General features: G+C 35.9%; 3 protein-coding genes across 3 annotated transcripts; all 3 read right to left on the reverse strand.

Annotated features, from left to right (window-relative positions):
• Positions 1-2,710: 2,710 nt before the first annotated feature.
• LOC136234082 (uncharacterized) lies at positions 2,711-9,171 on the reverse strand. Its single transcript, XM_066023846.1, has 6 exons — positions 8,619-9,171; positions 7,126-7,206; positions 5,375-5,458; positions 4,824-4,969; positions 4,633-4,743; positions 2,711-3,512 (listed from the first exon to the last, which is right to left on the reverse strand). The coding sequence occupies exons 1-6, from the start codon at positions 9,145-9,147 to the stop codon at positions 2,928-2,930; spliced, it is 1,536 nt and encodes a 511-aa protein (XP_065879918.1). The 5' UTR covers positions 9,148-9,171; the 3' UTR covers positions 2,711-2,927.
• Positions 9,172-17,327: 8,156 nt separating this feature from the next.
• On the reverse strand, positions 17,328-24,815 carry LOC136232469 (glucan endo-1,3-beta-glucosidase 1). The gene is made up of 4 exons (XM_066021650.1): positions 24,493-24,815; positions 23,114-24,388; positions 18,455-18,482; positions 17,328-17,639 (listed from the first exon to the last, which is right to left on the reverse strand). The coding sequence occupies exons 1-4, from the start codon at positions 24,581-24,583 to the stop codon at positions 17,483-17,485; spliced, it is 1,551 nt and encodes a 516-aa protein (XP_065877722.1). The 5' UTR covers positions 24,584-24,815; the 3' UTR covers positions 17,328-17,482.
• A 15,890-nt stretch (positions 24,816-40,705) lies between these two features.
• Positions 40,706-43,338, reverse strand: LOC136232413 (5'-adenylylsulfate reductase 3, chloroplastic-like). Its single transcript, XM_066021554.1, has 4 exons — positions 43,144-43,338; positions 42,912-43,055; positions 42,695-42,821; positions 40,706-42,126 (listed from the first exon to the last, which is right to left on the reverse strand). Exons 1-4 carry the CDS (start codon positions 43,235-43,237, stop codon positions 41,082-41,084), a joined length of 1,410 nt encoding a protein of 469 aa, XP_065877626.1. The 5' UTR covers positions 43,238-43,338; the 3' UTR covers positions 40,706-41,081.
• Between the last annotated feature and the right edge of the window lie 28,751 nt (positions 43,339-72,089).

The following is a 72,089-nucleotide window of genomic DNA, read 5'->3' on the forward strand; positions in this document are numbered from 1 at the left end:
CACCAAAAGGCTTCAACGCTATTCCAATTACCTCTCCTCTGCCGCCAGGAATAAAACCTTCCTTTATCATCCCGATGATGGCAAAACGGGGGAGACTAGTACAAAAGGAACTCAGAGAGGAACTCAGCCTCTGACCTTAGGTGGAACTGCGTCTGCGTCTGGAAGCAAAGGCAAAGGCATTGCTCATGTTGACCCATCAGCTCTAAGGAAGAAGAAGTGAAGTAAATCTAGCCAGTCTGTGTCTAGAGCTTGTGTCTAGAATTTTGGGAATTTTGGCACCATATCATATCCTGTTTTGTTTTCATTATCCACTGTTTAGGATAATGTGCTTTTGTTCTGTTATGGTTGTTGTATGTGTTGTTAACAGTTATCTAATATCAGTTTGTCCCTTTCCTGATCCATCCAGTCAAAGAAACAACATCTTTCCACAATTAAGCCAATATAATCAAAAGCAACAAATCTAACCATAGAAGGCCTAAGATAAAATGAATGCAACCCTTACGGGGGAGTCAATTCAGAAATTTCAATCATGGGGCAACTTAAAACTGAGTTCCGTAATTATGTATTTTGCCAACATCAAAATGGGGGAGTTTGTTGAAACACCTTTCCAGAAGATTTTGATTTGACAAAATCATCCATGATTAAGAGGAAATTAAATTTAAATACTTTGATTTAATTGTACTAATATGTTTGTGAATCTTGAGTGCAAAAATATATAAAGTAAAAGACAGGACAAAAGACAGCACAAGCGAAGCTGAGAACTCAGCATGACAGTATGAAAACTGAGTGGAGTTAAAGTTCAGAAACAAAGCGAAGCTGACCTTGGAGGAACTCAGCATGAACCATGAACAAACGAAGCTGAGTATTCAGCAGGACAGCATGAAGGATTCGTTCTACTAAAAGACAAAGTCTGCCAATCATCTGCACCAATAATTGGTACCTCGAAGATACCTAAGAAGACTAATTCCGAGAGTCATGGGACGTTGGATTATTGGAAATAGACAACTGTCACAAACAAACAAAACAGACGCAAAAAGACAACCTGACGCCTGAAGTAAAACAGAAGCAGGGAATGGTGTGCAGTCTGAAGATTTCCAGAAAATGTTTCCCAAAAGAGCCGTTTTGGTGGCAACGGTCAAGACATTTTAAACGATCAAATCCATAGGATTTAGCCTATATAAGGACAATCGAAGAACCAAAACGATGTCGAACTGAAGTATCAAAAGAAAAATACAAGAGAGAGTTTCAAAAGCACTCAAAAACAATTTCTATGTGTAAATGCTAAATTGAGCTGTAATAATCTAAAGTGTTCTTTAGTTCAAAAAGGAACAAGTCTGTGATCAATAGTGATATTGAGAGAGTAAAGCTGAGTGCTAGGTTGTTAGCATTTCAGTAGTAGAGAAATCTAGGTGCTGGGCTGTAGCACTTAGTAGGAGTTGAGTAGACGAATAGAGGAAGGTACTCTTACATATTCAACTGCCTTGTAATTGGTTTGTGCTCTACCGTTAAAGAGCTCAGTATTGGATTCAAAAAGCCCGGAGGACTCTGGGGACTGGACGTAGGCAGAGAGGCCGAACCAGGATAAGTGATACTGAGTAATCTCTGAACTCTCTCTTATATTGCATGTGTTGTTTGCTAAATTTACTCAGCATATAAATTATCTAAGCTGACTTTGAGTAAATAAGTGGTGCTGAGTTAGAAGCTGACCTTTAAGAGTGTCAATTCTCAACTCACGTAAAAACAACCTTAGTCAACTCCTGACTAAAGCTGTCTTCAAATATATCTCACCAAGCTGACCAAAATCAGAGTTAATAAACTCCCAATATAACTTCTGGTCAGCTCAGTTAAAACGAAAAAAAACTTATATTAGTTCCTAACCCCCCCTTGGAACTAATTATCAGGGACCAACACACAGTTTTCATGTAATTTACAACGTTTTCCGATAACCAGTAGATGCTCAAACTCCATAACTCCCTTCTGGACTCGTCCCTAAATCTAGCAGATAGTGGTGCATATCCCTTTACCGTCTTTTTTTTTTTTTCTAAATTCTCTTTGCAAACATTGAGATCTTAACTAAAAACACCAAGGTGCCATGGTAGATATAAAATTGTATGATACTAAAAACCGAATAATGTTGTTCGTGACAAAAAATCCTTAAAGCCCGATTAAAAGTTTGTTCAGGTCTAATGCTCATACATGGTTTGTCAAACTATATATAAAACCAATTTTCAAAACACCGGTTTCAAATGCAAAGAATCTAGTATTTAAATCACGAGGTTCAATGACAAATGTGAATATCCAACACCGGTTTTTGATGTCTTGTTGCTACTTTTTCAGTTGCAACAACATTTGAAACCGAATTGGTGATCCAATTAGTCGGTTCTTAGCATTTGAAAACAATATTTTGAGCACCGGTTTCATACCCCTTCCACAATCCAAAAAATTAAAACCAGATCTTACCGAATTCCCTTTTCAAAAAAGCATTATTTCGAAGAAAAATCCAATTTTTAACGAACTATTTAATCCAAGGAACGAACCGGATATGATCAAAGGAGATTCATACAAAACTTATAGCCAGGGGCAGATACTGGGGGCGAGCCCCTCCGACCACCATAACCACGAGTATTTGAGGTTATGGTGGTTCTGACCCCATATCTCCAAACCCAAAATTCTAATTTTTTTGGTTTGCTAGGACCTCTTTAAATCCAACAGATTATAACATGTATATATACGAAAAATATTTGAACAAGATCAATTTAGCAAAAAGAAAAGATTTTTTTACACACCACGTGTAAAATCGGCCCCCCAACCAAACAATCCTATATTCGTCACCGCTTATAGCAGGAGACTTCCCAAAATGCTCCCAAGCCTTTTCATCTATTGGCTGTACAAAATTGCATTTCAAGCAAATGCTGAGTTTTCTAAAACTAAATCCCAGAAATCGTTAACAGCAATCCATAATGATCACTCGGCAAAACCGGGAGATCAAACAGCTTTATCTCTTTCTTCACTTTCTTCTCCTTCACATGAAACAACCCGAGGATCGCATCCTTACCAATCATCTCAATCTGATCAATTCTGAAATCTTTCAGATTACACACAAATCGATCGAGTCGTTTCTGCAATGTCCGGTTACCAGACAGCATCTGATTCGACTTGGTATCATAAGTCCACCCGTTATCACCTGGTTTTAGCTCTCCCCAGGCATCAATCCACCCGTCAGGTAAAGGGAAATTGCCGTCTAACTTGTCATCCCAGTTCATGTCTCCACCGAAAATCACATTCTGATTCTGCTTGAGAAAGTCTGTAGCTTTCTTCGCTTGCTCGATGCGTTCCTTGCTGAACATCTGATTCCATGTCGGAGGTGCAGGGCAGGGACTCTCGAGATGGCTTGTGGCGATGACTAAGGGTTTGTTCGGGTGAAGTTGGAGCTCGGCTGTGCAGAGTTCTCGACCCATTATAGAGTTGTCGAATTGTAGAGTTTTGAAGGATTTCACTGGAACTTTGCTTAACTGCAAGCAAAAATATCAACAGATTGAACTAAAATCAAATTCAGCAATTCATTTTTTGTTAGATTGAAATTGGAAAAAGCCTCGATAATCCATCTTGCTCGCTCGGCCTAGCAATTTTCGAGTAGAATTCTTAATATACAAAGCAGACTTGCGCGGGAAAATGACACGTTTGTGGTAAATTAGCAAACTATTTCTTCGCTTTATGGCCTATGTTGCACGGAAACTCATCTGCATTAGTGTTTCCGCATTTCATTAGTGTTTCCGCATTTCGTATCCACCCTTTCCTAGCTATAATTTTTTTTAAATAATGTCTCCCCGGTATCTGTTTCCGTGCAACATAACTTATGGAAGATTTAAAAGTACTTCTGAGAAGGGGTGTTTTTAGCTGCATCTGCCGGTCTCTTCATCCACCATTCAAATTAGCGGAAAAATAGGAGAATTTTAGACTGATCTGCCTTTCAAGAAGGCGGATGTAAAGTCAGCTGCCTGTATGCAAGGCGGACAGAGCAGCTAGCCATTCATACTGGCGGACACTAGTAAATTTGATCCTCTAATTCTGACTCCACGCCTTTTATATGAGTATATCCGCCAATATGACCGGCAGGGTGAATCAAACTTCATCCCAAAATGCGCCATTTTCCCGACCTTCAAGTGGAGATAATTGCTTACTAACATGCAAAAGTATGGTCTCGAAAAAATGACACATTTGTGGTAAATTAGCAAACTATTTCTTAGCGTACCGCAGATTTAAAAGTATTTTAAGGGGTGCTTTTAGCTGCATCTGTCGGTCTCTTAGGCATATACATTCATCCACCATTCAAATTGGCAGAACAAAAAGGAGAATTTAAGACTGTCATCCGCCTTCTTGAAGGCAAATGGAAAGTCAGCCACCTGTATGAAAGGCGGGCAGAGCAGCCCGCCTTTCATACTGGCAGATCACTAGTAAAGCTGATCCTCCAATTCTGACTCCACGCATTTTATATCGCGGATGTAAAACATCTGCCAATATGACCGCAGGGAGAATCAAAATTCACCCCAAAACCAGAACTTTTTTACTATGAAAAACAACCCGAAATGTTGTCATTTTCCAGACCCACGTCAAGTAGTGAAAATTGCTTACCAACATGCAAAAGTATGGTCTCGAAAGTTCCAGCTCATTAGAAACAGAACAACTATATGTTTTCCACCAGCTGGACCGCCGAAATATGTCATATATATTAGGAGTAACCTCCTGCAAAGTAAAGTGGTTTCGAGTAAGAAGAAAGTAAGGTTAATCCGATCCATAGAACAGAACACCGAAAAAAATAAAACCTGAAAACAAATGACTTCAGGTGAATGCAGTTGAATGAGATCTCCGATAGCTTTCATCCTCTTATGCAGCTCCAAATCTTCTCGAAACCAAACATTATAGCTCAAGATCTTAAACGAAGTCGAAACAGCTGGTGAGTTAGTTTCCTCTGCAACACATTATAGAAATTTTTTCAATAATGTTCATCGGAAAAGTCATGATGTTGAAACAAACATAAACTACACATGATAGGGTCATGTCGTGTCTATCTACTTTGGTGATCCATTAAGGGTCAATCCTTAAACGACCAATTTAATAATCGGGTCACATGATAGGACGAGAAATTTAAACGGATTGACATAGTTAATCAAATGAATTGAATATGGGTCAAAATAACAGAACACATTTGACACGATTAATTAGAATTTGTAGAGCAAGGTCAAATTGACACGACCCGCCAACTCGCCAACATTATAAGGGTTATAACGAGTTGACGAGTCAACTCACGAGACGACCCATTTATGTATGACTGGCAGATTAAAAGAAAACAATGAACCACAAATATCAGACTTGCCCTTTAAAACTGTCACAGCCTTGTTTGATGCCCCAAATCCTTGAAATCCACCCAATTTTGTGCCGTCTTTGCTACCTGCTCCATCTGCATAACAGAAGCATTATTCACAGTTAAATCATGTAAATAAAGGCATTATTCACATTATGTTGTACGGACACGGCAATGGACTATAACATAACCTTCACAAAATCGCCTTAAAACAGCCTTCAAACAAAAATGGACACTGATACGGACATGAAACGGCCACAGACACAAAAACGCTACTAAAGAGAAGTGTCCGTGTAATATAGCTCACACATATAAAGAGTAGTTTAGCTGCCTAGTCAAGCAATGTCGTATATTGGCTTAATACCTCAGCCGCCGCCACCTGAACTTGTCTCGTTTTGTCACATACCCCCTTTATTCGGTGGCCAATCTATCAGGCCCGTCAACTCAACAAATGTAACACTTTGTGTCGCTTTATATGCCTACACGGCATTGATTAGCTCCCTCAACTCATCTTGTGTATCCTATTAGCCCCTCAACTCGCCAAATGTAACACTTAGTGCCCCTTAGGAGGAGTTCTTATATTAAGCATCCGGTCTTCCATGTCACTTGGAGGACCCCCAAATCACATTTGGACACGTGTATTGTGACCCCACTGAATAAATAAAATAGTAGGGCCTCTTATAATATGTGTGGATCTGTATTACACATGTCAAAATATGTATGGAAGGTCCTCCGTTTGACATGGAGAACCAGGTGCTTCTAATAATTTTTGCCTTAGGAGGTATACTCAATGCCATGTAGGCACAAAAGGGGTTAAATGTATGACATACAACAAACCAAGGTCTAGGTTTAATACATTAGTTACCCCTATATTTGTCCCAAACCTTCAATTGACCCCAAAACTTTCAAAAGTTCAAAATTACCCTTATTCTTGTCCGATAACATTCAATAAATCTCTATTCTTGTCCAATTGCATTCAATAACCCCTTATTTTTGTGTAATTACATTCAATAACCCCTATTTTGTGCAACTGCATTTAATAACCTTTTATTTTTGTCCAATTTGTTGGAGGTAGAAAATGGGAGACACTCTGCTCCGTAGTGCTAGCCACGAGTCAAAATGAAAATGCCAAATAGAACAATAATTAGAAACGATTGAAAGTTCACGTTACAGTCAAAATTTTGGGAGTTATTGTATACAATTGGATAAGAACGGTGCTCATTTGGAACTTTTAACTCCTCCCATAACGTATCTAAGAAATGAGTGGATTGACTCGAATCATTTAGCTCTCTAACTAAGCAATGTAGGATATTTAACAAATCGACAAACACAACCGATTGAAAGAAACATAAAAAGTTAGAATCTTTCTGAACTTTCACTCCACAAAAACTACCCAATTCAACAAAATCCCCACAACCATCAAAATAAGAATACGATTTAACCATCATCAAATCACCTTCCCAACATGGGTTAAGGCAAAGGAAGAAGTGAAAATAACAGAAAACATAGAGTTTGAGTATTGGCGAGCCTTGGCGCAACGGTCAGCATTGTTGTCGTGTGACCAAGAGGTCACGGGTTCGAGTTTTAGGAGTGGACTCTTGCCAAAAAAAATTGGCAGGGGAAGGCTTGCCCCCAATACACCCTTGTGGTGGGACCCCTCCCCGAACCCTCGCGTAGTGCATCGAGCCACCCTTTTTTATAGAGTTTGTGCATATCCTCATTTAAAGAAGCATAAAAGGAACAATTTGAACTATCCAACTTGCCTTTTAAAACTGTCACAGCTTTGTTTGATGCCCCAAGCCCTTGAAATCCACCCAATTTTGTGCCATTTTTGCTACCTCCATCTGCATAACAGAAGCACTATTCACAATCACAATTAAAACATGTAAACAAAGGCATAAGTCACCCAAAAAGGAATTTCTTACACATTATGTTGCACGGACACGGAAACGGACTACTGGTAACTATTTCTAAAACATAACCTTTATAAAATAGCCTTCAAACGAAAATGGACAAGGAAACAAAATGGCCACAAGCACAAACGCTACTCAAGAGAAGTATCCGTGCAATATAGCTCACACACATATAAAGAGTAGTTTAGCTCCCTAGTTAAGCAATATTGTATATTTAACACTCTCTCCCTCACGTCCAAACAAAAATAGACACAGACACAAAATAGCCATAGATACAAAAACGCTACTAAAGAGAAGTATCCGAGCAATATAGCTCACACATATAAAGAGTAGTTTAGCTCCATAGTTAAGCAATGTAGTATATTTAACACACTCCCCCTCACATCCAATTCATTTGAAGCGTGGAGATAATATTAACAAGTATCCAAGATTAAACCATGAGCATGACTATGATATCATACAAAAAACAAAGGTCTAGGCTTAATATTTATTGCCCCTGTATTTGTCCCAAAACTCCAATTGACCCCTAAACTTTCAAAAGTTTCAAATGACCTCTATTCTTATCCAATTACATTCAATAACCCCCTACTTTTGTGCAATTGCATTCAATAAACCCCTAAGCACACGGACACGAAACAGCCACAGACACAAAAACACTACTAAAGAGAAGTGTCCGTGCAATGTAGCTCACAGATAAAGAGTATTTTAGCTAACTAGCGTCAAATTCATTTGAAGTGTGAAACTAATATTAACGAGGATCCAACATTAAAGACTAATGTCATACAAATCTACAAACAAACAAAGGTCTAGGCTTAATATATTTGTTGCCCCTATATCTGTCCCAAAACTTCAATTCACCCCTAAACTTTCAAAAGTTCCAAACAATCCCTATTCTTGTCCAATAACATTCAATAACCTCCTATTTTTGTGCAATTGCATTCAATAACCTCCTATTTTTGTGCAATTGCATACAATAACCCCCTATTTTTGTGCAATTGCATTCAATAACCCCCTATTCTTGCGCAATTGCATTCAATAACCCCCTGTTTTTGTGCAATTGCATTCAATAACTCACTATTTCTCAATAGATTTGTTAAATGCAGAAAATAGACAGATAATTAGAAACTATTGAAAGTTCAGATGGAAGTCAAAGTTCTGGGTTATTGGATAAGAACAGTGCTTATTTGAAACTTTTAACTCCTCCCAAAACATATCTAAAAAATGAGTGGATTGACTCCAATCATCTAGCTCTAACTAAGCAATAAACAATGTAGGATATTTAACAAATCAGCAAACACAACCTATTGAAAAAAAAAAACATAAAAAGTTAGAATCGTTCTAACCTTTCACTCCACAAAAACCACCCAATTCAACAGAATCCCTACCACCATCAAACGAATCCCCAATTTTCCTTTTGCAACTCTTCAATGGCTGGAACACAGACCCAACAGCAGAATCCAAGCCCTCATCTAGACCAATATCATTCAAATCATCAAAACAAGAAAGGGAAGAACCAGAAGAAGCCCTAGTGCCACAGATTTCACAGCTAGTATTCTTGTATAAATTCAAGTAAGTGCAGGCATTGCAGGACCATTTTGGGACATTTGAAGTAGAAGAGGAGGAAATTGAAGGAGAAAGATTTGGGGAAGACGGTGATAGACAGAGTCCGCAATTGGGTTTTGAAGATGGGGAATTTATGAAAGTGCATTTCTTGCAGGCCCAAGACATGGTGAAGGTTTCGCCGGAAGTGGGTTTAGGGATAGTTCCTGATCGGAGATAGGGTGGATTTTGGGAGAGAGTACGAAGAGTTGCTGATCGGAGAATGATTGGGTTTTGGAAGAGAAGACGAACAGTTGGGGATTGAAAGATCATGCCGCCATTTTATGAGATTTTGTAATCTATTTACCTTTTTAATTTCAATTTCAAACTGGTTGCTCTTTCACTCGAGGTTACGTGGAAGTGTGACCCGCGTGGGAATTACACGTGTGTGTTATGTGGGCCCACGTTTTTGGATTATGGGCTTCTATACATTTGGGCTAATCTTCAAGAACTTAAAGATTTAGGTAAAATTACACAGAAATTCATCTTTTAAAAATTATTTACAACTATGTCAAGTTATAATTTTAAAGTATATCAAACTAGTAAAATCAGTCTTTTAATATATTTTAAGGACTATAATTTATAAATTAGAAGTCTAGAATATATTTTCTAGGATTTATGATTTATGAATTGAAGTCTAGAATTTTTAAATTATGGTGTAAAATCATAATATATAGAGAATAATGACATATTAAGAATTAAGTTTGGTGATACGATTTAATTGTAATTTTGTATTTAATTACAATATTCATGTATTTGACCCAAAGATTTAGGGTTAAGTAAAAAATTACAATTAAATCATATCACTAAACTTAATTATTTTTGGGTCAAATACATGAATATCATAATTAAGTATAAAATTAAAACTAAGTCATATCACCAAACTTAATTCTTAATATGTCATTATTTTCTATATATTATGATTTTACACTATAATTTAAAAATTCTACACTCCAATTCATAAATCATAAACCCTAGAAAATATATTCTAAACTTCTAATTTATAAATTCCAATCATTAAAGTATATTACAAGTACTGATTTTATTAGTTTGACATAATCTAAAATTATGACTTGACACAGTTGTAAATAGTTTTTAAAAGATGAATTTCTATGTAATTTTCCCATGAAAGAAGTAGGGGTGGCAAGGATTGAACCGAGCCAAGTCAAAGCTTTGATTGGCTCATGTTTAGCTCAGTAGAAAATTAACGAAATAGATTTGAGCCTTGAGCTCGGTTTGTGTTCAAGATCCTATTGACCATGAGTTGCTCATCAGCAAGTTGTTTATTTTTTTTACGAAGTTTACTCGCGAACACCTCACTAATTTTGTTCATGATTTATGCTCACAAACAGCTTATTAATTATGTTCATAAACAAAATATATGAACAAATGAACAAATTGTTCGTAAATAGTTCATTTATTGCACATTATTATGCTCCCGAACATATTCATCTAATAGCAAATAAAATAATATTAAATTAAAAAAGACTTTATTAGAAATTGAATAAAAAACAATTACCTTCAAGAAAAGAGTTATAGTTATGATAAAGCATGGTCCCACCGTCCATCTCCACCAAAAGCACACCACCATAATAAACTCCAAAACCTCTCCAAACCACCAGAAACATTTCTCGATCGACTTAAACAACTTCACAACTTTCTCCTCAACAACATTAGGCGCATAAGACAATGGTCCATTGGGTTTTGGATTCCAATTCCATGATTTGGGGGATCTCAAAGGAACACCTTCATCAAAACCTCCTTGATGAAAAAATATGCAACCCAATCGTGAATGTTAGATGCCTTTGAGTGAAAAGGATTGTATCTTGTTTTCCGTTGAAACGTGACGTGATCCTCAACTTTTCACCGGATCATCCAATGTAATGATCGAAATACTCGAGGCCCAAAAGGAATCCCAAATTACTCGCCAAATAAGAGTCGCAAAGGGGAGATCTATCCATTGAGGTACAGGCTGCATCATGCAAATGTCAGTCTTGATCACATACACCTTAATGAGCATGTAGAATTTGCTCATTAACCATTAGATTTAGGCTTATTAGAATTCTAAGGTGGAGATTCAAAGCACCTTAAGACTTAGATTTGATAAACCTAGATCTAACGGTGAATAGTAAATTCATTTGCTCATTAAGGTGCATGTGAAAATTCCTACATGCAAATGAAGATTAAAAGATGAGCAATGATATAATATAACCACTCCTTAGGCCATCTCCAACCGTCTACTCTATTTTTCTTACTTTAACTCTACTTTTTTCTACTTCATCTTCAATTATAGAGTCACTACAGTAACACTTCTCCAACCATCTACTCTATTTATAACCCTAAAAAAATATTTCTATTAACAAATAATATTTTATTATCATTATATTAATTTTACATACCATTTATTATATAAAATAATATTTTTACTCTTAAACAATCATTAAACCTTACTTTAAAAATAGAGTAAGACATTTTGATTCTTCATATATAGAGTATCAAAAACCTTACTCTAAAAATAGAGTAAGGTTTTAAAGTGCCATTGGAGTGCTCTTTTACTCTAAACATAGATTATAGAAAATGATTGGAGATGGCCTATGGATGATTTCAGGCAGGGCCGGCTCCAGGGGGAGGCCGCCTAGGCGGTCGCCTAGGGCCTCCGATCGGAATTTTTTTAAATTTGATAATTATTAAAACATTTATGGTTAAAAGGTATAAAGATTTAGATATATAACAAAATAATATAGGTAGATTGAATGGTAAAGACATAGTGGAGATGTTTATAAAGGTGAGAGTTTGATTCTTATGAATTACAATTGGTAATTTGGTGCAAAATGTTATTTAGACTCTGATTTATTGAAAATTTTAATATTTGGCCACTAATTTATTATTTTGTCACATTTAAACCATAAACTATTTAAATTGATGAAATTTCACTCAATTTTTTTTATGATTCCTTGGATCAGCATTTGTTAGTTCATTTTTTCTCTTTTTTTTTTCTTTCTTTCTTTTGACAACACCTGTACTGATTTTTTTCTAAACTTTTTTTCATATTTGGAAACAATGTATAAACTATTATTTTGTTATTGTAGTGATTTTTAAATTTTTTATTTTTTTAATTACAAGATGAAATGCACTTATAAATTACAATTTCTAATTTGGTATAAAGTATTATTTAGACTCTCATTTATTTAAAATTTTAATATTTGACCACTAATTTATTATTTGGTCACATTTAGACAATAAACTATTCAAATTGATGAAATTCTACTTAATTATGATGAAGTCTTGATAAAATTGTTTTCTTATAATATGTGGTGATATTTTGACGTATGAGTTTGACATATCGTACGTTTTAAAGTTGATTTACCCAAATAATTAATGAGATTAAAACAAGAAAACAAATCTCTAAACTAAAATTTATCAAGTCTAGTTATCAAAATATCATCATATGTCAATAATTCTATTAAGTTTCCATCCAAATTGGATTGAAATTTCACCAATTGGGATAGTTCAGTGACCAAATGACAAAATTTTGGATAGATCAAGCGCCAAATGACAAGATTCCTTGGATTAATCGATGTCCAAATAGTGATTTAAGCATGTAATTCATAATAAATACGCGACTCAACTAATTTTTAATCTCGAAGATAAATTCTTCTCTTTCTTTCCATAGAATCTTGCAATTAGGTTCGAGTTCAGCCGTCCGATATTAATTTCCAGAAATTAATACTTTACCGTCTGCTTTCTTCTCGCATGACTGGTGAGAAGAAACTTGATTTTAAATATATAAAAGAAAACTCGATTTTAAATATATAAAAGAAAACTCGATTTTACATATACAAAAGCAAGAAGAATAATAATTTCTTATATTTATGTTATTATTATATGACTTGAATTGTAGTTAATAATATATTGGTTTTACTATTACTATTTATTATTTCTAAAATAGTATTAGATTTAGATATGAAAAAAAGTGCACAATGCGCCTACGGCCTCCAAAATGCTGGAGACGGCCCTGATTTCAGGCTGTGAGGTTGCGTAGGCACCCCCATGCGCCCTGCCTCCGTCTTTGGACATAAGTATGAGTCTCTTTTATATATTCTTTTACCTGAGAGCCTAAAATTACTCCAAATTTGAAATATTAAGGACAAAAATTTAATATTTCTTACATTATCGGTATATTTGAACTTTCCCAGTAAAATTTAAACGTTTTTGCGAATTTAATTTAAGATTTTGTTAATTATCAAGAATTTTCACATGCATCGTGAATTTGCTCATTCACCGTTAGATATAGGCTTATTGAATCTAACCCTCATGATGCTTTCAATCTCCACCTTAAGATTCTAATAAGCCTAGATCTAACGGTGAATGAGCAAATTTTACATGCTCATTAAAGTGCATGTGATCAAGACTGGTTAATTATATGTTGATACATGACACTATTTGATTAATTTGATTAAAAAAAATGAAAAGAAGTATACGAGACCTCTCATCTTTCACTCTATTGTTCATTAAGCTTGATTTTTTTATTTGGATACATGAAGCTTATAACTTTTTTTTTTTGTCTCATTAAGCTCCTAAAAACACAATTTTGAACATAAAATTTGGTTAATTAAATGTCGTTCATTTTACATGCGTTCAAAATTTTTATTTTTCACAATTTGAAAGCGGTTTTTAATATGTAATATATATGACTATAGAAAAATAAGTAAAAACTTTATTTCAACACAGTAAAAACATATAATTTTTAATACAGATGAAATGAAAAATGTATTTTTGACTGAACTAAACGTTCACAATTAACTAATTTAGTAAGAACTTAATGTGATAAAAAAATATCAAAAGGATTAATGTGACCAAATAAAATAGGGTTAAGGTGCAAAAATACCCCTAACGTTTTGGGTCAGGAGCAATTTTACCCCTAACGTCTAAAATGGTGCAATTTTACCCCTAATGTTTGTAGCCAAGAGCAATTTTACCCATAACGTTGATAAATTGGATCAATTTCAGACACTATTATAAAATACAGTCATTTTTTTTCTTTATTTTGCACCAATTGTATATCAATTTGTTCTAAAAAAATATATAATGTTTTTTGTAATTTAATAATAAATTGGAGATTAATATTTATAAATTCGGTGAATTTTTTGAATTTTTTTGTCTAATTCGTACCAAAGACAGTATATTTTTAATATTTTTTCACATCCCAGCATATATTTGTAATTTGTTACTAATAAAATAACGCATGTGAAGTGTAAATGACAAGATTCATGACCGAGAAGACAGTTTAATGAATTATTTCTCAAATTGACCCAATTTATCAACGTTAGGGGTAAAATTGCTCTTGGCTTCCAACATTAGAGGTAAAATTGCACCATTTTAGACGTTAGGGGTGAAATTGCTCCTGACCCAAAACGTTATATAAGCCAAAAAGTGAAAGATCGGGACTTTGATGGTAATTTTTGCCAAAAACAAATTAAAAAAAAAACAAATTATAGACAAAATTGATCCTTGATGTTGATATCAAATTTAGTATCAACCCTTTATCCAAAATAATCTATAACAAATTGGATTTGTTCTTCCCATAAAAAAAAAAGTAAATTCCTTTGTTATTTTTCTATTTACAGTAGCTGAAAAATGACCTAAAATGAGAAAAATCCATTTCAAGCCAAAACACAAAACTTTCATTCACTTGAGGACAAAAATACAACATTTATTATAAGAATAGTTTATACATTCCTTACCTAAATTATATTGACTAAAAATAGAAATAAAAATGACAAAATGGAATGAATAGAATACTTCAATTAAAAAAAATCATCTATTTTTTCCCACCTAAACACCATGTTACAAAACCCCTATTCCCCCCCCCCCCCCCCCCCCCCCCCCCCCCCCCCCCCATCAATTCATCTACAGATAAAATTACATTTAAACCTTTATCAATTGAGATTATTCTATTTGCGGTAGATGATGAAGACAGAAAAAGAAGGCGAATTGATCTATTTCGGTGGTTTCCAAAGGTTCATGATGCACCTGTGATTCCTATTGTATCTAAAAAAATCAACATAAATGATCGGTTTTAGAGGTGTATGATATATTTTTAAAAAAACGAGAATTGTAAGATGCACTTAGAAAACATGCAATTCACGATAAATACAAATGCAAATTCCAACAAGTCTTTGCTTAAATTTAGACATGATACATGACACCTTTTTATTAATTTGACAAAAAAAAAAGTAGAAGTCCAAAGAAACCACTTGTGCGTTAACGTTTTGTCAAACAAGTATTTTTTTTTCCAAATGGGGACTGAAGTTTTTGTTTTGCTAAAAACGAGATCTTTTAATTTGACACTATAAAAATAATTCTTAACGATATTAAAGTTTATTAGTACTACCATATTTAGACCATGTTTGGCAATTAGCTGTTAGTGGATTTGACTAGCTGATTTGACCAGCGGATTGTGTGAACTTGTTTGATAAAACTTAGCTGATTGGTAATAGATGTTTGTGTAAAATAACAAATAAGGACATGGTAAACCATTTATTTGGGATTAAAGAATATTAATTAGGGGTAAAAATGTCCATATAAAGAGATTGAGCAATAAACTAATTGAAAAAGCTCCTAAAATGAGTTTTTTCAAAATTAGTTTTTTTAGACCCAATAAGCCCTTTCAAACCTCTTTTCACCAAACACCACTATTAGAGGTTTGACTAGTCAAAACCTCTAAAGTGGTTCAAACGTCTAATTTTACTCTAAAAAACTCTTTACCAAAAATGGTTACTATGGAATCAATTTTTTTATTTTTCAAAATCATCATTTTCGGAGTTCTCTCGTTAAATATTAACTTTCTATCTTTTCAGCAAATAATATCTAAATAACTTTAAAATTAAAAAAAATAAAGAATTAAAGTTGTTGAGAATATCATCAAATCTATAAATTTTTCAATTTTAAAATCGTAAATAGTAATTTTAATTTTGAGATCTTGTTTTTAGCAAATTGAAAAACCTCATTTATCTGCTGATTGAAAAAAAAAAAAAATTATACTCGTGTTTAGACAAAATGTGACAGCACATGAGTTTTTTTTAAACCTTACCCTAAAAAAATATCCAATTATAAATCAAAATTGATACTTAATGTTGATGTCAAATTTAGTATCAACCCTTTATCCAAAATAATCAATAACGAATTGGGTTTTGTTCTTCCACAAAAAAGTAAATTCCTTTGTAATTTTTCTGTTTAAGGTAGTTGAGAAATGATCTAAAATGAGAAACATCCATTTCAAGCCAAAACACAAAACTTTCATTCACTTGAGGACAAAAATACAACATTTATTATAAGAATAGTTAATACATTCCTTACCTAAATTATATTGACTAAAAATAGAAAATAAAAATGACAAAATGGAATAGAATACTTCAATTAAAAAAAAAATCATCTATTTTTCCCACTTAAAATGGAGCAATTTTACCATTAACGTTTAAAATTATGTAATTTTATCCCTAACGTTGGCAGTCAAAAGCAATTTCATCATATAACATTGACAAGTTGGATCAATTTCACACATTATTACAAAATACGGATATTTTGTTCCTTATTCTGAACCAATTGTACGTAAATTGACTCTAAAAACTAGATTTCATATTTTTTTTGTAATTTAATAATAGAATTGAAGATTGATATTTTTAAATTCGGTAAAAGTATTTTAATTTTTTTTTTCCAATTTGTACAAAATACAATATTTGTTTGTAATTTTTTTTTAATTATTCGCGTTTAATCATATGTTTGTAATCTGTTACTAATTAGGTATCGGACTAAACAGTAACAGGGGAATGCCTTTAGAGTGGTTCTGAGGTGCTCTTCCCACAATAAGCGTCTCTGTGAGGGGATCGGTCTCTGGGAACACTCTGACGATCAAGTCAGTACTAGTTTGTGCGAGGTGCAGAGTAATATAGTAGAGAGAGAGAATGTAGCATACCATTTGTGAGAGCTATTTGAGAGGTATTTATAGGCATTGTTAGTGGGTCTGTTGTGCTGGGTTGGCCCGGTGGGTCTCGATATGGGCCTGACCCATATTCCTAATGGGTTACTAATAAGTGATAGAATGACCGAGAAGACAATTTGCTGAATAATTTCTCCAATTAACCGAACTTATCAACGTTAGAGGTAAAATTGTTCTTAGCTGCCAACATTATAAGTAAAATTACACAATTTTAGACATTATAAATAAAATTACTATAAAAGTTAAGAGTATTTTTACACTTTATCCCAAAATAAATCAAATTATAGACCAAAATTGATAATTAAATGTTAGATGTCAAATTTAGTATCAACCCTCTATCCAAAATAATCAATAAAGAATTGGGTTTTGTTCTTCCCACAAAAAAGTAAATTCCTTGGTTATTTTCTGTTATTTTTCTATGAGAAATGACCTAAAATGAGAAACATCCAATTCAAGCCAAAACACAAAACTTTCATTCACTTGAGGACAAAAATACTACATTTATTATAAGAATAGTTGATACATACCTTACCTAAATTATATTGACTAAAAATAGAAATAAAAATGACAAAATGGAATGAATAGAATACTTCATTTAAAAAAAAAAAATCATCTACTTTTCCCACCTAAATACCATGTTACAAAACCAGAGATTATTACAGACAAAATTACATTTAAACCCCTATCAATTGAGATTATTCTATCTGCTGCACCACTTGATATTGTTGTATTCAATGTTGTCCTCGTTTTATTGCTTATGTTCCTACTGCATTTGTGTAGGAAAAACCTTTATCAGTAACACATAATCAAAGGGTAAAACGGTAATTGAAGTTTGGAGTCCGTAATTTCATTTTCTTTCAATAAAATTATTCCGGCCGATTCACGTAGGAAAGCACATTGAAATGTTGATGTGACACATAAGATACTTGACTACACGTCAACTAAGCATCATGCTAGACATCGGACTTTTACGGCTGACATAGCAGGAACATGGCTGCTACATATGTGCCACATCCAAAGCCATATGGAATTTTGAAAAATCACATTTTTGCTCAACATTGACGCTTAGTTGGCATATAGTCAGGTGCCACAACTGTGGCACGTTAACATTTCGGTAAATTTTTGTACACAAATTGGCCGTAAGATTTTATTGAAATCAAATTGTAAAGCACTGAAAGAAAATGAAGTCCTGAAGTTTGGAATCTGTTTAAATTCTTTTTCTTTCAATAAAATCATTATGGCGAAAACACACTCGAACATTGATCTGACACATATGATGCTTGACTACGCATCAACTAAGCTTCACGCCGGACATATCCGACTTTTGCGACTGACATGGCAGAGACATGGCTGCCACGTGCCATATAAAATTTTGAAAAACCATATCTTTGTCGGACTTGATGCTTAGTTGGCATATAGTCAACTGTCTTCTATGTCACGTTAATATTTCAGTAAGTTTTTGTATAAAAATTGGTGAGAATGATTTTATTGAAATCAAATGTGGAGTACCGAAAGAAAATGAAATCCCAACTTCAGCCATCGTGGGTGCAATTTTTTTTTTTTTAAAAAACAATGTCTTACCTTCCAGGAAATATACAGCTACCATGACCTGCAAATATTACCAAGGAGAAAATAAGTACATCAGGTTTTCTTAATGCAAATATGCAATATAGGCACAAAACACCTGTTATTTATGGCTCAATAATTTACCAAATTGAACATGAGATGTCAAAACGGATTGTCGTATCATAATCATGTTACATGATATATATTACACATGACTATATATAATAGCGTAAATAATTTATTAGTCTTCTCCTTTTTACCTAACATACTGTTTAGTCTTCATATTTTGAAAAACATCTCTATCTTTTGCCACTGTTAAAATTTTGGTCTTTCTGTCTATTTTTTTTAAGCACTTATATTCGGCATATAAACTGGCAGACAAAAAATAACAGAATAACAGAGTTATTTTGTAAAGCCCTATGGCTATCCTGAAAGCTAAGATATGTTTGGTTAATAATCTAAAAGAAAAAATGATAAAATGACCAAAGGGTTAACAGTGATCAAAGATAGAAACCTTATGACGCCCTGTTTGGTAAGGAGCTTTTTGAGGTAAAATTAGAGGATTGAGCCACATTAGAGGTTTTGACTAGTCATACCTCTAATAGCGGTGTTTGGTGAAGAAATGTTTGAATGAGCTTATTAAGTCCAAAAAACTAATTTTGAAAAAACTGGTTTTAAAAGTCTTTTCAATTAACTTATTGCTACATCTCTTTTGTACGACATTTTTCTCCTAATTACTACTCTTTAACCCCAAATAAAGGTCTCGATATGTCCTTATTTGTTATTTTACACAAACAACTATCAGCTAAATTTTACAAGTTTACCCAATCAGCTCACAGCTAACAGCCAAACAAGGCCGATGTGTTTTTCAAATTAGAGGTTAAACATTGTGCTACATGTAAAAAGGTGGCGGCTAATAAATTATTTACTCTATATTATAGACAGAAATGCAACAAAGATGATGATTGTAATGACCCAGTTCGGTTTTGATCACATGGACCTCAATGACCATGCACTATTTGGTCATTCACCATTAGATCTAAGCTCATTAGAATCCTAAGGTGGAGATTCAAAACATCCTGTAGCTTAGATTTAATAAGCTTAGATCTACCGGTGAATGACCAAATTCACTTGGTCATTAAGGTCCATGTGAATATTCCTGTGACCCAGTCATGAGTGAGTGGTGTCGGGGTAAGACCTTAGTAAAGAGCAACTATAAGATATGACAATAACAGCAAGAATAAACTGACCCCATAGCAAAAATGAAGAGAGTTACTGGAATATATGTAGACGTATTTAAAAACCGTGAAATCCAGATCAAACTGTTAGAATAATAGTGTAAAATTTGATAGTGAAAACAACAATGAACAAGTTAAATTGTCCTTTCCACTTGGGCTCCACTAGACCCATATTCATTGTCTATAATGAAATCATAGTTTCTTGTAACCAAGAAAATGTTAGATTCCATCCATACCCTTTTTCCTACACTCCAATCAATCACTCAAAGAAAAAAAAGAAGGGCATGTGACTTGTCAGGTGTGAATCACACACAATGATTCTTCAAGTCTGTCTGTCTATCTTTGTCCTCATCATCAGTTACCTATCTCTTGAGAATTGTATGATTGGGGGTTTTCACTGTTCCCTTTTATGAACTAGGATTTGCAACTTCTATTTTACTCTTGACAAGCCTTAATTAAGGTACTTAATAGATGGTTTAGTGCATGTTTATTGTTTCTTAAACAAGTGTTAAATTGTCACTAGAACACATGTTATATTTGAATTGATTTGTTAAGGGTTAAATTAAACTCATGGCAACTTTACTCATTTTCATTTTCAGAGTATGACTGTGAACTTTAAAACGTTAAGATAAAAGTCGCGAAACTTTAATTGTTCAACTTTTTCGTTTTAAAAGTTTTAAGATTATTTAGGTGTTTTTTTAGTTATGAGAGATAAAAGTGAATTTTTAGAAGATGAAAAATAAAAAATGTGGTTGTAAGTAACTTTAATTCTTGTACATTTTCATTTTGAACGTTAATGGAAGTTTAATGGCCATGATATTAGAAAATGTAAAATTAAGTGACTTTGATGGGGTTAAATGCACCATTAGTCACTGAATTTACATGGTTGTTTTAAAATGGTAATGCAACTTCAATTTGTTTCAATAAAATCACTCAACTTTGATTGTTGTCTCAATTAGGTCACTTTGGCAATTTAAGTAATTAAAAAACATCGGAATAATGACACATCAGCTGGGTTAACTAAGATCTCTGACCGAAACGACATATGGCATCCACGTATGCGCCACCTGGCTATCACATGTCGTTTATTTTTACGAAAAAAACAAAATTTAGTTTATTTTCGTAAAAATAACCGACACATGGCTGTCAAGTTTCGTTTCCATCAGATATCTGTGTTAACTCATGTTAATGTGTCACCCATGTCATTATTTCAATATCTTTTAATCAGTGAAATCGACATAGTGACCTAATTGAGACAAAACTCAAAGTAGAAAATGATCAGTTTGAGACAACCATGTAAGTTCAGTGACCAATGGTGCATTTAACCCGATTTTTATATCTCATGTCGTGTCAAAGTTCGAATTAATGTCAAAAATGCTGACATGAACATGACAAGTAAGCATATCTGTGCAAAAAAAAGCAAACACGCGACTGGTCAGACACGAAAAACATGACAAGACACGAGTTTTACATTTTAAAAGCTAAACATGTTAATCTAACATGACCCGACCTGCTAATACAACCCGATAAATATTAGTTGATTTTCTTCTAAATGTCAAAAAAAAACTAATTGAACCAAAAGTTTTAAATTGATAGTTAATATCCAATAATAACTTTAATTATATTATCTAATATATTATCTAACATAAACAGTTGTTTCTCGATCCTAATCACACTTTACATCTTCTATTTGAAATAAAAGAGCAAAGAAATTACCAAAAATAAAACCAAAACATAGACTAAGGTGGTGTTTGATAAAACTGAAAATTAAGTGCTGAAAAAATAAGTACTGAATTTTAAGTATTGAATATTATAAGTGCTGAAATTATTAAATGATATAAGTGTTTGATAAATATTAAAAATAAGTGCTGAATATTAAAATATTAGTTGATAATGTTTAACTTAAAATTTTAGTTAAATATTTTGACTTATCTGACTTATCAAAATAAGTGATATGTAGCTTAATTCAATAATTTAAGTGGTTAATAAAATGTCATTATCAAACATACTTAAATTAAATAAGTGCTTAATTTATTAATTTAAGTGATTTTTGTTGTTATCAAACATGGTCTAACCCTTTATCCATCAAAGGATATTCTTTTTACTACTCATGTCTTGCCTTTTATAATTAATTTTTGATTTAATAGTTACTTTGAAGATGCAAAAGTTTTATAACCCCATCTGAAGTTGGAATAAGCATGTCGATAAAAGCGATCGGACAAAAATACCCCCCAACTATAACCGTATTACCAAAAAATTCTTACCATTTTGTCACAAAAAAAATTCCACAAAACACAAGATTTTTGTTTGAACTTTTCCCAAAATTGTATGAACTCTTTCATTGGATACACTTAAATGATAGACAAGTATAGTTATCATCTATGTTGCACGGTCATGGAAACAGATACCAAAAACGTTATTTCTAAAACACAACTTTAATAAAAAGTGGATTGCTAAATACCACCCTCATTTGGACTTTTTTACCCTTCTCATAATTTTGATCAAAAACTGAAAATTCTCTCTCCAAAATCACAAACCCGAACAACAATAATTGAAATTATGAAAATAATTGGTGCGTGACAACCGGAGAACCCAAGAAATGGATGATTACGAGTAAGAAACATTAAAATTTACATTTTTTATCAAAGAAATCATGAAAATAATGCATTTTTTTTGTGACGATTTGGCATTTTTCATCACAAAAAATTTGACAATTTTTCGTAATTTCTTTTTATGCCTAGGCGGATCTCCATTCATCCGCCTAGGCATAAAACGGGCGGGTTCTCTAAAAAAAACTTACGAAAAGGGCAAGATTGTACAAATGGAGCAGTGATAACTAATTTGGGGTCGGTAAATAGCAACACCCTAATAAATAGCCTTCAAACAGAAACCACTTTCTCATCATTTTGATCAAAAACTGAAAATTCTCACTCCAAAATCACAAACCCGAACAACAATAATTGAAATTATAAAAATAATTGATGTGTGACAACCCGAGAACCTAAGAAATGGATGATTACGAGTCAGAAACATTAAAATTTACATTTTTTATCAAAGAAAACATGAAAATAATGCATATTTTTTGTGACGATTTTGTATTTTTCGTCACAAAAAAATTGACAACTTTTCATAATTTTTTTATGCCTAGACGGATGAATGTCCCGTCTGGCCTATGGGCAGGTGGGAGATTCATCCGCCTAGTCATAAAACTGGCGGATTCTCTAAAAAAAAAAATATGAAAAGGGAAAGCTTGTCCAAATGGGGGTGGTGATAACTAATTTGGGAACGGTAAATAGCAACACCCTAATAAAATAGCCTTCAAACAAAAACCACTGACACTAAACGCAAAAACGCTACTAAAGATGAGTGTCCGTGCAACATAGTTTATAATCAATTTCAAAACCAAAAAACATAGCATAAGAATTGAAGAACTTACTTGGATCAGAAGTGGTAATAATGGCAACACCTTTGAAATCACAAGAACCAGGAGACTTCCCTTCCTTCTGATAATAGCTATCAAAAGCAAAAGAGGCATGGTTCTTTACATTATTAGGCTGATAACAATTCTCCCCCGGTTGAATCTCGCTACAATTAGCCCGTCCCGGACCACACGCCCAATCCAACGCAGATTGCAACGTCTTCGAATCAACATCATCAATTGCAATACAATAAGTCTGATTTGTTGTATCATTAGCCAAAAAAGTCCCACTTCCATAAACATGAAGCAAATAAACCGGCGTCGAATTCCCATAAAACAACCCCCAATTCGCCTCCGAAACAGGCGGAGATCTCAAATCCTCATTGAACAATTCATACAAATACACACTAGAACTCACTTCAGGATGAAAAGGGGTTCCCGTCCGATCAAGAACATGCTTAATCAAATTAGAATTATACATGTCAGCATTATCAATTGTAGCATACGCCTCTTTCGAGTCCCCTTTTGAAGGCCAGCCAGTCTCAGTAACGAGCACAACAACATCACTAACATTCAAGTTCTTCATAGAAAAATAGGCAGCATCAATCATAGCATCAAGAACATTAGTGTAATGCAATAAAGTATTAGGATCAACCATTTCTTTTGAAGGTGTTAAAGGCTTAAACAAGGCATTATCTAAAGGAACAACCCCTTTGTTCTGCATAAACACATAGTAAGGATATAAATTCATCATCAATGGCGACGCGGTTTTCGACAGAAATTGAAGTAAAGGAAGCATTACTGAACTACTCCATGTCTGGTTAAAGTAAGATTGAGAAGGTGGAAATGGATCAAGTATGATTGAAGCAGCATGAGGAGTTGAAATTTTGATTTGGGAATGTAAATTTGCTGCAACTAAAGCACTATAAAGTGACTCAATAGCAGGCATAAGCAAAGGGGCTGAAGAAGGAACAGTAGTTAAAACCTCATCTCCGACGGCAATGGCAGTAATCAAAGTCTCCGGCAAGTAAGCAACAACATTCCGGCCAATCCATGAAGCTGCAGTTGAATTAGAAGATCCAATTGCAAGAATCTGGTTATTGGGTACACTGATTATGACGCGGATCTTCGTTTTCGCCAAGGCTCTGAGGATTTCCGGGTCAGCATCATAAATTCGAATGTGGGTAATTTTCTCAAGTTGCAGAAACGAAACAAGCGCAGTAGCTGACATGAAATTGGAGACATCGGAGCCTATATTCAAACCCACAAAAGGTTCCGTATCTAGGTCTTTAGCTGCATAAATTTGTAAACAAAATGTCAGAATTGGGGTTTCAGAAATTGGGGGTTTCAGAAATTGGGGGATTCTGAAATTGGGGGAAATTCAAATTTGAACATACCTTGAATTGAATTGAGAAGTTCAGTGGAGAAGAGGAGTAGAAAAATGGCGGTGGTGGTGGTGAAGAGGATACTGGAATTAGAAGCTGCCATTGATGAAGTGAGAAAGCTTTATTTCTTCATCCTCTGGTTCTGGTTCAGCTATAGATTCTTGCATTACTATTTTTTCAGGAAAGGGGAGAGCTTTTTGGGGAAATTTTGGGGGTTTTGATTTGGGGGTTTTGATTTGGGGGTTTTCGTGTTGACTACCAGGGGATTAACAGTGTGAAGAAGAAAGGAGAAGACTTCAATTAATGAATTCAAATGAGGGGAAGGAGTTGTCACTTGGAAGAACTTGGTTCTGGTTTTAAAGTTCTCTCCTTTTTGAGGAATAGTTAGGGTAAATTTCACTCTTAGTACCTTAACTTAGCTCTTGTTTTCTTTATTGGGTTTGAATTTCAAAATTGGATATAAAGGTGAGAACTTTACATTTACTATTGCTGTATATGAGTCTGCCTCTCAATGCGATATTCGTTTCGATAAAAGCTTTAATATTTTCGGCTCGTTTATCGAGTCGAGTTTGAGTACGTCGAACTCCGGCTCAGAAATGCTCGTGAGCAAACTTAGTATGATTATTATTTTAATAATAATATTTTTATAAAAGGGATATAAAACAACGTAATTTTTGTATAAATTTCAGTTTTATAAATTCAAAAATGTTTAGTTTTGTATTAAACAGATTTCAAATCAATATAATTAATGAGTTGTTCGCGAGTAAAATTCATAAACTGAATTAACGAGCTGCTCGCGAGCAAAGCTTCTGAACAAACTCGTTAACAAGCTCGTGAGAACTTCACAAAAAGAATGTTAAACTTGAACTCGCCAATTTTTTGACGAACCTGAGCATGCCAAAACTTAGGTCAGCTATAACTATATTTACTAATATAAATGTTTCGTATAAAAAGTAAATAGTCTAATTAATAACCTCAAAATGGAAAAGTCAATTAATTAAAGTTATTTAGAATCACACTATCCATGAGTAATATTTTCCATTTCTCAAAATCATCATATTCAGTACTGTTTCTCTTTAAACGGTCATTTTTTTCTAACTAGACAACACCAAAGTGATCGTAAAATAAAAAAATTCAAGAATTAAAGTTGATTCAAATGTCATTTCTAACCCCAATAAGGATTAAGACGAGTGGTAAGGAGTTGATATCTCTACCTTTATTGGTAGACGATCTGTAAATTCTATTGTAATTTCTCATCCAGGTCTAAGATTTGCACTGACCTTGGGAGTGGACAAGTCTACCTCATCTAACCTCAGATTTAAAAAAAAAAAAAATCTCATTAGTTTTCTGAATCTACTTAAAATGACTTATCACCTTAATTTGTTTAAAGTGACGTACCAGCTCATTAAACTTGCTCGTATCGCCATTCTAAACTTATTTAAAGCGATATATATTTTAATTTGTTCAAAACATAATATTGTTTTGTCACTCGAAGCAAAATAAAAAGGTTAATAAGTCACTTTTTACATTTGGGGGGAGTCGGTAAAATTTTGAGCCAATTTCAGGGACTACTAATGTATTAAGCCAAAAAAGCAAGACTTAAGTGTAATTTACCTATAAAGACATGTGCATTGTCGAAAAGGGCCCTGGGGACCGACATGAGCTTTTGTCTCGTTCCAAGTGCATCTTTTAAGACAAAAAGGTGAAAACAATACAAAACTGAACTAGGGGCCATTTTTGTAATTTTACTAGATTGACTTGGCTTCTTGTGGACATTGGAGAGACTTCTTGAACTCACAAAATATAACAGCCTGGCATTTCAGAGACACGTTAACTCTTCTCTTCAGGAAAATTTTAAAAAAAAAACAGACCTCTGCAGCTTCTTCTAGTATTTGGGACATTTTTTACTATTAGGGTCAAAATAGTCATTAAAACATGAATTGAATTTTAAGAATTTTAAGTATTACTTCCTCCATTCTCAAATAAGTGTCGTTTTAAAGTTTTTCACACAAATTAAGAAACATAATTAATATGCACTTAAATTAATAAATTTACATAGATTAACTAAATAAAAATTCTCTTATAGGATTGGAGAAAAAACTTTGAAATCTTAAAAAACACACAAATCAAGACAAAATTTAAATGCTTAGATCAAAAAAACTATACTAAATTTTATTGAAAAACGAAAACGACACTTAAAAAAGAATAAAAACAATTATCTAAAACGACACTTATTTGAAAATAAAGGGAGTAATTTAGTTGTAAAATTTCGATTGAGCTTGAAAATGAAATGTATTTACAAAAATAGCTTATAAAATGTTGATGTAGGACTTAACTCCGTGTTAAGGAGAACTAAAAGCTTACTAAATTGAGTAGTTGGGAGTTAAAAATAATTAGAATTTATCGTGTTTGATTTATCTGTGATTTGTTGTTAGTTATTACAGTTTGTTATTTGTTGTTGAAAAAACGGAGATTCGATATTTATTTTGAAGTTATTGGTTGGTTCCAGTTTGAAAAAGTTGTCAAATGGTCCATTTATAATCATAGATTCATAATAACTATTTTCCTTTTAGAAGTTTTCTCACTCGTTTGGGTTCATATAACTTCTTTTTAACTGCTCTACTTTCTCAATTATTCTCATTTCAATGAATAAGGTTTTTTCCACAAATTTGACATTGTATAAAAAAATAAAATAATGTTTTTTTATTTACTTTTATATATTATAAATATAGTATTCTTATATTTTATTATATAAATATTATTATTTGAAATAAATTTTTTGTTTGGAGAGATTAAATAAAGAAAATGTGTTGGAGCAAAAACATGATAGGAACATTAAAATAAAGAGAAAAAATAAAGAAAATATGAATTTAGTAAACATGATAAAATCCTTGTGGAGTCTGATAACTTGGAGGTCATCAATATGATTTTGGATAATCATGCCATGGGTCTTCATAGCCGCAACCTTATTAAAGCTATTAAGAGGTTTAGCTTCTCATTTGAAATCCTTGAGTTCAGCCACATTTTCTGGGAACAGACCCGTGTTGCAGATCACTTGGCGGTGGCTAGCCATGAGAGGATGTTAGGTGTTTCTACCCTTACCGTTCCCTCTATCGCTCTTTCTCATCTTCTTTTAGAGGATAGGATTGAGGTTAGCTTTCCTATGCTAATCCCGGTGTAGTTGCTTTTGTTTCGTTTGCTTTCCTTTCCTTTTCTACCAAAAAAAAAAAAAAGTAAACATGATAAAATGGGTTAGAGATGGTCTCACTTTCTCCATCTATGTAGATTATTTTAGAGTAAATTCCAATCATTGCTTTTGAACTTCGTAGTTACTTTTAGTAAGGGTTACCTATCATTGAAGTAATTGTTTTAATCAATGTTAAAATAAGTCATTATGTTAATAAAGTGCAAAATTAATGTGGTGAAGCTCTTAGTCTAGTGGTTGAGAGCTTACTTATGACTAGAGAGGTCATGGGTTCAAATCACATTCAGATCGCATTGTGCGCAATTTTTTTTTTTTAAAAAAGTGCAAAATTTAGAGCCATAATTAGAGGTGTCAATGAATATTGGTAGTTCACAAACTATTCGAGTTTGACTCGATGAAAGCTTGGTTTGAAAGGGTTTGACCCGAGTTCAGGATCGGTTCAAAAGCTCGCAAACAAACTCGATTATACATATATATATTATTATTTTCAATTTTCTTTCATTAATTATTATTAGTTTTATCACAATTCACAACTCACGTAAGCTTCAACTCATAAAAAAAAATGAAACAAAAAAACTTAGGCTTTTGAATCTTTAACTAGAAAATTAGTTTTTGATAAGGAACAACATATATTACAAACTTTAACATGTATTTCATTGTTTGAAATTTTTCTTCGAGTTTGTGTTTTCTAACTACAAGTACCCATCTACTATTCTTCAATCTCAGTAATAACACATGATTGTGAGTATATTATAATATTTTTTTATTTTCTACGCTACTTATTCTATGCATCTATAATGAATTTGGTTAAAGCTTGTTAGAAGTTCGATAAAAGCTCGGCTCGGTCAAAACTCGGGCTATTAACAAGGTACTTGTGGTCGAGATATTAACAAACCTATCTAGGTCCAGGCTTGGCTCGGCTCGTTTACACCCTAACCATAATGTTCGATCTTGACGTTCATAAGTAAATAAAAGTGAAAGAAAATTTCAGGGGCCATGGGTGTAACTTACCCAATTAATTAATCAAGTTTAATTTTCCATTATGCAAAAGTTTCTATAGTGAAAAAATAAAAATATATATAAAAAAAAAACAAACTCCAATTCGTGCACTTTTTAGTAAAAGAAAAAAAAGGTAAAAAACAGTGTTATTGGTTGAGTGTAAGAAACAAAAGACGAGACAGGGAAGCCCATGTCCCAGGCAGACACCATAATCAACAGACTTAATCACGAGCTCAATAGAAAACAACAACAACTTCTTCCATTTCACATGTCACTCACCAATCTTTTCTTATTATATAATACCCTTGATAAGGGATGCAAACGATGCGGGACGGGGCGGGGAATTAGGGCTGTAAACTAGAGGTGGCAAAATGACACACGACCCGATTACACGATACGGATTTTTAGTGTTAGTGTTGAGCTTAATAGGTAATGGGTCATTTTTGGGTTGACACGAAACTGACACGTAAATTTTTGGGTTGGGTTAGTGTTGATATGTGAACCCGAAAACTACACGAAATGACACGGATATTGGAAATTATTATTATATTCTCTCATATGTTTTATGTCATTTTATTAATAAAGATAATAAAATTATAATTATTAATTGTAAATATTCATTTGAATTTCCTAAATTGTTATAAACACATTACATGACCCTCTAACATGATATTATCGAACTTTTTGATAATTAGTGTTAACATACTAATCTAAAAATGATATAAAATGTTTAAAAACAGTACCATATCTTCTTATATTTTTAAGAGTTATTATTAATATATATGCATAATAAAATTACATGTAACCCAAAAACACGACACGAAATCGACACTAACCCGAACAGGTTAACACGACTTTGACACGAAAGTTTTTGGGTTGGATTTGGGTTTATTCTTTTTGACACGAACCCGAAATGACACGACTCGAACACGATAATTGCCAGGTCTACTGTAAACGGGGCAGGTTGGTGTGGGATTGCATTAACCATCCCCGACTACTAGTCTATCGGGGATTCCCCGTCCCCGCCCCAAATAACATATGGAGAAAATTTTGGCTACCATCTCCGTCCCCGTTTAACTTTTTAATTTCTTTACTTTTTTTTAAGGTTTTAATTATCTAAGATTTTCATCCTCACAGGGAATCTGTATCCCCGGTGCACGCATTACTTATTAGCTTTCAATTTTTTTATTTTATAATTTCTACTATTAATTGCATAGGTTCCATTTTAATTTTAAACCAATCTAAGAGTTCTTACTTAATCTATCTTAATTTATTTTTTAGAATATATTCCGTTTTAAAGCAACTAGGTTACAACTCAATCTTTTTAGTTTATCTAAACCACATATATATATTTTTAGTTTATTTTTTTGATATTCGGGTATTTAATCGGGGATACCCGTTAGGGACATTCGGGGACGGGGATGGAGACGGGGATGGGGATGGAACACTTGTAACCATACCCGCCCCGTCCCCAACTATCGGGGACAAAATAAAAACCATCCCCGTCCCATGGGGATCACAAACGGGGATTCCCCGTCCCCAACGGGCCGGGTTTCCAACGGAGATGGGGAATCCCCAACTAATTGATAGCTCTACGGGGAATGCATTTCCTATCCCCATTCCCGACTAGTCGAGGATTCCCTATTCCCGTCCCCGCGAGTTAGACGAGCATAGATTTGTCTCCATCTCCGTTCCGTGGGAATCCCCGTCCCCATTTAAAAACACTTTTTCCCTATTCCATATCCCCGTCCCCACGGGGAATCACCATTTATATTTTAAAAAAACTAGTATATATTTCTTTTCTCTTCTCCTTTCTAATTTTAGGTTTTGTTCTAAACAATGTATGCATTTGGTTTAGTTTATGTTAGGAAAAATATTCATTTAATCCTTGGCTGATATTTTATTTAACTCATTTGATTTTTTATTTGAAAATAAGTCTATTTAATTTAAGTTAAATGTTATAAATTATAATATTTAAAGTATAATTTTAATTATAATGGGGAATGATTAGGGATCCTTCGGATATTCCTCATAGGGGATTAACGGGGTGGGGTCGGGGATCCCCACGGGACGGGGATACCATTCCCCATGGGGATAAAATTATCCTCATTCTCATCCCATGGGGATTCTTATCAGTGATTTCCCGTCTCCGTCGGGGCGGGTCACCGATGGGGACGGGGAATCCCCGCGCCACTTGCATCCCTACCTTGATATATATAAAAAAAAGTAATAAAATGAATTTGGCAACAAAAAAAAGAAGAAACCTGATAGACCCGAACTTACAAAGAGTTTTGTTCGCCTCCTAAATTTGTTTTAAGACACGGAGATTCATTACATTCTCAGCTATCCAAATTTCCCTGGAGACAAAGGGGGACTGGAGGGGCCGAGGCCCCACAGGCCGCCAAAAATACTCCTACCATGGATAGTTTTGTTCATCTTTTTCCGACAAATGAAGGTTCGAGGTGGTTAATTAACTCACTGGGTTTGTATAGAATTATAAAAGACAACTTGATTAATATATGATAGGCGATAAATTACTCTAAGTTTTTAAAAACGACTCATTTTATTTTTGTAGTCCAAATCTAGCTTAACTTTAAAAAGTTTTACAGTGTACGTAAAAATTTGTTTTGAACCACTCAAATGTATATATATACACTAAAAAAAAATTATGCATGCATATATATTGGTCCCGATAAACTAATCTTATATTCACCAGTGTTCGGAGATGAGTGGTTTCGAACGGTTCTCCATCTCAAACGAGGGTTTTGAAGTGGTGACCGTGGTTATAGAAAAAAAAAAGCCAATGGACAAAAATGGGTGTTATTGATCAGCGGGGGATACATTTGTCGCTAATTTAGTCGGAAATGTTGAATTTGTCCCAAATTCTGGAAAAACAACATTAGCAGCGGAATGTTTCTGTCTAACTACGTAAATATTCGTTGATAAATATAATTTTTCGTTATTTTCTCCTGAAGTCGATGAACGAACCCTCTGTGGTCCCTTTAGTTTCTCCCATGAGTGGTGACACAGGTTTGATCGAATCTGAAGATATGAAAATCTCTAAAATTATACTTAATGAGAGTTAATAATACAATTTGGTCCAGTCTTAAAGAAAAAGTCAATAGTTCAGTACAATTTTTAATATTTTTATTCGGGTATTTAGTCTATTTCAGGAATCTTTAGTATATTTGCTCAGTAATAGTGAGAATTTAAAAATCTCCGGAATCCTATCTAATGTAAATCAATGGTACAATTTAGTTCGATTCTAAAAAAAAGTTCACAATTCAATTTAATTTTAAATTTTTTTATTCGAATATTCGGTCCGATTTAAAGATCCTTAAAATACTAAAATTATACTCCAAAATTAACGACGTCAGATCCTCACAATTGATGTTGAATGTTTCATTCTTAATGGCTTCCTAGAGGATTCTTTAGTCAACTAAAACTAGCAATTGACTTTGGAACGTACATTGTAGTTTCGTTGGTAATGCTGAATCAAGATTCTAGAAAAACGAAACTACTGATGGATTTTTATGTTTAGTTATAAAATTTTCTACTAGTAAATCTATTTTTTCGTTATTTTCTTTCACAGTCAGTGGGTCGACGGACCTTCTATGACCCTATAGTTCCGTTCTTACCTACATGCTATAATCGTGTTATGTGATTTATGATTATATTATATATTATAATTTCATACGATATAAATTTAATAAAAATCATAATTGTGTTAGGCAAATTGTCTTTATAAATCGTGTTATAGTATCGAAAAGTCAACTACTAAATACCGCAACCAAATTCCTTATCACCGCTTCTTTTGGACTTTTTTGCCCTTCTCATAATTTTGATCAAAAACTGAAAATTCTCTCTCCAAAATCATAAACCCGAACAACAATAATTGAAATTTTGAAAATAATTGATGTGTGACAATCTGAACCCCGAAAATGGATGATTACGAGTCGGAAACATTAAGATTTACATCTTTTTATCAAAGAACTCATGAAAATAATACATATTTTTCATGACGATTTTACATTTTTCGGCACAAAAAATAGGAGAATTTTTCATTTTTCGTCATAAAAAATTGAATGATTTAGTATTTTTCGTCACTAAAATTTTTACGATTTTACATATTTCAAAATTTGGTCTAAACGGATGCGGCATACCGTTCGACCCATGGTGAGAACGGATGCGGCATACCGTTCGACCTATGGCGGGAATGGATGCGGCGTACCGCTCGACCCATGGTGGGAACGGATGCGGCATACCGTTCGACCCATGGCGGGAACGGATGCAGCATACCGCTCGACCCATGGTGGGAACAGATATGGCATCCGTTCCCGCCATGGGTCGAACGGTATGTCGCATCCGTATAGCCTAAATTTTGAATTTTCTCTCAAAAAAAAATTTCGAAATTTCGAAATTTTTTTTTATGCCAAGGTAAAATTGTCCAATGGATGCGGTGATAAGGAATTTGATTGCGATAAATAGCAATACCCTATCGAAAATTGACTGCTATCATATAGCAATAGACTTTGACTTTAGTTATAGAACCATCAAAGTTTTGAGTTGACATTCCATGTGAATATTTGATTGCTCTATTACCATTGTCCATATAGGCTCTTTTTATGCTCCTACACAGTGAAAGAATAATATTAATGATTATTGTTTACAAAGTTGATTTAAAAGAGGAAATAATTGAACTTTGTTGATTAATGATAACTTTATTTAAAAGAAAAAGGTTTTACTTTCAGAAAAGCATAAGATTCATAAAAAATTTAGCCTTTTTTCTTTAATCTTTAGTATTTAGTCGGTCATCTCCAGCCCATTACGTTATTTCTATCTTCATTTTCTATTGTTTATACATCAAATCCTATTTTTCTCCAACCCACTACATAAAAAAAAAAAATCTCTACTTTATTCCATAATACTTTTATTAATATTACTCCGTTAAGTTCTGTCAATTGTACATGGAGAGAGAAATCAGAACTTAACGGAGTACTAGGAATAACGTGTCCTATCCGTTATCGATCCCCAAATTAATGGGAGAAATCTGTTGTCCCCTTCCATGTTCATCTCACAAAAAGTGGTCCCTTTTAATTAAAATAATATATTTTATGAATCAATGGGACCCACATGATTAAAAGGCACCACTTTTTATGAGAGGGATATGAAAAGGGACACCGAAATGAGGGCATCAAATTTTCTCCCCAAATGAATATTATTTTTAAATGTTAAATCTATATTAATACTATTTTGTACGTAGAACATAAATTAATACTTTCCTAAAAATTATAGACCTATTTTGGTACCTACAACATATCAATTTTCATCAAAATATCAATTTTAATAAAAATATATATATTACAGATTTTCTTTTTTAAAAAAATAACAATTCCACCCATTTGGTGGAACAGCCAAACTTCAACAAAAAAAAAAAAAAGGTTGAAGTTGGCACTCCACGCCAATGAGGCGTGAAGTTTTGGCGGTGGTTGGAGTGCCAACCGCCGCCAATTTGCATCTCCAACCCTCAAATTGGTGAGGGTTGGAGATACCCTAAATATATTGCAAAAAATAGTGTTAGTTCTGATTTCAATTGCCAGTATAAGAGTTTCTCAACTCCATGTACATCGGGTGTAGTACACGTGGCGTATTAAAAGAATAATACATTTCAATTTATCAGAGATGATTGGTGTTAAGAAATAAATACGTGTAAGTGACATTTTTTTATTGGATGAGTGTATTACATCGAGAGTATTGTAGAATTTCTTTATATATGGTTTAGTATCATATTTATCATGGAACCATATTTTATATTTTTTTAAAACATCATTTTTGGAGTTTTCTCTCTCTAAACATTAACTTTCTCTCTCATAAAAAAAATAACACTTAAATAACCTCAGATATAAAAGTTGAAGAATGAAAGTTGGTTAAAATATCATATAATTTTTGAAAATTTTCATTTTAAAGTCGTTATTGGTCTAATTTGGTAAAGTCAACCCAAAATGAAAATTTCGCTAATCACATAGTTTGTTTTGTAACAAAAAGAACTACAGGTACCGATCTGAAAAAACGTGAAATCATATGAGTTATATTTGAAATTAACCCTTAACATAATTAATGAAGAACAAATTTCATGAACAAAATTAACGAGCTGCTCGCGAGTAAAACTTGCAAACAGCTTGTAAGCAACTCACGAACAAAATGTTAAGCTTCAACTCGTTAATTTTTTGATGAGCCAAACATGAGCATACCAAAACTTGAATCGGTTTGATTCTAGTTCTATTCGCAATCGGTTTTTTAGACGAAGTTTCGGGTCTCTTGATTATTAAGGCTATATTCTATGGGGTGAAAAATAAATGAGCAAAGAGCCATAAGAGAATAGTTGTTTCTGATTGCTTATGACACAGAAAAGATGCTTTTCATCTTATAAAGAAACATCATATTCCCATTATTTTAATTTGTAAATTGGTATCCTATGAGAGCTCATTGTTCTTGACTGAACCAAACAGTAAATATAAAAAATAATTGAGAAATTTACATGAAAATACATTTAAAAATTATTTAAATTATGTCATAATCATCACGTTTAATATATTTTAAAGACTATGATTTTATAAATTACGGATATAAGATATATTTTTTAGGGTAAAATTTTATAAATTTGAAATTTCTATTCCTCTAAGCTGTATAACGGTAAAATTTCACCACTTAAAGTATCACGGAAACCCTCAAATCCGGGAAGATTGTTTTATGGATGTCCAAATTATGGGATTAGTTGTTTAATAACTTAATTGGTTATGATGAATTAACAACTGCATTTGACGAATTGCTAATTTTTTAAATTTTGATTTAAAAAAAGAGGTCAAAAGAGTTACAATATTTGAGTTTAAGTGGCTAAATGGGAAGACCTAAAATTAAAGTGGCAAAATGAAAAAAAGTTACAAGTTTAAGGGGCTGAGAATGGGTTAGGCCTTGAGTTTAAATGGCTAAATGGAAAGACCTAAAGTTAAAGTGGCTAAATGAAAAAAAGTTACAAGTTTAAGAGGCTGGAAAGGGTTAGACCTTAAAAAATCATATTTTTTTATGATTCAATAATAGAATTGGAAATTAATATTTATAAATTCGGTGAATTTTTTTAATTTTTTTATCCAAATCTTACAATAGATAGTATATTTTTAATTTTTTTTTACGTCTAATCATATGTTTATGATATATTACTAATGAGTAATAAAATGACTCGCATGTAAAGTGTAAATGACAAAATTGATGAATCAGAAAATAGTTGGCTTAAAGCATTATTTGGCCCTTGACCTATCCAAAATTGTGTCATTTGGCCCCTGACCTATTATTTGGTCACATTTGGCCCCTGATCTATTCCAAATTGGTGAACTTTCACCCAATTTGGATTCAAACTTAACCGAATCATGATCTCATTGATAAGTAACGATATTTTGACACTTGAAGTTCCATGGACAAGGAAACATGTTTAAACTTCAATTTTAGTTAGGATAAGAGCCAAATTTACGGTGGTTTTCACCCGGACAGTGACTGATCAAGTGAATTTCGTCAGTCACCATTAGATCTAGGAGGTGTGAATCTAAGTCTTATGATGATTTTAATCTCGACCACACGATTTTAATAAGCTTCAATCTAACGGTGATTGACTAAATTCACTTATCGAAATTGAAATAGAAATCGAGTTGTACCGTGGCGGGAGCCATTGCCTTAAAAGCGATTTCGGCAGATCGAGGTGCAATTTGAAATCCGATCGCTCCCTAAGGTTAACACAGAGACCTTTGAACTTGTGCACTCAAAGTCGAAAGTATTGGAACAGCAAGAGTATATGATTGCCCAGAAAGTGAAAAGAAAAGATGAAAAACTGTGTGTGTCAAAACTGAAAACTCAATGTATATATAAAGGTTAGAAAATATCAAAGTTAGAACGTGCAATTTCTGGAGATAGAACATGAGAAAAATCAGGATCCGTTGTTGACTAAATAATTTGTTGAAGAAAACTTTAAAGGAGTAAAACAGATATTGTGTAGAGAATAAAAAATAAAATTCGGGCACAGTCCAGTCGGGACAGGCGTCGCGCGCGTGTGTGGTATATTTGCTAAAACCCACTCAATACAATTTAAAGGCTTATAAATCTCAAGCATTTATATACCCTTGGAAACTTTGATAAGTTTCCCATGTGAGATAGGAAAAGAGCTCCTAAGAGAAAATCATAAATTATAAATATACTTACACCAATCAAAGCTATTTTTCTCACAATCCCCCATAATGAACCAAAGCCATTTTCTCACAGTTTGCACCCGGTCAATGACTAACCAAGTGAATTTGATCAGTTACCATTAGATCTAGAAGGTGTGAATCTAAGTCTTATGATGATTTTAATCTCGACCACACGATTTTAATAAGCTTCAATCTAACGGTGATTGACTAAATTCACTTGGTCAGTTACTGACTAAATGAAAATTACTAGCCAAATTTAATCATAACGTTTCAAGCGAAGTGCGGATTTAGCCGTAACTTATGAAATTGTGTAAATTTAACCTTAACGTTTTCATACAAAATCAATTTTAGCCCTGCGCTATCAAAAATTTGAAAAGTCCGATTTGATTGTTATTTAACTGTCACATCGGATATTCCAAACAAGTAAATTGAAGCAGTTTCACACAATTTTTTGTAACTATATTAATACGCAGTAAATATTTTAGACAATTTGACAACAAATGTGATTAACTTATATGTAACAGATTTAATTTTTAACATTTTAACAGAGTTTTTGTAATTTTATTAGTAATACATTAAACATCTTAAAATAATTGATATTTGGAAGATCTGAAGTGACAGTTAAATATCAGATTTTTTTATCTAATTTTCAGTAACGTATGACTAAAATTGATCTAGCTTGAAAACGTTAAATTTGCACCATTTAATACATTAAGGCTAAATCCGTATTTCTCTCAAAATGTTATGGTTAAATTTGATCTTTATCCCATTTTAATTAATTTTACTTTCATTATAACTTTTGATTTTTAAAGCCGAATATTATAGCCTATGAACTTTATATTTTACTAATATCACGACTCCTCTCACGATTGACCGAGTTAAAATGACTAAGGAGGTTCTCAAAATGAAAAAGTTCAAAAATTATAATTGTTTAGAACCATATTTTCTATAAAACCATTGTTTAGATTTTCCAAATCACCATTTTTTTTTGTAGTTCTCTCTCTAAAAAGTTAAATTCTCTCTCATACCAAACAATACCTAAATCATTGAAAATCGACAATTTCAAGAGTTAAAATTGTTTAGAGTATAATTTCCATCAATTCTACGATGAAACTTACCTACTATTAGAGTTGTCATCTTCTTCAACGGTACTAAAATGCAAAATTTATAAGTCATAATACCATTGTTTTAAAGTTTTAGGGTCATAATGAAAATAAAAAGCAAAATTAAGGAGCTATGAGTGTAATTTACCGGTACGAGTTTTGCACAAATCCTAATAAAATTCTTAACACAGTCCCATTCGAATTGGGACTAATACCCGAAGTCTATATCAAAACCAAAAAGCTAGTAAAAATAAAATAAAGGCCCTGGACTGGACCTATGAAGCACCTCGAAGCGGCGGTGTTAGATTCTTTTTGGATATGGGGATTCGTCGGGGACACGACTAGACTCGTACCCGACACGGTAAAAACGTATTCTATTATGTTCAGTTTTTTAAAATGAAAAAAAAACCAATAAGTTATCGCGTTTGAGTAAGAAGTCAAGCAGAATTTACCCTCTAATGACACTTTTACATTTATAAATATTTTTAAAGTTAGTCTTCAAAATAGTCTTGCTAAAACAAATATAATTACGCAGCAAAATAATTGGACTGAAAAACGACACATTTACCCTCTATATGTAGAGAAATAATCCGACTGTAAATTGTATACTTTTATCACTTTTAAATCTTATTTATGTTTTTTTTTATATATTTTTAGATGTAATATATATATATATATATATATATATATATAAAATTAATTATATAGAAAATTGTCGTGTTCCGTCACACCCGTGTCTCCTATTTTTTTAAAGCCATCGTTTGCTGCACCGACACCCGCACCCGTGTTCGCGCCCAAGTCGGTGCTTCATAGCCTTAGACCATTGTCCTTTGAAATCGGTCAGACGGGTCTGACCTTGAGATGAAAATGGCTATTGGAGTCCCATGCATTTTCTGGAGTTTGGAATCATCCCAAAAACGATGCGAGATCCCTCCCTTCTAAGATATACATGGAAAAGAAAACACGAATCAACCTCGGACCCATTTTATAAAATCGACCAAACGGGATTCGGGGTGGAACCGTGACCGTGAATCAAACGGGTTCAATGAGATATCTCCCTACATTTAGTTTTATTGAATTGTTTGTTCAAATGATCAAAATCACCACAAAGTTGGTAGCCAATATCAATTTAATAAAATATTACAGTAATGTAGCCTCTCCATCCTCTTCCACAAGTCAAAATGTAAAATTAAACTTGCCTAAATCATCATTGCATTAAAATTTTTTTTAACAAATTTTAGTTAATTTAAACTTCAATTTTAAATTAATGTATAGTTCTAAGCTTTTTTATGGCAATAAATTGAGGCCCGTTTGTTAAGGGGTAAATATTTTTTTAATTTTTCTATTTGCTTAAAAATAAAAATAAAGGATAAGAGGTAAAAATATCTTTAATGTTTTAAAGCCAGAAGCAATTTTATTAATAACGTTTAAAATTGTACAATTTTATCTCTAGCGTTGATAAATTTGATCAATTTCAGACATTATTATAAAATACATATATTTTGTTCCTTATTTTGCGCATATCTCTTGATTTTAAAAAAAAATCATATTTTTTTATGATTTAATAATAAATTGAAAATTAATATTTTTAAATTCGTAGAAATATTTGAATTTTTTTTCCAACTCGTACAAAAGATCAATATATTTTTTTAATTTTTTTCACATCTAATCATATTTTTAGGATCTACTACTTTTTTAAAGGTTTTGTTTGTGATCTGTTACTAATTAGTGATAAACTGTCGAACATGTGAAATGCAAATTATAAAATTCATGATCGAAAAAACAGTTTAATGAAACTTAAATTGACTCAACTTATCAACGTTATGGATAAAATGTTAATATTAAGGATAAAATTACTCTTGGATGCTAATGTTAGGATAAAATTATACAATTTTAAACGTTATGAATAAAATTACTTGTGATTGTAAATGTTAAAATCCTAAAAATAAATCAATTAAAAATATTATACAAATACAAATCAACAGAGAAATAATAGAATAAAAGGTAAAAAAATATGGAAAATGTTAATACTCTTTTATAACATTTTCCAAAACTCTTCAATTCATTTCCAACTTTGTTAAATTGGATCGAAATAAATATTTTACCTTTTTAATCATTTTCTTATAAATAAACTGGCTTTGTTCTCAATTTTTTTATTGCATAAAATAAGACTTTTTTTATATACACTTTTATTGTATAAAAAACTATTATTAATAGTATATCCGTCAAAACTTTAAACTTCAGTAATTTACTTTTCTAAAAAGATATTTTTCTAATTTATGAATGGCAAACTTCAAAAATAATTATGTAGTTTGTTTGTATTAAAAATCAGTTTAATACTGTTATGTTAGAGTTTTTTTTTTTTTTCCGTAACCGGAGAAGGGTAAAAACCAAAAAAACAAGAAACCGATCCCCATTTAAAATAGCTTAAAAATCTACAGAAGACACGTCACACTCACACCCGTGATGATACAATCAACATTTATATTGGTATATTATGTGTTTGGAATTATTAATATTATATTTAAATCCAACGTGACAGGATCGTTGGAATTCAGAAAATATCACATTTTTATTTTTCCGAATACTAAAAAATATTTTATTTTTCTCACTATTTTCCTACAAACAAACGCAATCTCATAGCCGTGTATTTTACAGAGTTAATTGTAAAAAGATCCAACATAAATCATTAAATTGGTCTTTAAATGGAAACTCAGAAATACACAATACCTGAACTCTTTATTAACCAAAATTTCTTGCCTATAAAAACACTCTCAAAGCTAACAACAAAAAACTGTGAAACAAAAAAGATGTATATATACCATACCATACCAACCAACACTATACAGAAAAGCCCAAGGTATATTGCCATGACTAATAAATATTGCTATAGAAAGCAAACATTTAAGTTATGCTCAAGGTTCAGGCTCCCATTATTCAATTTGTTTTCATCTGTATAGCACCATGGATGAAAAGCTAACCTTGGATTTCTGTCTCTCTTCAACAATGAATTTTTGTTTCGATTTTGATGTTTCGATGTTTCGGTTGGGTGGGTTCGGTTCAGCGAAGAGCATTGATGAAAGTCATTAGAGAATCTACATCTCTTTTCTCTGTGGGGTACTTGATAGGCCTGGAGGAGAATTTGGGGAAGAAAAGGATGCTAGGAAAGCTTCCTAATTGTAGTTCTTGTTTCGCGAACTCTTTCTGATCTCCGTCCGCCCTGAATTTTCCGACTTTTACGCCACTTCCTACTAATTTATCAGCCAATTCAACATATGATTGTTCCATTCCTTGACAGAATTGGCACCATGGAGCATAGAGTACAACAATCCATGGTTCCTTTCTGTTCTCCAACCTCAATAAGTTCTCCATTCCGGTTCGGTTAAGTGTGACCAAGTTTTGGGAGTTGAAAATATCAGCGACTTCGGGAGCTCCATTAGCGTGGAGAGCTCCATTTCCGTTGCCGTTGAGTTGAGCAGCTGCGTCCTCCTTTAAGTTTCCTTTGTGAAGGCCACATTCCTTTGCCTTAGCATCTTCCCACCACCATCTTCCTTCTCTCTCGTGTTGGCCTGGAAGGACCGGTCTTGTGCAAGGCTCACAACCAATTGAGACGTAGCCTTGTGAATGTAGGGAGTTCACTGGCACGTTCATGGTTCGGAGGAAGTTCCATGCGTCTGCACCCTCTACATTTGCCATTGGGTTCCACTTTATCAGACTTCCAACTCCACCATCCAGTCCCTCAAATACAGGGTCTACTTGAACAACGGGGATTTCAGCCCGAGTACCAGGGGATTGATCTTTTCTTTGTCCGGTAATCCAGGCACGTAGTCCCTTGAGAGCCCTTCGCAAGGGTCTTACTTTCCTCACGCGGCAGCATTCCTGATGGCCGTCCTCGTAGAAAGAGAACAGGCCCTTGCTTCTTACCAATGCTTGAACTTCAACAGCATCAGGAAACATATACTCAATTCGTATGCCATAAGTCTTCTCAACAGTGTCAAAAAACTTGTATGTTTCTGGGTTTAATCTCCCGGTGTCCAGGCTAAAAACCCTAAAGGGCCTCCCAGTTAGTTTTGCATATTCAATCAAAGCAACATCCTCTGCACCACTGCAAAAGAATGGATACTTGTCAAATTTCAAGCCACAATTGTTCAAGAAATCACACTGAAATTCCAGACCACATACTGAACTGAACCAATTTCACTATTTCATCATAAAATCTAACATTTTCCAAATGCATATTAGTAAACTATACACCGGCAGAACTCAAAGCCCCCAATTCATCTCAGGGGCGACAATTCAGGTTATCGAATTATGTTATCTATATATTCCATATGATTATATATGGAATAAATCATAAATGCAATAAAAATGATAGTATGATATGGTCAGCTACGCATTTTCTGGTAATTTCTCCTTCCAATAATATCATTTCAAAACAGGAAAACCCTACCCATGAATACTCCAAGCCACACAAACAAAAGAATTTTCACTTTTTCAAAATAAAATCGCTACAATTATGAAGCAAATGATCAAATAGTGCGACAATTCAAAGATCCAACATCATACGCAAGGAATATCCACCACAATGAATGTTTATCCTATACATTTCAACTTCAAAAAATCAGAAAATTGCAGGTTAAACAAATTCACAGGCCAAAAACAATAATAATTACCTGAATGCAATAGCAATTTCATTGCCAAACTTTTCAAGTGCCTTATCCATAATCTCCAAAGGAGAGGATTTCTCAAGCTCCTTGGCCAACTGCTCAAAATCCTCCACCTCTACTTTCTCTGACACCTCTGCAAATTTCAATATAAATTTTAACGCCCAATTCAACAATAAAATCATTTTCGGTCAAAAACTATGGGTCCGGAACATATAAAACTTACCAGGCTCAGCGATAGCAGCTGCAAGGGGAACAATCGAGTCATTCCTTTTAGGCTCCGCATTCACAGGCTTCACAGCGCATCTCCGTTGCGATAGATTCAAGGCAGCCGGCCGATCCAGAAGCCGAAATGAACCGAATTGCGGAACTGAAAACAAAAACTCTCAATATCATCACCAGAATCCATCAAAACGAAAGCAAAACATCTAATTCAAACTCATAATTGACGAACTTACCTTTGAGCTCAGAAGGAGGAGTTGAGCGAGAATAATTGGTAGCAGAAATCGCAGTTGCAGAAGAAGAAGAAGAAGAAGAAACACTGAAAGCCATTACAGAATCCAAAATCAAAATTGATTTTCTCTGATTTAACAAAGGCGAAATGAATTGAACTTTTTTTGATTCTGTTGTTCTTATTTTTCTGTTATGAGCAAGCTCTGGTTTAAGGGGAGGGATTAAATAATAGCCAAAGAAATAGCGGTGTAACTAGGTTCATTGAACCTGGACGATATTTCGAACTGTATGAAATCGGTTTGTGGTGTCAACGTGTCATGTTCTGATTGGTTAATGGATTTTTTTTCTGGACTCATTGCTTTCGTCACGTGGATGTGTGAAGGAGGCGGGATGGTGTGCTCTAGGGAGTGTACAGTACAGCCACCGTAGATAATATTTCCTCCTCCTTCTCGTCCGTTTCCTTTATTTTGGGACAAAGAATATTTCAAACAAATTTTAATTTATAATTATATACTTTTCATAAATTATAATTACAGTTTAAAAATATTTTGGCCTAATATATCAAAAGCTTCCTAAACTTGTCTAAAAATAGTAGATTGACTTTCTGAATTTTGTAAGTGTCTCTTGCTTATTTCGTATCATCAGCTCCCTAAACTTGTCCATAAAAGTATATTAGCTCTCTGAACTTTGCAAGTGTCTCACCAACTCTTATTTCATATCACCAGCTCCCTAAACTTGTCCATAAAAGTATATTAGCTACCTAAACTTTGCAAGTGTCTCACCAACTCCTCAAATTTGTTCATTCTGTAACAACTAAATACAAAAAGCATAATACTAACTCTCGATCTTCATCCATTCAATCTCTTAAACTTGCAACACTAACTCTTATAATATGTTGAAAGGTAGGAGAAGTGAAAAATTACCTCTCGAATAGATAAAGACATATTTTTAGAATTTAGGTTTAATAAGTTTTTGTATTTAGTTCTTACATAATAAGCAAATTTAGGGAGTTGGTGAGACGCTTGCAAAGTTCAAGGAGCTAATCTACTTTTATGGACAAGTTTAGGGAGCTGGTGATACGAAATAAGCAAGTTTAGGGAGCTGGTGAGACACTTGCAAAGTCTAGGAAGTCAATATATTATTTTGGACAAGTTCAGGGAGTTGGTAATGTATTAGGTCAAATATTTTTAATGTTAACTGCAATTTTATCAGAATTGGATTGGATATCAAACCAGATTTCTAATTAGATTATAAGTTACTTCGTCGTATTGGATGACTCGAATTAGTCGGACCGAATAATTCGAATTGATCGGAATGAATAACATAATAAGGGCTTGTTTAGTTCAGCTGTTAGCTAATAGCTGTTGTGGTTGTTATTAACTGTTTGCAGTTGCAGTAAGCAGTTAGCTGTTGTTATTAGTTGATTAATTACTAGTGTTTGGTAAAATTATATTGAATTGTTGTTGTTCGGATTTAAAATGTCTAAAATGGACATTTTTTAAATTAATCAACGATGAAATTATAAAAAGAAAAATGTGAAAAAATGCCCATAACATTTACAACTAGGAATAATTTACTCTTAATGTCTAAAATGATGCAATTTTACCCATAACGCTGACAACTAAGGACAATTTTACCCCTAACATTGAAAAGTTGGGTCGATTTCAGATATTATTAGAAAATGTATATTTTTTATTTCTTATTATACACCAATTGCACATACCAGCGGTTCTAAAAAAGAGATTTCATATTTTTTTTGTGATTTAATAATAAAATTGAAAATTAATATTTATAAATTCGATGAAATATTGGAAATTTTTTTGTCCAACTCGTACAAAGGACAATTTTTTTTAATTTTCTTAAAAAAAATTCACGTCTAATAATATGTTTGTGATTTGTTACTAATGATGATAAAATCGTGCACATGTGAAGTGTAGATGATAATATTCATGACCAAGAAGACAGTTTGATAAATTATTTCTCAAATTGACCTAACTTGTCAATATTATGGGTAAAATTGCTTTTGGCTGCCAAAATTAAGGGTATAATTACCTCATTTTAGATGTTAAGGATAAAATTGCTCCTAACTATAAATGTTGGGGTATTTTTGCACATTATCCTATTATAAAATAAAAAATGTGTTACAAAATTAATAAAAATAATCTATATAAAAAATAAAAAATTTATTGAACGCAACAAAACCTTGTTTTTCCGGTAATTATAAATAATGTTAAAGAATATACATATTTTGTGGAAATAAGAAGGATAATTCTGTCAAATAACAACTAACTACAAACAACTGTTTATGAAAAGCTCCAAATATAAGCTTTTCGTGAAATGCTCCAAAATATTATAGTTTTCAGAGAAAATGCTAAACGCTGCGGTTATATAAACCTAACCAAACGCTATATTTCCTGCGGTTTGGAGTGAAACGCTAAACGCTCTTCCGAAAAGTTGAAACAAACACCCTCTATATAAATAAATATTATTTATATATCGTAAATATATATAATTATTTTTAAATTAATTTAATATGATTTAACATACTCATTATTTTCAAATTAAAAATTAATATAAAAAAGTTTTAAATAATAACTAACGTATGTTGAAAATTTTGTATTAAAATAGCAATTTTGGTTTATTATTTTTTTTTTATCAATTTGAGGTTTAAATAAAGGTGTCTGCTATGGTTACTTTATTTTTTTACAAAGTACCGTTACTTGGTGTGTTTTCACCATTGGATGATGGAGTATAAAATCAATCCAATGGTAAAAACACACAAAGTAATGCTTACTTTGTAAAATACAAAGTAAGCATAGCCTTCACCTTAAATATATAATGAATAAATGGAGTTTAAAATAATTTGAAATACGTGAACGTATTCTATATCATGAGATTTTTTTAACGGTATATTATAAACTCAAAATAGACGAATGATGAATAAGAAATTGAGTCTCTATTAAGTATGAGTATAAGAGGTTCAAATCATATTTCTAAGTAATAATTGTAATTTTATTACTTTTATTAACAAAATGATATATAAAAATACGATAGAAGATGATGATAATTTTAAGCATAAAGTCCAAAAAAAAATTCATGTGCTTCCACGTTTTGTCAAACTAAATAATCCTCATTTTTAGCAAAACGAAAACCTCAGTCGCCGTTTAAAAAAAAAAAATTACAGGAACCAATTTGACAAAACGCGAAAGCACGTGAATTTTTTTAGACTTTATCCTAATTTTACATATTCGTGTTATTTTCGAATTAACATGTCAATCCTAACCCAATCTAAAAATTTATATGTCAATTTCGTGTCAATCTAAAAACGACACATTATCTATTATACTAAAACCCAAATACTAAAATTACGTATCGATTTCGTGTGTATTTTTCGACCTCTACCTAATAAGTGGAAGGAATGGAAATTTTGAATTTCCTAATAATCAATAATTTAATATAGGAGGATTATCATCTTCCTATATAAGAAATACAAGTAAAGATGCACATCTCTCTCCAATCATACCTATCAATTTTAATGACATAAGGCTATGGTTCTAGTTTGGGGCAGGAACCTTATCTAAGGAACTCAATAACTCCACACATGTTAATGGTGCACAAACTAATACTTTAGAGAAAATTATTTCCATGGGGCATCCATTATAAGGATTTCTCTACCAATCTTGAAGTCACGTGGCCTAATCCGCTGAGACCAATGAGTTGTCTAAGTTGGAACTGTCAGAGTGTAGACAATCCATGAGCGGTCCAATCTTTGGAAGAGTTAAAAACTTATGATTCCGATATTTGTCTTTCTCATGGAAAAATTAGTTGATAAAAGAAGAATTGATTTCTTACGGCGGAAGTTTCATTTTGAAGGTTGTTTGTGTTAACTGTAGAGGTAGAAGTGGGGGGTTGGATATGTTTTGGAAGGATAATTCAACATCATGATTCAGATCACCATATTAATACCATGATTAATGATAGGGTAAAGTGCAAAAATACCACTAACGTTTATAGTCAGGAGTAATTTTACTCATAACGTCTAAAATGATATAATTTTACTCATAGCATTGGTAGCCAAGAGCAAATTTTACCATAATATTGTCAAGTTGGGTCAATTTGAAAAATAATTCATCAAACTGTCTTATCGGTCATGAATCTTGTCATCTACACTTCACATGTGAGTCGTTTTATCATCATTAGTAACAGATCATAAACATATTATTAGATGTGGAAAAAAAACTTAAAATATATTGTCTTTTATATGAGTTGGACAAAAAAAATTTAAAATATTTCGCCGAATTTATACATATTAATTTCCAATTCTATTATAAAATCAAAGAAAATATGATTTTTTTTAAACAAACTGGTCTGCAATTGGTGCGGGATAAAGAACAAAATATCTATGTTTTATAATAATATATGAAATTGACCCAAATTTCCAATGTTAGGGGTAAACTTGTTCTTGGCTGCCAATGTTAGGGGTAAACTTACTCTTGGATGCTAGTGTTAGGGATAAAATTGAATCATTTTAGACATTAGAGGTAAAATTGCTCACAGCTATAAACGTTAGGGGTATTTTTACACATTATCCCTTAACTATAACTTGAATAGAGACTGGCGTATAATTGCCATTTTATGGGCTCACAAACAAAACTAGACATAAAGAATATTGAGACCTCCTTCATTCGATTGCTCTTTTTTCTTCTATGCCATGGGTTATAATCGGGGATTTCAATTACATATTAGAGTAGGGAGAAAATCTTGGAATACATCTTGAAATATCTCCTAGTTTTTATGGTCTTAATCCGTGTTTTTTTCCCATGATCATATCAACAATCTTCGTCCAATTTTACTTTGCAATGTAAGATTATTACTAAACTATTGGCTAACCAATTGAAATGTGTTCTTCATGAGATTATTTATGATAGTTAGTCGGCTTTTGTTCCGAGTCGCTCTATTATGGACAATGTATTGAGTCGATTCACTACATGAAAAATACAAGTAGGTTAAGGAGGGAAATGCGGTCTTGACGATTGATATCAATAAAGCTTATGATATAGTTGATTAAGGCTTCCTATAGGCTTTTTTTTGGCATATGGGTTGTCATGATCACTAGATTAGCTAGATATGTTGCGTGTTACCTTTGTATCCTACTCAATTATTGTTATTAGGAATCTTGTTACTCATATTAATCATGTCGTGGTTTAAGACATGGAGATTCATTTTCCCCTTATTTGTTTATTATTTGTGTTGAAATTTTTTTTTTTTTTTTTGAAAAGTGTTGAGGTTTATTATTCACTCAGCTGAGACTATATGATAATGCTTGTAAAATCATGAGAGCTACTCATAGTATCTCCCTATTATGTTTCATGATGATAGCTTGTTGTTCTTCAAAGCCATAATGGCTAACAGAAATACTATCCTGAATATTCTTGTTGAGTACGAGACTATTTCTAGTCATGCCATTAATCTAAATAAGTCGGGTATTTTCTTTCAATAATAATGTTTCTAAAGCAACTCAGATGGAAAATTGTGATCTTTTAAGGGTTCATTTATCATTCAATACATGCCAGTATTTAGGCCTTCAAAGCTCTAAAATTCAATCTTTGGTTTTCTCAACGATAAGCTTAATAAGCAATTTAGTAGCTGGAGTTTGTTGTTCTTATCCTCTGTTGGAAAGTAAGTGATTTTGAATTCTGCTACTCAAGCTCATACAACCTTATACATGAGTACCTTGTTACCTTTTTGCTATTAGGATCTATGTGTGATTAACTCTAGAAGATGATGAAATCTTTCTGGTAGGGTTCGAAAAGTGGGGGGCATAGAAACATTCACTAGTTTAACTAGAACCGATTATGTCATAGAGGGATAAATGAGGTTTGGGTTTTCGGGATCTCTATGATTATAATGTTTCTCTTTTAGGGAAGCAGAGTTGGAAATTTATCACTAAACCGTATATTTTAGTTAGCCGTATGTTCAAAGTTAAATATTATCCTAGACATACTTTTTTTTATCTTCCAAGTTAAACGTTAATTCTAGTTATGCTTGGAGGTGTGTGTGGTATTCTAAGCATGTCCTTTCAAAGGTTTATAATGGTGAATTATATATGGTTCAAATATTAGTGTATGAAGTATCTGAGGTTGCCTAATGAGTCTAAATTAATGGTCCGATCACCTTGTGTCACTAGGAATGAAGATATTAAGGTGCCAGATCTTTTTATTATGGGTAGTCGGATATGAGACCATAGTAAGATTGAATCTTTATTGTTTCAAAATTAAGGAAGGGTATTTGTAATGATTGTCCCCATTTGTAGTCGAGCTAACTGTCTTATATGGCATTTCAGTCATGATGACATTTACACTTTGACATCTGGTTATAAGGTTTTGGAAAGTATATGTGGCAATGTTGATAGTGAGAATGGTTGTAAGGTTTTATGGAGCTTGCCTTTACCTCCCAATCTAAAAGGGTTTTCTTTGGAAATTATGTACGAGATGTTGTCCTACCAGAAATAGACTTAGCTTAAGATATGTTAAAGTTTGACTTGTTTATAAGATCTGTAATATGAATGTTGAATACGATTGGCATCTCTTCGTCAGCTTCCCATTTTCTATTACCTACTGAAATTTTGTTAGAGTTGATGTCCTTAATGGCGATTTTGATGAGTTCGGCGACTAGTTTCTTCATGTCTGTAGTGAGCGATCAAAGGATTCGCATTGTGTCGTGGCTTCAGTCATATGGATTATTTGGACTTGGCATAATAACATAGTTTGGAACGGGGTTTCAACTCTGGAAAATGTCGTTATTCAATCAACAATGGCTCTTTCTAAGAATTGGAAGGACTGTGGAGGCTAAAGTTGTTGAAGCCCTTGCTTTGTGCCAAACTCTTTTTTAGATCCTTTTGTCGTACCTTGTTAATGTTCAGGTTTAATCAGATGCTAAATCTTTTGTTGACAATATTTACTCGGTGAAGGAGGATATCTTTGAGTTTGGTAATATTATTCAAGATTGTAAGGAGTTGATTCTAGATAGTCCGATATTAGAGTGTCCTTTGTTTCAAGGCTAGGAAATCATGTTATATATGTCATAACACAACATCAACATGCATGTTGTTTTTAATGCTAATGCTTTTATTTCTTTTTGGCTTAATACATTATTTGCCTCCTGAACTTGTTTAGAAAGTTTGATTGGCCTCTGAACTTTCAAAGTGTTTTGATAGCTCCCTCAACTTGCATAAAATGTTCAGTTAGCCTCCTAAATTTGCGTAAAATGTAATCAATTAATCATTTGGTTGTAAAAAAGTAAGTTATATGCGGAAGACGTGTTGCACATATAATAGAATGTTATTACATAATTCACATAATATATTAAAAAGGAAGTTCTTACTTGCGCAACTATAAAACTTGTCTTCTCTAATATTAGAACTGCATCATCCGACCTTGGTCGTTTTACATTTTTTAAGATGCGTGCAATACATTTTCCGTATTTAACTTACTTTTTTTTTTGTAACAGATTGATTGGTTGATTATATTTTACGCAAATTTAGAGGGCTAACTAAATATTTTATACGAGTTGAATTGCTATCAGGACACTTTAAAAGTTCAAAAAGTCAATTAAACTTTTTGAACAACTTCAGAGGGCGAATGATATATTAAGCGTTTCTTATTCACTCCTAATTGTTAGAGTACGAACCTGGAAAATATAATATCCTTTAAGTTTTTTAGAAAATGAAGCATTTATAGAGACGAATGGAGCAATAAAAATATAATGATAAAAAAAAGGCCTAATACACCAATAACCCCCTGAACTTGTCCAAATATTGCAACTGCCCCCCTCAACTTTCAATTGTAACAACTTACCCCTTAAACTTGTCCAATTGTAAAACATAATCCCAAATTGGGAATTTTTTTACCCCGTATTTGAAGCAACCGTAAAAAAGTTTTCCCAAATTCGTATCACGCCAAAAATCTGATTATCATACTCCACGAGCGTTGCAGATTTTGTATTTCACGTGTTTCTTCAATTGCAGTCCAAATCAGCAATTTGGGGTTGTGTTTTACAATTGGACAAGTTTAAGTGGTAAGTTGTTACAATTGGACAAGTTTGAGGGGTAAGTTGTTACAATTGAAAGTTGGAGGGGGCAGTTGCAACATTTGGACAAGTTTAGGGGGTTATTTGTGTATTAGGCCTAAAAAAAATACATCTAAATTTTGTAGTTTATGAATTTACATTAAACAAATAACAATATTATGTGGAAAATAAATGGATCCCACATAATAACATTATCATAGATATTTGAAGAAGATTAATTGAAATTGATAGATGGGATGATGAATACCATTTGTTGTCACTTGAGGTTGAGAAAAATGGATATGGAAAAGAAGGCTATGATCATTTAATTATTTTGGACCTCAAATTTAACATGGTTGTGGAGTAACATTAATTTAATTTTTATTTGGGAAATAAAAATTATATACTATAGACAAAATAGCATAAAGAATTATGTCTTTAGATACCTTTCTAAATTGGAAATGAAATACTAAATTGTAAGAGCATCTTACTAGTCTATTCAAATTTAGGGGAAAAAATCAATAAAAATGGCTTAAAGCTTAAGTTAAAAGTCAATTAGATATTTAAACTTTTAAAATTATCCGATTAAATTTTCAACTTATATTTTTTATAAAAAAATTAATTAGATTTTTAACCTTTTAAAATGATTAATTACATCATCAATGCATTTTGAAACTTTCAATTAGATTATTTTTTCAATTAAACTAAAAATTTTGATTCGGTTTTTTAATATATTCAGTTCGTTTTTTATCAACATTTTACGATTTTTTAGTTTCATTCAGTCACAAATTTAATTGTTGTATATTTTCGGTTCATTTTGACTAATATTTATGGTATTTCGAGGTTTCAGTTTAATTTTAGTAAAAATATTTGATTAAACCTAATCAAAATAAATTATATATATATATATGTTTGTTTGTTTGTGTGATATATTAATTGATTCGGTATTTTTCAATTTGAATTGATAATGAAAACTTAAAATATATATATAAAAAAATATTGATGAAAACCAAATTGAAATTACAAAATTAATTAATTAATTAAATTAAATAATAGTTTCTTACTTTCTGTTTCTGTTTCCTTTTTTTTCTCCCCGAGGCTGCAACCTCTCTCTTGTTACCAAAAAACAAAATAAATAAATTAAATTTTATTTCAACTACGGGAGGAGTCCAATCAACTATTTCAATATATATTAAAGTCAATGTTTAGAAAAATCAATTAATATCTGTTATGCTACCTGTCGATAACAGCAAACAACTAAAAGCAGCAGTAAATAATAAACAGAAGAAGGTGAAATAAATAGACTCTTAGAGTATCTCCAACAGTCTCTTAAATTGGCTCTTAAGTTAAAATTTGAAGAGTGAGAATAAAAAATAAGCTCCAACAGCCTCTTAGAGCATCTCCAAAAGACTTTTAGTGCACTCTCTAAAAATAATATAAATAATTGACTCTTAGTGATTTAAAAGTGACTAAGACATATCATCTCCAACAATACTTTTTATACTCACTCTTTATTTATTATTTTATCATTAAAATTATTAATTGATGTTATATTTACCAATAGTGAAAGGAGAGAGACTCTCTATAATGGAAATACTCTTAGTGATTTGAGGAGGTACTAAGAGGCTGTTGGAGCTGATTTTTCATTTTCCCTCGTTAAATTTTAACTTAAGAGCCAACTTAAAAGGCTGTTGGAGATGCTCTTAGTGGCTGTTCAAATCACTAAGAGTTTCTCCATCATCTCTATTAATAGAGAACCTCTTTCCACTTCTTAGTGCCTCATAACTTTGATGACTTGTGGAGAATTTCCGTTCAGCTTCCGTCCCTGTGGGGGGCGTCGTTGGGTTCGACGGAGGGAAGCTCCGATGCCAAAGTCAGTATAAGGTATGAAAGAGTAAACTGAATTGACAAAGTAGGGTTTCTAGGATTGTGTGAATGTGTACCTTGATAGCTTGAGATGCAAGCTATATATAGTAGTGAAGTTGTAACCATTAGTAACTAGAAAGTATCCATTAATACTTCATTAATGGCGGTTACAGATTTCCTCTAAGTATGCCTGTTAGCTCATTAATAGCTTATTAATGGTCTTTATTGTGGGATCGGCTCAGCTGTTCCGCTGGCGGATTGAGAGGTTATGGCGATTCGCCCCCTAGGTTCGCCCGCGGATCCCTTGTGGTGAGGTCTTGGTGATCCGCCTGTCGGATCCCTTTGCTTGATACGTCGTCACATCCCGGTATCAGGTGATTAATACGTGGCCGTTCTAGGCGAATATCTCCTTTGATCCTTTGGATAATATCCCAATGTTATCAGAAGCCCACCTAAAGTTCTTTTAAAGTCCTTTAGGGCTTTTGAGCTTCTTCGCGCGCCGTCATGATGACTTGCATTAATGGTCACTCTGTTCGATGCCAATCGACGGGTGACACGTGTCATGGGAGCGCCGCCCGAGGGAAGAGAAATCGTCTTCTTTCTTCCTCTCTTTCTCTTTCTATTGCATTTGCGTTCTTCTTCCATTTTCGTCGAGTTCTTTTGCCCAAAGTTCTTCCAGAATTCGGAATCTTTCAAAGCTCTTAACTCCCATGTAAGTGAATTTTTGCTTTGATTGCTGAATCTTTAGGAGTTCTTCTTCATCTTCTGGGTCTACTTGTGAACTTTTTAATTTGACCACTTCTTCCGAAACCGTAGTTAGCTGGACTTCTTCCTCTTTTGAGAATTCTGATTCTTCTGAAGGTACTGTTAGTTGCGATTTAGCTGAGTTGCATAACTCTGCGTGTAATAGCGGTCGAACTCGTTCAGGTAGGATTCGGAAACTTCCCGTTGTCGTTGCTCGTCTTGCTCCGGTAATAGATTCTAGGTGTTTTTCGAGGATGGAGGCATCTTCTTCGGCCCCGTTTAGGAAAAAGGCGCCTCGTGCGGAGTCCACTTCCTCTCGTATAAGCGCCAATGATCTAGCGGATCTGGCGAATCGCTTTCCTTAGATAAAGGAATATGAGACTAGGTTGGCGGAAGCTCATCAGCGACCCGCCTGTCCGCCAACAGGGTATCTATCTGTATATAGTTGTCACGTAGAAAGAGGTTTTCGGCTTCCTCTTCCTAAGATGATGGCGGACATCTTAGCTTACTTTGATATTGCCGTCAGCCAGCTGCATCCAAATGGCTGGTTAGATGTAGCTTTGAATTGTTACTTAGCTTCAAATTTAGGGGTAGTTTGTAACCCTCGTGTCTTCCGAACCCTTCACAAACCGACGAAACGAAAAGCTGAGTCTTTTTACACCTTTGCTAAGTTTGGATCTTATTCGTCGTTTAGCGGTAAGATGTCCAATTTCCATCTTTGGGATGAAAAGTTCTTCTACGTAAAGATAAAGGAGGGCGAGTCTCTAGGCTTTCCGTCGGTTTGGAGTGCTAGACCCTTGCATATGGCTGGAGATATGCGTATATTGACAAACAGTGATGAGCAAGTGGTGAATGTCATGAAAAGTGTCAAGGCAAAGGCTTGGACTTACGCCGACGCCTTGGACTTCATGATGAACGACATCCCTTTGATTCGCCGGGAAGGGGGCGAGATCACTTATGTGATGTTTACATAGCTTGATGAAGGTAACTTTGTTTTTCCTTGAACCTTGATTATTTTACGGTTCTTTTGTCAGGGGTTTGTCTAAGGCCAGTCACGCTCTTGTAGAGATACGTAAGAAACAGAAGGAGGAGGCGGCTCGAAAGAAGGAGCAGGCAGCGGATCCCCAGAAGGGCGCAGGAAAGCATCCCGCTGATACAATGGCTGATCTTTCTTTGCAAAAGAAGAAGAAGCCTGCAATGTCCGGCGGACGGAAGTTTATGGCGGATGCCATGAGAGCCGCGATACCTACTGTGGAGAAGGAACAAGTAAGCTGCTGTAGTGTTTCTTTTCCCCATTTTGTGAATCTAAGTTTTGACCTCCCTATCTTTGTGCAGATGGTGAAGCCCGACCTGGGCGGTTACTGGTCCGCCAAATATGGTGACAAGAGATCCTTGAGGAATGAATCCGTCATCAATGACCTGGACGAAGCTCTTAGTCAATTAGGCGAGGTGCGGAGGAGTCAAAACCTGATCCCCATGTTCAGATGGGAAAAACGGAACTTCTCATGGTAAGTTCCTTTTATCCTTTTGCATTTTTCGATGAAAGAGTGATCTTCCTTAGGAGTCAAGACTTTTCCTTTTGTTCTTTTGCTTAATTGGGTCTTTATTTGGATAGGTATACACCCGTATGCATGCTATGGAAGCGGATCTCCTTCAGGGAGTGGCGGATAAGGCCACTATATAAAGGTTGGAGAAGGAGGTTGCTGCGGCCAAGGCGAACGCTGCGTCCGCACTTGCCTTAAAGGATGAAGAGATCCTCAATTTGAAGAAGCAAATTGATGCGGATGCGAAAGAACATGAAGCGGTTTTAGATGAAACGGAGATCCTGGCAGGGGAGCGAGCTTACTACTATGGCGAGTGGATCATGGCGTACGTCCAACTGGCGTATCCCGAGATTAATTTTACAGATCCGGAGTTCGTGGTTCTTGACGTGGATGTGGTCCTCAAGTATCGCAAAATCCCGGAAGTCAAGGACTACATCCGTGATTACATTCGCAAGGTGATGAGTGGATCTGTCGAGGAAAGCAAACCCCTTATTGATCTTGAGCCAGAGGTCCTCGATAAAATGCCTCAGAAGGCGGGTGACCAGAATGTGGAGCTGATAACCGATGGTACCACTCCTCAAGGAGAAATTATTTCTGTAGAGAAGGAAGCCCCTTTGGAGGGCGCATCTAATGTAAACGATGCTAAGGAGGATGCTCCTGTTAATGTTTAGTTTTGTAAAACTAAGTACAATTTTTAATCCTTGCTATAACTTATTTGTGTTTACTTTATGCTTTGTGCAAGTAAATTTATAGGCTTTAGGATTGATTTTGAAGTAGGTGGCCAGCCATACTTCATTGTGTGAACCTTTGTGAAGGTTGGAAGCTGTTTTATTCCTTTAGAGGAAGTTAAGCTGCCTTAGGGGATCGATTTGCTTCCTATCTTTGAGGTGAATCGATCCGCCCTTAGGACTTATGAACCCTTCTTTGGGAAGGATGTAAGAGAGTGTAAAGATCTCGCGTCCGAGAAATGTTTTAACCCTATCTCTAATGGTGATCATTTAAGGATTGATCCGCCCATGAGAGTGTTCTCCTATCCTTGAGGAGAAAAAGTAGTTGTGTCATGATAGCAGTACTTTTTTGTGTGGGTGCCCCCCTTCTTTTTTAGGCTGGAATATTTATATTGCTGCAAGAAAATACTTAAAAAAGAATATTGACAAGAGAACAATTGCCTTTTTATTGATTGGTGATACGCTTTATTACAGCAAGCGGGTCTTATATGTGATCCTCATTAAAACCTTTAATAAGAAAAACCTCTTGGGAAAAAAGCTTACTAAAGGAAAAAGAGTACTCAAGACCTTGTTTACATTCTATTTTCTGGCGAAATATTTACGGAGATTTTGGAGATTCCATGTACGCGGCAGCGTATTTCCCTCCATGTCTTGAATTTTGAATGTGGCGAACCCAATCTTGTCGACTATTCTGTACGGACCCGTCCAGGTGAGTCCTAGCTTTCCTTTCCCTTCCTTAGACTGGATTTTGTCTGCTTTGCGGAGTACGAGGTCTCCCACATTCAAGTTTATAAGTTTGGCATTTTTGTCATGATAGGCTGCGATCCGCTGCTTGTATGCCGCCATGCGTACGTATGCCTTTTCTCGCCTTTCCTCCACTTGATCAAGACTTTCTTTCAATCTTTGGCCGTTTTCATCTTCGCAATAGAATGCAACTCTGTCACTTGGGACTTGTATTTCAACTGGGATTACAACTTCTACACCGTGAGAAAGGGCGAATGGCGTCTCGCCCGTGCCTGTTCTGGGAGTAGTGCGATACGCCCATAGGACGCTCGTTAACTGATCCGCCCATTTCTTGTCGTGCTCTCCCAATCTTTTCTTTATTCCTTTAACGATCATCCGATTTGTAACTTCGGTCATACCGTTTGATTGAGGATAATAAACTGAGGCGAATCTGTTCAGAATGCCCAATTCTTCATAGAAAGTTTTGAACTCTGCACAGTTGAATTGCATTCCATTGTCAGTGATAATCGTATGAGGAACTCCATACCTTCCTGCGATGTTATCCTTGACGAACTCCACCATTCGTTCAGCATTGATAGAGGAGACGGCCTCAGGCTCTACCCATTTGGTGAAATGATCCACAGTCACTACGACATACTTCCTCTGTCTTCTGGTAGGAGGAAATGGTCCAACGATGTCTATTCCCCAGACCGCAAAGGGTTGACCTTCGATGATGGGCCTTTGAAGGTGCTTAGCAGTGTGTGATTCATTTGCATGGATCTGACAATTATGGCAAGACTCCACAAACTTTTGAGCATCAAGTTCCGCCGTAGGCCAATAAAATCCTGCTATCCTGGATTTCTTCAAAATGGAGGCAGATGCCTCATGAGCTCCACATGCGCCTTTGTGCAACTCTTTGAGGATCTATTGTCCCTCTTCCTGCACGATGCATTTCAGCCAGGGGTGGCTAAAAGACTTCATGTATAGGAAATCATTTATCACGGACAAATAGGCCGCCTTTCTTACGATTTGCCGAGCTTCTTCCTTGTCCAAAGGCAATGCTCCATCTGTTAGATACTGGAGGATTGGCGATCTCCAATCATTCTCCACAGACATGAGTAAGGATACTGTCTTTGAGGCGAATGCCGGTGCTGTCTTAACCTCAAACGGGCATTGCAGATCCGCCCAATGCTCCTTGCTTGAAGCCATTTTGGCTAGGTGATCAGCCTCTGTGTTGGATCCTCGGGGGACATAGATCAATTCCCACTTGGTGTCTTTGGCTTCGAGATGATTTAGCAGTTTCTTTACATCTTCAACATATTTGGCAATAATGTCATCTTTGACCTCGAAATTTTTGATCACCTGGTTGACCATTAATTTGGAATCGCTGTAGATCACGATCCGCTCGGGTGTAATTTCCTTTAGTAGGCGTAGTCCCAATATTAAGGCCTCATACTCAGCTGCATTGTTGGTTGCGAGGAAATCCAATTTTGCTGCGTAGTGTAGCTTTATATATTGAGGACCTTTGATCACGATGCCTACACCTGCACCTTCTGCCGAAGAAGCCCCATCTGTGTACATCGTCCATTCCTCAACTTTAGATTTGGGGAGATTCACTCCCTCTTCAGTGAATTCATTCACAAAGTCTGCCAAGACTTGACTTTTCAGGGCTGATCGGCTTTCATAGCGAACGTCGAACTCTTCTAAGCGGATTGCCCATTCCATCAACCTTCCTAAAGTTTCTGGCTTTTACAACACTTTCCTCATTGGTATACTTGTACGAACTATGACAGTATGAGCTTGAAAGTAAGGCCTGAGGCATATTGACGTGGTGACGACGGCCAGTGCCATTTTATCCAGTTTGGAGTATCGGGTCTCAGCATCCTTTAATACTTTGCTCACGTAATAGATAAGATATTGCTGGCCCTCTTCTTCCCTTATCATGACCGTGCAAACAGCTTTATCTGTAACTAAAACATACATGTAGAGATTCTCACCTTTCAAGGGTCGACTCACTAGGGGTGGTTCCGTGAGAAACCGTTTGATCCCCTGGAAGGCTTTCTCACAATCCTCGTTCCATTCAAACACCTTTTGCTTCTTGATTACCTCATAAAAGGGTTGGCATCGTCGGGCTGAACATGAGATAAACCTGCCCAAGGTTACGATATGCCCGTTAAGACGTTGCACTTCCCTAATATTCTGCGGCGCTTTCATCTCCAAGACTGCTTTGATCTTGTCAGGGTTTGGGCTTACTCCCTTCTGGCTAATCATGAATCCCAAGAACTTTCCATATGTTGCTCCAAAAGTACATTTCTCCGGGTTTAATTTAATGTTGTGATGCCGAAGTACGCCCAGTACCTCCTTTATATCATCCGCATGCTTCTCTACAGTGGTACTTTTGATGATCATATCGTCCACATAGATAGAAAAGTTATCACCTTTGCTTTTTGCGAATATTTTGTTCATCATCCGTTGATAGGTTGCACCCGCGTTCTTAAGCCCAAAGGGCATGACTTTGAAGCAATAGGTGGCTTGGTGAGTCACGAATGAAGTTTTGATTCTATCCGAAGGCTCCATTGGGATCTGGTGATAACTTGACTTCACATCGGTAAAGGAGTACATGGCGTGTCCCGCGGTCCCATCTACTAGGATATCAATACACGACAGGGGGTAGTTGTCTTTGGGACAAGCTTTGTTGAGATCTGTAAAGTCAATACATATGCGGTATGATCCGCCTGCTTTCTTAACCAGAACCACATTCGCCAGCCACTGTTTATAAAGTACCTCTTCGATGGCATCCGCCCGTTTGAGCTTGGTGATCTCTTCTTCTATCACCTTCTGCCTCTCAGGGCCATGGTTTCTCCGTTTTTGTGCCACCGATACCGCGTCCTTGTCGATATTGAGTTTGTGAGTGATCACATCTGGACTAATCCCGGGGAGAATCTCATCTTTCCACGCAAAGACATCTTCTGACTCATGGAGAACCTTGGTGATAGCTTCTTTAATTTCTCCCTTTAGCCCTTTAGCCATCCGTACCTGCTTTTCATCCGCCATGAGGTACATCTCTATTTCACCCAAGGCCATTGTGACAAGTTCTTCCTCGTCCTTATCTTTAGACTGTGGGCGAATCATTAACGATGCCGAATACGTCTCCTGAGCCACTTTTTGGCTTCCTCTGATCATTACACCTCCCTTGGCCGTGGGGATGTAAAGAGTTAAGTGGCGTATGGAGATAAGGGCTGCAGCTTCGGAGATAAAGGGTCGCCCAAGGATGATATTATAAGCTAACTGGCCATCTAGGATGGAAAATTCCAGATCTCCCTTCTAAATTTGATCTTCATCCGCTAACTCACAATCTAATGTTACCTGGCCCTTTGCTTGGATGGTGTGTCCTGTGACTCCCAGAATATCCACTATGGTGGTTTCCACTTGGATTGGGTCGACCATGAGCTTGGCGAATGCTCCTCTTGTGATGACATTGCATGAACTTCCGGTATCGATCATCACTCTTTTCATCTCCCAGCCTTCCACCATCATAGTAATGACCAAGGCGTCCGCATGAGGAGAGATCTCCGGGCCGGCATCTGCAAAAGGGCGATTAAATGATCCCCTATCCAGAGTAGTGGTTTTTGCCTTTTTCAACATAGATTGGTAGCCAGGTCCGCCTGCTATGACATTGATGGTCCCTTTTGCCTTTTTCTTCTGATCATCACTGGATCTATCGCCATCTGCCTTTTTGCTATCATTTTGGACGAACCTGTCCAACTTTCCTCTTTCGATAAGCCTTTCTATCTCTCTAGCTAACTCCCAGCATGCATCCGTGTCATGGCCATTCTTCATATGGTATTTGTAATAATTTTTGGGATTTTTCCCGGTGTTGGTGTACTCCCCCCCTTTTGGTTCGGGGTATGAAATGCTTCGCTTGTGCTGGCTATTCTCGATCCACATTAGCACTTCGCTTTTAGAGGCATTGAGCGGCATAAATGACAACACAAATGTCGATTTGTTCTTAGAGCCCCTTCGTCGACCTCTAGTGGATGAATCCTGGTGCTTGTCTTTCTCCTTATCTCGATGGCGAGATTCACCTCTGTCTTTCTTGGGCGGAGACAGTGACTCTCTGCGGATGTCATCTACCTCCATGAAATCCTTGCATCTTTCAATTAATTCTGCCATATTCCTAGGCTTCTTCCGAATTAAATCTTCCTGCAAGCTTTTACACGTGGTGGTTTTTGCCAGAGCTTCTGCTGCCATGGAGACATCCACATCGACAATTCGTATACACAATTTGTTGAAATTGTCTACATATTCTCGAAGGGGTTCATTCGCCTTCTGCTTTAGTTCAAAAAGCTTCTGTGACTTGACCACTGGAGGGATACATCCGGCGAATTTAGCGCAAAACTCTCTACTCAACTGATCCCAGCTGTCTATCGATCCGGGAGGTAAAGATTGGAACCAATCATAAGCGGGACCTCCCAACGTGGTGATAAACATCCGGCATAATACCGCCTCACTTGCACGGTTAAGGCTGAGCAACATTCGGTACTTTCTGGCATGGGCCTCGGGGTTGTCTGCACCCATGTACACCGGAATATTAGGTATTTTGAAATGCCTTTCTGTTTCCTCAGCTTTGATCCATGCCGTAAAGGGCGAATCACAATTGGTGAATGGGTTATGTCTGGCATTCTCTTCATTTATGCGGAGCACTGCAGCTCTAACGCGATAATCAAAAATTTTCGGACCCGCCTTGGGGCGTCTCCTACGTGGCGATCTACTTGGAGAAGATGAGGAGCTTGAACCGGACGACGGGTCTGATGGCGAACGCCCTCCTCCACCACCAGGTCCCCCAGGAGGAGCTTGTCCATCATCACCTCTGTGGTCTCCTGAAAGAGCGTGTCTATCCTCTCCTTGGTTTGGTGGGGGTGGTGGCCTATCCAGACGTGGTGTCTCTGCTGGCCTCTTGATCTGCCTACGACCGGAGGACGGGGGTGATCTACCCCGATGGGAAGATCTTTGTCTTGGGGACGAAGGTGATTTTGATCGTCTGCTTTTCCCCTTTCTCCGCTTTTTGTGTCTTCGACCTTCCGATCCGCCTTCTGGGAGACTCGACCGCGGGCGACTTGGGACTCCTGATTCGCCCAGAACCATCTCATGGCCTGCTGACCCCTCCGAGAGAGTTTGGTTGTTCCTTCGACTCCCCTCTGCTCCATCAGAAAATAATTGCCGATTGAGTGGCGGGTTATTACCTGCTACGGTAGTAGTCACCATGGAATCCGTAGGTTGAATTTGGAAGAATGAAGAATTATGGGCGTTTGATCCTATAGCTGCCTGTGGCCATTGAGATGTTGTAGGATTTGTGCGCCGAAGCTCTGAAACTATAATGAACGACCTTAGGCGACTCTCCATCTCAGGGCCAAACGCTCTTCCTATGGATCCCGCGCATGTCTCGATGAACGTATCTGGCGACATACTCCTTCCATCATGCATCACAGGAGTGCTTATATCAACGCGTCCAGCGCTAGTTACAGGTTGGCTTGATGGTGTTACCAACGGTGTTTCAATCCCTGAGGTGGGATTTTGCTCTCCACTCGTCATGTGTTTAAAATACGAATGTAAACCCTTGTTTGGTTAGGGTTCCACGTTCACCGCACCAATTGATGACTTGTGGAGCATTTCCGTTCAGCTTCCGTCCCTGTGGGGGGCGTTGATGGGTGTCGAATCCACCAAAGATAATTATAACTTCACTTAGCCGAAAATAAATCGTAAAAGAGCAAGTAAAGGTCGTACCCAAAGGATTAATACTGATCTAATCACAAATATAACCAAGCAATTAACAAAAAGTAAATAGAGGGGGATTGAAATTGTTGATTAATGAATAAATAAAAATTGCAGAATCAAATTGAAATTGAATGTAAAATTAAATGTTGGAATTTCAGTTAAGGGGGATTCCGCAGGCCAAACAATTATTTCCCATCGATCATTGACGGTGAGACATTATCTTAATTAACATGATCTGGATTGGTTATAGCCGTTCCTTATTCATTCCCGACCTAATCCTTCCTTAATTGTAAAGCAAATCCTAGAGCGCCTAAAGATAAGCTCCTATTCAATCAGACAGTTATAGCTTAGCGCTTAGAATTTAATCCGTCGAAAGCATTAGGAATTAGAAGGACCCATTCTAAGTTAACCGAATTCTTAGCGATTCCGATTCAAACCAAATCACATGTTCATGCGCTTAATCATTGTTAAGATATTCAGATGATTACAAATCCTATTTCCTAACGTTGTTCAATGAATGAAAAAGCAAAAGTCTGGCCAAACCTTCACCTGAACCTCCAATGATGGTCTGATTTTGCAGATTAACAAACATGCAAACAGCTCATATAAATTCAGATTTCTAAATTAAAGAGTAACAATCTCACGATAGAAAATAATGCTCGCCTTTGATTAATCCCTTAACCGAATAAAGTGTTTAGCTACACATAGTCATGAATTCAACTATGATAACCATTAAAGATGAAAAATAAATAAAGCTAACTAAGAATCCAAAAAGAGAAAAAAAACCTAAAAAGAACTTCTCCTCCAAGGTGTAAATTCTCATCTATTTATAGAGAAAACCCCCTCCTAAAAGTTGGGTAACAAAATAATATCTATCTAAATCATCAACCTCTTTTACAAATTTCAAATCCCTGATTTTCTGCCTTCTATTTCGAGTTGGAAAAGGTCCTGGTCAATTTGAACATCAGAAGATTCGGAGGTCCTTAGTCTTGGGCAAGACTAACTCCAATTTCGCTTCAGCTCCTTTAATTCAGCACCAAATTCCTTTCTGGTCCAAAGTTTCTCCAATTAAGTCCAATTCTGCTCCTTTTAATCACTTAAGTCCTGTGGAGGCAAATCAAACCAAAACAAGCAATAATACCCAAAATAACACCAAATTAATTAAATAACCTAGCATTAAAGTGGACATTTGAACGTTGAATTGGACACTTATCAAATACCCCACACTTACCCAATGCTTGTCCCTAAGCATATCAGATCATGCCAACAGCTCTTTACTCTTATGATTTCGTGTTTACCAACCTTTCTCAATCCCCCTCATAATATAAAGATTATCAGCCATCAATTCTCAAAGCCAATATATTATTCATGTTTAAACACACAACGTAACTACTTGAAGAATCTCAGCAATTGAGCTTTTGACCATGTGCATAAGGTATGAATTAAAATCAACAACACCCTCACGGAAGCCACTCATTGCACTCAAGTGTTTGGGCTATAATTAATTTCAAGAAATCACTCAAGTCGCAACCTAGAATGAAGTTACCATAAGCTTGCCAATATATCAAATCTCCACCACTTAGTATGAATTCAAGACACTAAATCAAAGGGACTTAAAACAAGGTGTAACGTTGGCTGGGGGTAAGGTTTGGAAAGGAAATGAAGGAGAAGGGTAATTGATGAAAATGGAAATGGCCAAACATGAAAACCAAAACACAATTGTGTACAAATTACTTACAATTCTCAGACTTCAGAATAAATGAATCAGAGGGACTTAATCAACCATAAACAAACTGAAATGAACAAACTAAACAAAAATTTGTTTTGTTCTTTTTTGCCTTTTTTTTCTTTTTTTTTTCTTTGAGGCTTTTTTCTTTTCTTTCTCTTTTTTTTTTACTAAAGATAATACTTCAGGCTAGAATAAGAAAGTTACTACTTTTCATGCTAATGTCCATTTAGACACCTTTTGAAGCACAACCACATATAATTAAAGGACTATTCAATTGAATCCTGATAACAAGTAGAGAAATTCTGATCAACTTCCGTCCCTGTGGGGGCGTCGTTGGGTTCGACGGGGGGAAGCTCCGATGCCAAAGTCAGTAAGGTGAATCAAGGAAACAAACTGAATTGACAAAGGTTGTGAGAATGTGTACCTTGATAGCCTAGGGAATCAGGCTATATATAGCTAGGAAGTCGTAACCTTCAGGCAACTAGAAAGCCTCCATTAATGCTCCATTAATGGCGGTTACAAGTTATCTTTAACCTGGCGGTTAGCTAATTGATAACTCATTAATGATCTTTATGGACGAGTCGGCGGCCAGCCGTTACAGTGGCGAATCAGGTGAATGAAGAGATTCGCCTCATAGGTCCGCCAGCGGATCTCTCTGAGCAGAACCGTGGAGATCCGCCTGCCGGCTCCCCTTTGGGGATTAATACGCGGCATTCTCAACGCGAATATCCCTTTCGGTCCTTGGGATAATACCTCTATGTTATCAGAAGCCCCCCCAAAATGCCCTTAAAGTCCTTTAGGGCTTTTGAGCTTCCGCGCGTCATCATAAACATCTGCATTAATGAGCACCCTGTTCGATGCCAATTGATGAATGACACGTGTAGTGGACGCACTGTCCCAAGAAGGAGAAAACATCCTTCTTCCTCTTTCGCTTTCTCTTTCTTCTCCATTTCTTCTTCATTGTCTCCTTTACTGTTCGAAGCTTTTCCTGGAATTTTCAGAGTTTCGTTCCAAGCTTCCGATTTCTCATGTAAGTTCATCTTTTTCTGTTTAACTTTTCTCTGAAGGTTTAGAAGTTCGTCTTCATCTTCTAAATCAACTTCAGAGCTTTTTAATTCGACCCCTTCTCCCGAAATAGTAGTGGATTTTAGTTGGACCACTTCGTCATCGGAGAACCCCTCTTCCTCCGAGGACACGGTTAACTCCGATTTAGCTGGGTTTAGTAACTCGGCGTGTAATCGCTACCAAACTCGTTCCACCAGATATCCAGTTCTTTTTACCTCTGTCTCCGGTACCGCTCCGGCCGTTAAGGCTAGGTGTTTTCCGGAGACAATGGCCTCTGCTTCTATCCCACCTAGGAAAAAGAACCCTCGAGCGGAGTCTACTCTGTCTCGTGTGAGTGCCGCGGATCTAGTGGATCTGGCGAGTCGCTTCCCCTGGATCAATAATTATGAGACTCAGTTAGCCGCAGCCCATCAACGACCTTCCTGTCCGCCCAACGTTTTTCTAACAGTATATTGTAGTCATGTAGAGAGAGGGTTCCGACTTCCTCTCCCAAAGATGATGGCGGACATCCTCTCCTACTTTGATATTACAGCCAGCCAACTGCACCCCAACGGTTGGTTGGATATTGCTTTAGACTGCTACCTCGCCTCAAATTTAGGAGTGGTATATACGGGTCGTGTTTTTAGAGCTTTCCATAAACCCTCGCAACGGAAGTCCGAATCCTATCTCACTTTCGCCAAATTTGGGGCATATTCGCCATTTAGTGACAAAATGTCCAATGTCCATTGCTGGGATGAGAAATTCTTCTACGTGAAGATAAAAGAGGGCGAATCTCTGGGTTTTCCCTCGTTTTGGAATCCCAAGCCCTTACACATGGCGGGCGATATGCGAATATTGACCGATAGTGATGAAGTGGTGGCGGAGCTCATGAAGAAGATCAAGGCGGATGCATGGACATACGCAGAAGCTTTAGCCTTCATGATGAGCGATATTCCGTTGATTCGTCGAGAGGGGGAGCAATACATTTACTCCAAGATTGCGCAATTTGACCAAGGTAACTTTTATTTCTTCTCGAACTTTGATTACTTCAATGTTTTCCTTGGCAGGGGTTTATCTAAGGCCAATCACGCTATTGCAGAGAAGCGTAGGAAGTTTTTAGAGGTTGAAGCCCGTAGGAAAGATCAAGTGGCGAATCCTCAAACGGAAACTGGAAAACGCCATGCGGGAACAGTGGTCGAGCCGCCACTAAAAAGGAGGAAGCCTATAGCCACTGGAGGCCCTAAGCTTATGGCGGATGCTACGAGGTTCACCAGGCCTGTTGGGGAGATAGAACAGGTAAGTTGCCTTTTATTTTTACCTGTTCATCAAGTTTTAAGTTTTGACCCTTGAATGTTTGCGCAGATGGCGAAGCCTGATATGGGCGGATACTGGTCCGCCAAGAATGGCGCTCAATGATCTTTTAAGAATGAGTCCATCATAAACGACTTGGATGAAGCCCTGGGTCAGGTGGGCGAAGTGCAAAGGAATCAGAACCAAATTCCTGGTTCCATTCATGAGCAAAAGGGGAAAACAGAGCTCCTTATGGTGAGTCCCCTAGAAAGGATTTCTTTTTGTAGAAAAAGTTGTCCCTTTGCTCTTTTCTCTTAAAAAGATATACATTTGCTTTTGACAGATGTATACTCGCATACGTGCTATGGAGGCCGAGCTCCTTCAAGGTGTGGCGGATAAGGCAACCATTGAAGAACTGGAAAAAGAGGTAGCGGATGCCAATGCGCACATTGCTTCTGCTAATGCGAACCTTGCTTCTGCCACAACCGCCTTAGTCCTTAGAGATGCGGAGATTGAGAAGCTGAAGGAAAAGATTGTGACAGACGCCAAGAACCATGAGGACGCCCTAGGAGAAGCTGAATATATGGCGGGTGAGCAAGCCTTCTATTATGGCGAACTGCTCATGGCGTACTTTTCCCTGGCGCATCCCGAGATTGATTTCATAGATCCGCAGTTCGCCGTCCCCGAACCAGAACACGTAGCCAAATATGACAAGATGTCAGACGCTAAGGAATACATCCGCGAATATGTTCGGAGATGGATGAAGGGACCCATGGAAGAAAGCAAACCCTCCACTACTGTCCCTCTAGTGGAGCTTGAGGAAGTGCCCCCCAAGGCAGGTGAAGAACCGATCACTGATAACGCCCTTCCTCTTGGTCCCACATCTTCCGTGGAAAAGGAGGTACTTTTGGTTGGCGTATCTGAGGCTGTGGAGAAGGAGGCTTCCCAGGCAAGCACCGTAAGCAAGGATAGTGTAAAGGAGGATGCTCCCACTATTACTTAGTTGTTTACTTGTGATTTGTAAAAAATCGTTAAGTACAATTTGTTTTAATCCTTTATGGCAGCTATTTATTTTACTATTACCTTTGCGTAAGTAAATATATAGGCATCTAGGATTTATTTTAGAGTAGGTGGCCAGCCATACTCCATTGCATGGACCTTTGTGAAGGTTAAAAACTGTTTTATTCCATTGAAGGAAGTAAAGCTGCCTAGGGGATCAATTTGCTACCTGTCTTTGAGGTGAAGTGATCCGCCCGTAGGACTTGTGAATCCTTTTTTGGGAAGGATATGTAAGAGAGTGTAAAGACCTTGCGTCCAAGGATCGTTTTAACTCTATCGGAGATTGGGATCCTCTCAGAGATGGATCCGCCCATAAGTTAGATTCTCTTATGTCTAAGGAGAAAAAGTAGCTATGAGATAGCGATACTTTGTTAATGTGGAGAGCGTTGGATGCCCCCCTCTTTTTTAAGACTGGAATATTGATATTGCTGCAATAAACTTTAAAAAGAACACAGATAATAGAACAAATGATGTTTATTAATGGGAGAAATGCTTTATTACAGCAAGCATGTCTTATAGGTGAGCCTCGTTAAAACATTTAGTAAGAAAAACCACATGGGAAAAAGCTTACTAAAGGAAAAAGAGTACTCAAGACCGTGTGTACACCTCATTTTCTGACAAAATATTTGCGGAGATTTTGGAGGTTCCATGTGCGCGGCAATGTGTTGCCCTCCATGTCCTGAATTTTAAATGTGGCGGATCCAATCTTGTCCACTATCTGATACGGACCCGTCCAGTTGAGCCCTAACTTGCCCTTGCCTTCTCGAGACTGGATTTTGTCGGCCTTTCGGAGCACAAGATCACCCACATTCAGATCCACAAGCTTGACATTTTTATCATGGTAAGCGGCGATCCGCTGTTTATACGCCGCCATGTGTACATAGGCTTGGTCTCTTCGATCGCCTACCTGATCCAGACTTTCCCTTAGACTTTTGCCGTTGTCCTCTTCGCAATAAAAGGCCACTCTATCACTTGGGACCTGTATTTCAACCGGGATCACAGCCTCTACACCATGAGAGAGGGCGAAGGGTGTTTCTCCTGTGGCCGTCCTAGGAGTGGTGCGATAAGCCCATAAAACGCTTGTCAGCTGATCCGCCCACTTCTTATCGTGCTCTCCTAATCTCTTCTTTATCCCTTTTACGATCGTCCGATTCGTGACTTCAGTCATCCCGTTGGATTGGGGATAATAAACGGAGGCAAATCTGTTCAGAATGCCCAACTCTTCACAGAAAGTTTTGAATTCGCTACAGTTGAACTGTGTTCCATTATCGGTGATGATGGTATGCGGAACACCGTATCTTCCCACGATATTGTCCTTGACGAATTCCACCATTCATTCTGCAGTGATGGAGGAGACAGCTTCGGCTTCTACCCACTTGGTGAAATGATCCACTGCCACTACCACGTACCTCCTCTGTCGGCGAGTTGGAGGAAATGGGCCGACAATGTCTATTCCCCAGAGGGCGAATGACCATCCTTCTATGATGGGCCTCTGGAGATGTTTGGCAGTATGTGATTCATTCGCATGAATCTGGCAACTATGACAAGATTCTACCAATTTTTGGGCATCCAATTCGGTCGTGGGCCAGTAGAAACCCGCTAACCTGGATTTCTTCAAGATGGTGGCGGATGCTTCATGAGCCCCACATGATCCCTCATGTAGCTCCCTGAGGATTTGTTGTCCCTCTTCCGGTAGAATGCACTTCAACCAAGGGTGGCTAAAAGATTTTTTGTAAAGGTCGTCGTTGATTATGGAGAAGTAAGCCGCTCTCCTAACTATCCTCCGTGCCTCTTCCTTATCCTCAGGTAAAGTTCCACATAGCAGATATTGGCGAACGATCTCCAATCATCTTCTACCGTTGTGAGTAGGGATACTTCCTCTGAAGCGAAGGCTGGAGCTATTTTAACTTCGAAGGGACAATCTGGATCTGTCCAGTTCTCCTCACAAGAGGCCATTTTGGCCAAATGATCTGCCTCAGTGTTGGACTCCCTTGGTATGTGAATCAGTTCCCATTTGGTTTCCTTAGCCTCAAGGTGATCCAGCAATTTTTTGACTTCCGCTACGTATTTGGCCAAAACATCATCTTTCACCTCGTAATTCTTGATTTCTTGGTTGACCATTAGCTTAGAGTCACTATAGATCACAATCCGCTCAGGAGTGATTTCTTTGAGTAGGCGTAATCCCAATACCAGAGCTTCATATTCAGCAGCATTATTAGTTGCATGGAAATTTAATTTTGCCGCGTACCGTAACTTTATGTATTGGGGACCCTTGATCACAACGCCTACGCCAGCTCCATCCGCTGAGGAGGCGCCATCGGTGTACATTGTCCACTCCTCTACTAGAGGCTTGGGATGATCTATCCCTTCATCAGTGAATTCATTCACAAAGTCTGCCAGGACCTGACTCTTTAAAGCTGACCTGCTTTCATATCTCACATCGAATTCACCAAGGCGGATTGCCCATTCCATCAACCTTCCGGAAGTGTCTGGCTTCTGCAACACCTTCCTCATCGGTATATTCGTTCGAACCACCACAGTATGCGCCTGAAAATATGGTCTAAGGCGGATTGCTGTGGTGACAACAGCCAGCGCCATTTTATCAAGCTTAGAATATCTGGTTTCGGCGTCTTTTAGAACCTTGCTCACATAATAAATCGGAAACTGCTGGCCATCCTCCTCTCGTATCATGACCGTGCACACAGTCTTATCCATAACCGATACAACCGATACATACATGTAGAGGTCCTCTCCCTTCATTGGTCGACTCATCATGGGCGGCTCCGTGAGGAACCACTTGATTCCTTCGAAGGCCTTTTCACAATCCTCATTCCACTCGAACGCCTTTTGCTTCTTGATGACCTCGTAAAAGGGCTGACATCTACGAGCTGAGCAAGAGATAAACCTGCCCAAGGCTATGATCCGCCCATTAAGGCATTGTACTTCTCTGATGTTCTGTGGTGCTTGCATTTCTAGGACAGCTTTAACCTTGTCAGGATTTGGGCTAACTTCTTTTTCGCTGATCATGAACCCTAAGAATTTTCCATACGTCGCACCAAAAGTACACTTCTCTAGGTTCAGCTTAATGTTGTGGCGTCGGAGTACGTCCAGTACCTCCTTTATATCGTCTGCATGCCTTTCTATGGTTGTGCTTTTGATGATCATGTCATCTACATAGACAGAATAATTATCCCCTTTACTATCTACGAATATCTTATTCATCATCCTCTGATAAGTTGCACCCGCGTTTTTAAGCCCAAAGGGCATAACTTTGAAGCAATAAGTGGCTTGATGCGTTACGAACGAGGTCTTGATTCTATCTGAGGGCTCCATGGGGATCTGATGATAACTTGACTTCACATCCGTAAAGGAGTACATGGCGTGACCGGCGGTTCCGTCCACAAGCATGTCAATACATGGCAGAGGATAGTTGTCTTTGGGACAAGCTTTGTTGAGATCCGTAAAGTCAATACACATGCGGTACGATCCGCCCGCCTTCTTTACCAGAACGATGTTCGCCAGCCACTGAGTATAAAGCACCTCCTCAATGGCGTCCGCCCGCTGGAGCTTGGTGATCTCTTCTTCTATCACCTTCTGCCTTTCGGGGCCATGGTTTCTCCGCTTCTGAGCCACTGGAACTGCATCTTTATCAATGTTGAGCTTGTGAGTGATCACGTCTGGACTGATTCCGGGGAGAATTTCATCCTTCCATGCGAAGACATCCTCCGCCTCACGGAGTACCTTGGTGATTGCATTTTTAATTTCGCCTTTGAGCCCTTTAGCCATTCGCACCTGCTTTTCATCCGCCATAAGGTATATTTCTGTCTCGCCCAAGGCCATTGTGAGGAGCTCCTCCTCATCCTCCTCCTTAGATTGGGGGCGAATCATTAGCGATGCCGAATATGTCTCCTGGGCCACCTTTTGCCTACCTCTGATCATTACACCTCCCTTGGCCGTGGGGATGTAAAGCGTTAGGTGGCGTATGGAGATAAGGGCTGCAACTTCGGAGATAAAGGGTCGTCCGAGGATGATATTGTAAGCTAACTGACCATCCAAGACAGAAAATTCCAGATCACCTTTCCAGACCTGATCATCGTCTGTAAGCTCGCAATCCAGAGTGACTTGGCCTTTTGTTTGGATAGTGTGTCCCGTCACTCCTAGGATATCGACCACAGTTGGCTCTACTTGGACTGGATCAATCATGAGTTTGGCAAAAGCTCCTCTGGTGATGACATTGCACGAACTCCCAGTATCAACCATAACTCTTTTCATCTCCCAGCTGTAGACACCGAGTCGGAGGACCTGTGACGAAAACCCACGATGAACGGCTAAATCGGTTGATTCCAAGGATTAGAAAATTTAAAAATAATAACGTAATAAAA

The sequence above is a fragment of the Euphorbia lathyris genome, chromosome 6 (assembly GCF_963576675.1).
Source record: "Euphorbia lathyris chromosome 6, ddEupLath1.1, whole genome shotgun sequence".
NCBI lineage: Eukaryota > Viridiplantae > Streptophyta > Magnoliopsida > Malpighiales > Euphorbiaceae > Euphorbia > Euphorbia lathyris.

Coding starts and splice junctions, on each gene's coding strand:
- LOC136234082 (XM_066023846.1), bottom strand. CDS start 9,147: ATGATCTTTCAATCCCCAACTGTTCGTCTTCTCTTCCAAAACCCAATC. Junction 4,970..5,374: donor GGCTGTGACAGTTTTAAAGG/GCAAGTCTGATA, acceptor AATGTGTTGCAG/AGGAAACTAACTCACCAGCT. Junction 4,744..4,823: donor CTGAAGTCATTTGTTTTCAG/GTTTTATTTTTT, acceptor TTTACTTTGCAG/GAGGTTACTCCTAATATATA.
- LOC136232469 (XM_066021650.1), bottom strand. CDS start 24,583: ATGGCAGCTTCTAATTCCAGTATCCTCTTCACCACCACCACCGCCATT. Junction 24,389..24,492: donor ACTTCTCAATTCAATTCAAG/GTATGTTCAAAT, acceptor AAATTTATGCAG/CTAAAGACCTAGATACGGAA. Junction 18,483..23,113: donor TATTACCACTTCTGATCCAA/GTAAGTTCTTCA, acceptor TAATATTTGCAG/GTCATGGTAGCTGTATATTT.
- LOC136232413 (XM_066021554.1), bottom strand. CDS start 43,237: ATGGCTTTCAGTGTTTCTTCTTCTTCTTCTTCTTCTGCAACTGCGATT. Junction 43,056..43,143: donor TCCTCCTTCTGAGCTCAAAG/GTAAGTTCGTCA, acceptor TTTTGTTTTCAG/TTCCGCAATTCGGTTCATTT. Junction 42,822..42,911: donor AGCTGCTATCGCTGAGCCTG/GTAAGTTTTATA, acceptor TGAAATTTGCAG/AGGTGTCAGAGAAAGTAGAG.